The following is a 70,133-nucleotide window of genomic DNA, read 5'->3' as shown; positions in this document are numbered from 1 at the left end:
TGTGGGGAATTAATAATACTTGTAGTGAAGATGCATTTATGATTCTCATTTGCCTTTCTCTGCATTTGGGAGGAGACAAGGAATAAAGGAGGGGGGAAAAAAACCCAAGTAGCTAGTTTCATTCTCTTTCCTATTAGTTGAATCTAGACATAAATGAGAAAACAAACATTCCCAGGGAACAACCAGAAGGGAGTAGGGGCAGGGAGGTCCCCCACAGGAGGCCAGGTCTTTCGAGGACCCCAGGATTCCTCCCCCAGGAGATAGCTCAGACCAAATCTTCGCTGACCTAGACAATGTACCCCAGCAGGTTACTGGGCCTCTGGGGTGGTGCTGGTGGGGCAGGGAACTGATTCTGTGGCCAAACTAGTTCCAGTCAACAGAAATTCTTCTATAACTAAAGATGTTCCAAGTTGTAATAAATAATACAAAGCTCAGATAAAACCAAAACCATTGTGTCAAAAGTAGATGAATAATTCCCTGGAGCCCCTTGGAACTGGATTTGACTTATAGAAGGTTGGGGGGGGTGGTTATTTTATTTTAGATTTATATTAGATTTTTATTTTGGGGCGCCTGGGTGGCTCAGTTGGTTAAGCAACTGCCTTCGGCTCAGGTCATGATGCCGGGGTCCTGGGATAGAGTCCCACGTTGGGCTCCTTGCTCAGTGGGGAGCCTGCTTCTCCATCTGCCTGCAGTTCCCCCCGCTTGTGCTCTCTCTCTCTGTCAAATAAATAAAGTCTTTTTTTTTTTTTTAAAAAAGGGAAGATATTATTTTTAAGTAATCTCTACACCCAATGTAGGGCTTGAACTCACAACCCAGGACCAAGAGTCGTATGCTCAACTGACTGAGCCAGCCAGATACTCCCTTTATTTGTTTAGAGTTTTTAAAGATTCTATTTGGAAGGTTTTAACTTGTCCACTTGGTGCCAATTCTTCCATAAGAGAGAACTCCCAATATAGATGCAATTCATACCTGGGATAAACCAGGACAGAAAAAGCCAAGGCATCCAGAGAGAACAAAAAGGGAGCAGAAAAAAAGCAGACGCTGAGAGAAACGGCATTCAATGACTCAGAGCAGATAACTGATTTGTTCCTATGGAATCAGTGAAAAAGTCTTCTGCAGAAGGGGGTCAAGCCCCCGACACATTTAAAGGATGCACACCCTCTTTGGTGGGCTGTCCTTCACTGGTGGGGCCTCCGTGACAAGAGAATTAGACCTGGTTCTCAGAAGCTTGTGTTTCTTTTCTGTTAGAGATCCTGTTTAGCTCCCAATGAGAATTCTGTCCTCATCAGCATTGGTTTCCAAAACTCCCCCCACTGACACAAAATTAAAAGGGAAGCAGAGTCCCTTTGGGATGTTTTCTATCATGAATCATCAGGCCCTTCCTGACTCTCCTGGGAATCCCATCCACACACAGAGGTCCCATTGACTCCTGGGGTCCCTGTCAAAGGCGAATTCAAGAATGGAAAAGATGAGCTGGAGTCGATTTCATGTTGGACACATTGGCTGAGTCCTGTCATGGGGGGCAGGGTGGTGGGGGTCACAGCAGCTTAAGATTAAAGAGCCTGCCATTCAAATACTTGGGGGTTTCTAGCCTTCTGAGTGTAAATGGATCCCATAATTCACATGCAGACTATTTAGAAAGGAGAAGAATGAACAGCAGAGCTCCGCAGAGTTCTTTTTAAACATAGAGTGCTGCCTGTTTGCATGGGAACTCAACCTTAAGAAATGCCACTAAAGGAGGTATTTGGCCAGTTTGCATTATTTTATTTTAATTCTGGAATAGGCAAGGGAGGAACAGAATTTAAGAAAGTACATTCTCAAACCTATACAATCAAAAGCCTTTCCAGAGACATAGCAATTTTGGGTTTTTAAAATACATTACTGATTCAAAGATTCAACAAGAAAAATTATTTTGGGGGGACACCTGGGTGGCTCAATTGGTTGAGTGTCTGCCTTTGGCTCAGGTCATGATCTCAGGGTCCTGGGATTGAGCCCCAAGTCAGGCTCCCTGCTCAGTGGGGAGTCTGTTTCTCCCTCTCCCTCTGCCCCTCCTCTCCACTTACACTCTCTCCCTCTCACTGTCTTGCTCTCAAATAAATAAAATATTTTAAAAAATAAGAAAAAATTATTTTTTTTATGAACTGAGGCTAGATCCTTTCTGTAAAGGATCCCATACTCTCCCAGCAAGAGAATCGAGGAACATTGGCCATGGCATGGATATCAGAAACTTTTCTTTGGAAATGTGAATTTCTGTATTATTTGTAAGTAAATCATATGACTTCAATTTGTTCACTCATTCACTTTGTTCATTCAATGACCATCTGTTAAGTCCCTTCCATGTATAAGGCACTGTACTAGGCATGGGGTGAACAAAATGGCGTAAGATAAATTTCAGGGTTCCATGTAAAATGGACTAAGCTGGACTAACTCACATTGTCTCTCCCACTGAATGCAGCTATAAAACCTGGATAGAACACAAGGAGCAGGTATTTACTAAGAAAAGTAAATAGTAGCAGGTGTCTTGTGGAAAAAATGGAAATTTGAAGGACCACTAAGCTGGTGGTAAGCTCACCACTTTTCTCCCCCTGGTCCCCTGCCCTGGATTCAAGGCAGCCTAAAACCTGGAAGGGAGCATTGACAAGGACAAAGAGAACTTCAGGAAAGGCCCTGTTGTTTTGATATGAGCAGCAGGAAAAGGATCTCCCCACATTCAGAAACAATGGAGGAAATTTCCCATTTTCCTTTTTCTTTTCCTTAATCTTTCAAACCCCCCTGCCTGTGATAGCCTGCAGGTCCCTAAAACTCTGAGGGATGGAAGGAACATCCTCTCTGATCCTAAGAACAGTGAGAGGGGCACAAATGCCTGCTGCTTTTTGTTCCCCCGTCTCTGTCTTCCCACCTCTTGGCCACTGTAATGAAGAGTCTGACTCGATTTTCGATGTTTGATTGCAGACAGCTCTCAAGCCTCACCACTCCTCCTTCCCTTCCTGTCCCACATCTGGACAAAGCTGATAAGAAGGCTCAGTTGCTCCTTTGCCACCAGTGGGAAGTCCCCACCATGGAGCTCTTTCAAGCCATTTTCAGACCAGCTTGGGAGCCCTCTTTGCTCTCTCCAGAGAGTTCCATGAAGTAAGTAATAAACCTTTCCATACTTCCTTGTGGATGTATGGCTCATTGATCTTACTTTGCAAATTAAAAAAAGAAAAAACTGGCACAGTGCAGTGGGGGAGGTCCATCCCATTTCTGCTGAATGAGAATAACATCCCCAGATATGGGCATAGTTCATTGGAAATGCACAGCAGATGACGACCAAAAAGGGACTCTTTAGAGAACCAGAAATCACCGGGGAAATCTCAGAGAGGAGGCAGCGGGGAGGCACTGGTCAAACTGTTTAAGAACCCGGGCTTATTCCCAGGCTGTGCAGGCACGAATCTGACCATGAAGTGTATGCTAGATGGAGAATGAACCATTGGAGAGATCATAGCCCTGGGGTCGGACTGGCCACTAGGTGGCGCACACATCAAATTGATCCCAGTTGCCCTGCAAAGGCTTTGAAAACAGCAGACTTTAAAACCATAACCCACAGGAAGCTGCTCAGAGCCTGCAGCCTAAAGCCAACTGGGTCGATTGACTGCTAAAACAAAACAAAACAAAAGTCAGCATTCCATCGGATTTAAACAAGACCCAGAGTCTCATAACATAATCTTCCAACCGTCTAGGATACAACCCAAAATTATTCAGCACGCCAAGAACTAGGAAAATCTCAACTCTAATAAGTAGAGTTGCTTACAAGTACAGAGTGTAGTGCAGGAGACAGAATCATAAATGGATAATGACATAACCTTTAGTACTGATGCTGTGAGAAATACAGATAGGACAATGTGGGAGCACAGTACCTGGGGAGTAGAATCAGGAAATTGGATCAGCTTCCTGCAAGGACAGACGTTATAGTTAAGTCTGAGAGAGTAAGTAGACAAGAAGGAGTTAGGTGAAGCAGAAAGTATTCACAGGGCACCTGGGTGGCTCAGTCAGTTAGACTCTTGATTTCAACTTGGGTCGTGATCTCAGGATCATCAGGCTCCTCACTGGGTGTGGAGTCTGTTTAGGATTCTCTCTCTCCCTCTACCATGTCCCCCCCAAAAGAAGAAGTATTCACATCTATGAAAGGGGCAGCAAGAGAAAAGAGAGCAGACCAGGTGGGCATGGGGGGCTACAAATAGTTCTGTTTGGAAGGGACACTAGCTGGATAGTGGAATGCCCAGGCCCGGGCCATGGAAGGGTTCAAATACCATCATCTATCACAGTTAACCTTATCGGTCATCCCACCTGATTTCAGTTCTGGCAACACAAACACATTAACACGACATAAAACAGTGGTCATAATGAAATCGTGGAAATCATGGTATCCTCTGGGTCTCGGCTTCTTGTGGCTGAAAATATAAATGTGCACCGATGACCAGTCTGGTCTTCTGTTTCCCAGCCTCCCTTGAAATTAAGTTGGCTGTGACCAATTCTGCCTAATGAGTGTGAGTGAAAGTGATGCATGAAACACTCAGGGCTCAGGTGTCTCAAGCACCCAGGTGCCTTTCCTGTACGCCCCCCTTCATGTAGATCTTAGAGGCCATGTGCTTGAGGAACATGCAACAAGATGGAAGGAACTTGGGTCCCTGGGTCATCACTTGGAGGAGAGTCACTTCAAGAACATTCAGGAAGGAGTTTGCACAAGAGAACAATAAGCTTTTCTTGTGTGAAGCCACTGGGATTTCATATTCCAGCCTAGTACAAGTTCTCCATCTCTTTACCAAGAGCGTGATAAACCTCTCTCCAAAGTCTTTCTCAGCTCCATAAATCTAACTTTATCTAGAGAAGGTCCTCCTCCAACCATCTTTGTCCAAATTTTTGGGATCAGTCCTGCCTATGTTCTTCGTCTCTAGGACAATTCTGTATCTTACCTTGGAGAAGGGTCATGATGCCAGAGACACTCAGATTTGGATAGACTCTCTAAACTCACTATTGTAATTTCCTAGTACCTGATTCACCTTTCCAATGGTCCTGGTACGCGGTGGTCCAGGGACTGGTTGAAAACTTCCAGTAACTGGAAATTCACTGCTCTGACTATATAAACATTCTTCCTCCCCCTACATTCTAAGAAATTCACTGCCCTTAATTCATAATCCCCATGGACTGTGCTTAATCTCCTCACTTTACTCTTTAAATGAACGAGTAGTAACTCTACTCAAATGAATGAGTTACAATTCTTGTACCATGTGAGCTGTTCCTGGCCTCTTCCCATCATGGCAATAAATCTTTTTTTCCCTAAACAATGAACTATTTATTTGGTGATGTTGTATGGTCTGTGCATGACAGTCCAGAAATTATCCTTATATTCATCAATTCCATGTGCCCACGAGTAGAGAGCTCTTTCCTTTTTTTTTTTTTTTTAACATCTTAATTTTATTTTTTTCAGTGTTCCAAGATTCATTGTTTATGTACCACACCGAGAGCTCTTTCTTTGAGAGGATCTTGTCTGTAATGTTACAGACAACATCTGATAAGCAGTAGCAGTTTTGCAGTTCAAATCTTTGGAAGCTGTAAGTTTACCTTTATGTCCATGCAGTTTCTCTGAAACTATGACATCTCTAAAAAAAGTCAGTACAGGGGCGCCTGGGTGGCTCAGTGGGTTAAAGCCTCTGCCTTCGGCTCAGTCATGATCTCAGGGTCCTAGGATCAAGACCCGCATTGGGCTCTCTGCTCAGCAGGGAGCCTGCTTCCTCCTCTCTTTCTGCCTGCCTCTCTGCCTATTTGTGATTTCTGTGTCAAATAAATAAATAAAATCTTTCAAAAACAAAAGTCAATACAGCTAAACAAGAAAACAGAAATGAACATCCTCATCTGAATGGAAATTTTAACATGAACGGTTTCTGTAGTGAGGCACTCTATTTTCTTCAGTGCAAGTTCTGCTTGGTTCATAATGCTGGACGGTCCTTGATCAATGTGAAGAACAATCCATAAAAGGAAAAACTGATAAATTGGACTGCATCAAAATTTAAAACTTTTGCTCTGTGACTCTACTGGAGGCATGAAAAGACATGTTCTTTACAGAGGGGGAGAAAAGATTTGCAAACCACATACGTGACAAAGAACGAGTTTCTAGAACATATAAGGAATTCTCAAAATGCAACAGTCCAAAAAAAAAAAAAAAAAAGGCAATCCAAGTAGAAAATGAGTGAAAGACATGAAGAGACATTTTGCCAAATGGTGGCAAATAAACTCATGAAAGATGTCTAACATCATTCACCTGTAGGGCAATGCAAGCTAAAACCACAGTGTGCTATCACTGCACATCTCTCTGAAGAGCTAACATACGAAGGAAAGACTGTCAAATGCTCACAGGGATGCAGAGAAACTGGATCATTCATACACCGATGGTAGGAATGTAAATGGCACAGCCGTTCCAAAAAAAGGTTTTTTTTAAAAGCTAAACATGCACTTGCCATACAGCCCAACAATTCTATTCCTGGATGTTTATCCCAGAGAAGTGACAATATATGCTTACATAATAATAGTGAATTATCAGATCAGCTTATTTCTAATAATCAAAACCCAAAAGCCATCCTGATGGTTAACAAACTATGGTATATCCATACCAGGTACTACTACTCAGGAATAAGAGGGAACTAACCATTGATACAGGCAACAACCAGGGTCAATCTTCAGATAATTAGACTGAGCGAAAAAAATTAATCCCCAAAGGTTACAAACCATAGGATTCCATTTATATAATATTCTTGAAATGGCAAAATTATAGAAATGGAGTACAGGTTGAGTGGTTGCCAGAAGTTACCAGGAGTTGGAGTGGGCAGGGAAGTGGGTTTGATTATAAACGGCCAACATGAGAGGGGGGGCCCTTGTGGTGATGAACATGTTCTGTATCTTGACTATATCGATATCAATACCTAGTTGTGATATTCTACTACAGTTATGGAAGATGGTCCCCTAAGGGGAAACTGGGTTAAAAAAAAAATAAAAGGAATCTCTCTATATTATTTCTTACAAATGCTTACAAATTATAGAAAGGTTAGATTTTTAAAAAAGATTTTTAGAAACATTCCCCATTCTGCAGCTTATCCCAGGTAAATTACAATAGCTGGAGATGGGAGCCAGGCATTGGTCGTTTTTAAAATACTCAGGTGGTCCCAGTGGGCAGAAGATTTGGGAACCACTAAATGAAACATCTCAGAAGCCTCCAAGGGGGATATTTAAGAAAAAGGGAGAGGAAAAGTTTCGTTAAATTTCTGTCTGTAGATACATCTTTGCAAAAGGGAATGACCCAGAAACAACCTATAACATTTTTTTTAAGATTTTATTTATTTATTTGACGGAGAGATCACAAGTAGGCAGAGAGGCAGGCAGAGAGAGAGGTGGAGGCACAGGGAGCCTGATGTGGGGCTCGATCCCAGGACCCTGGGATCATGACCTGAGCTGAAGGCAGAAGATTAACCCACTGAGCCACCCAGGCGCCCCACAACGTATAACATTTTGACCATAGGCTCAGTCAGTGTGTGGGAGAGACTTACACATTTCTTATTCATCTGGCAAGCTTCTGACCTAGAGACTTCACTAACTGAACTTAAACCTAAAAGCTAACATTATTAACCACTTTGCTAATGGGATAATTTACCAAAAATTTTTACAAGTATCATTTCATAAACAACGCAATTTCTTCCTCTCCACCTTTATCCTGATAATCTTCATTAAATCTCTTAGGGCACGTGGGTGGCTCAGTCTGTTAAGTGTCTGCCTTCCGCTCAGGTCATGATCCTGGAGTTCCAGGATCGCCCTATATCAGTCTCCCCACTCAGCGGGACCCTCCCCCCTGCTCGTGCTCGCTCGCTCTCTCTCTCTCAAAAATAAAATAAAATCTTTGAAAAAAAAACTTAATTAAATCTCACCTGACCCGGTGAGATATACAAATCCTACTAAGTGTTCCAGAGCCTGCCCACGGTATTACAGGTGTGTTGTTGTTTTAAAAGTAACACCCTAGGGGCACCTGGGTGGCTCAGTGGGTTAAAGCCTCTGCCTTCACCTCAGGTCATGATCCCAGGGTCCTGGGATTGAGCCCCGTATCGGGCTCTCTGCTCAGTGGGGAGCCTGCTTCCTCCTCTCTCTCTCTCTCTCTGCCTGCCTCTCCACCTACTTGTGATCTCTCTCTCTCTGTCAAATAAATAAAATCTTAAAAAAAAATTTTTTTTTAATAAAAGTAACACTCTAGAGGCACCTGGGTGGCTCAGAGGGTTGAGCCACTGCATTCGGCTCAGGTTATGATCTCAGGATCCTGGGATTGAGCCCCACATTCTCTCTGCTGGGCGAGGAGCCTGCTTCCCCCTCTCTCTCTCTGCCTGCCTCTCTGCCTGCTTGTGATCTCTCTCTCTCTGTCAAATAAATAAGATCTTTTTTTTAAGATTTTATAAAAAAATTAAATTAAATTAACTCTATCCACACCTGATTTCAATTTTAGCTCTTCTTTTTTTTTTAAGATTTTAAATTTTAGCTCAATTTTAGCTCTTCTAATAGTCGTTGTCCTTCTTTCCAAGAAATTTGTTGGGAAATAATACCTAAACTTGCCATAGCAATTAGCTTCTGAGACCCAACCATAAGGAGAGAGAAAGGGATGGAATCTTCCCTTTCATTAAATTTGGACCCAGTTTCACCTTTACAGTCAGCCACACTGCCCTGCTGAGAGGACTTTTAGAATGTTCTTCAGTTGTAGGTTTTCAAGTATTATCATGCCCTATTTTTCAGTCTACACTTTCTCTTGGGACTTTTCCTTTTCAATAAAAAAAAAAAACACTTTAAAATGTGTTATCAAAGCAACATTAATGTAATGAGAAAAAGCAGCCTTATCAGATAACCTGCTTTTCCTCAAAGATGCTATTTTTATTCCATTAAGCACTGTTTGCTCAAAAAGATCTGAAGAAGCCAAATGGATTAACCCCATACATCAAGTCCTCTTTCTCAAGAATCCAATTTTCTGTTTGATTTTTCCACTCTGAGTATCACAAGCACAATAGTAGCTCCACAGAGACCCACAGAACAGGAAAAATGGAGCTATCTTTAATTTTTGCCTTGTTTTATTTCCAAGAAATCTCTTTGGGCTAAGATCAAGTTAGGCATGTATGCTAGTGAATGTATGTAAATCCATTTTGCCATAGACACAAACATAATTCTTTTATGGTTCAGCAAAGCACGAGAGTGAGGAGTCATTTCATTCGAGACAAATTCCGGATTTAAGTGTACGCAGAGACAGAGCATTAAAGTCAGCTGAGGACAACCAATGAAAACCAAGCTGTGCACAAAGATGACCTCTCACCCCATGAGGTTTCCACCCAGCAACATCTGCAGGCTGCACAGTCCAGATGATTTAAATAGAAGACTCAGAGGGAGGAAACCATGCTCAGCCCTGGCTCTTTGAGAATAGTTGATGAACCAGTTCACTCTGCTTCTAAATCACAATTCTCCAGCCCCAACCAAGTACCCTCCCTTGGCTCTCAGAAGGCACAGATCACAAGGCACAGAGCCCACTCCCCCGCCCCACTCTGGTCTTTGCTCAGACCATTCCTGCTGCCTTCAGTGTGGTTCTCCTGACTCCTTGCCCACTGGCTCCCTTTCAGACTTCATGTTTCAGTTAAGATAATATCCCTTCCCACTCCTCACCCCCACTCCAGAGTCAGTCTCGGACTCGGACCTGTTCGTTTTTGAGTCCAACTCCACGACTTGACATCAAACAGATAACCATTTGCAAGATTAATAAACGCTTCCTTCAGCTGAAAAAAGCAGCTATCACAGCATTCCTTAAGAGAAGTTTCATGACTAGTAAAAATTGATTGTATTTTTTTTTAAGATTTTATTTATTTGACAGAGAGAGAAATCACAAGTAGGCAGAGAGGCAGGCAGGGGGGCGGGGAAGCACGCTCCCAGCTGAGCAGAGAGCCCCATGCAGGGCTCTAACCCACTGAGCCACCCAGGCACCCCTTGATTGTACTTTTAAACATGCACACACACCCACCCCCATGATCATCAAAAACAAAGGATGTAATGATTAGCTCAAGTGGCTGAGGATCAGAGGCTGATGTCCGTTGCTTGGGTAGAACTTTAAGCAGGTACTCTCCCCAGCAACCTGTGACCCAGACCTGACCACTATTTCCCCGCTGTTCCCTCTTCTAACACTTCAGTTGCATCCATTATCTGTCCCATTCATCCATTCAATAGGTGTCTCTGCTTTAGGAACCTTAGCAACCTCTTAAAGTATATTTTAAGCTCTTGGAAAACAAGGAGCACTCTTTTAATAATAATAGCAAATACTTGAGTATTTCCTAGGTGCTAGTCATAATGTTATGTGCTTTCCTGCATTAATAATACACACAGTGGGAGTCGAGACTCGAACCCCGGGCAGAAAGACCACAGAGCCTGCATGCACCTTCTTTTCTGAAACCTGGATCTGACACTGCTCAGTTGTTTACATGACCTTCGGGGAGTTGCCTTCGTTTCCCCCTCTGTAAAATGGGGATGACATAGTACTACCTCAGAGGGTCTTAGTGAAGATTAAACAAAGTTGATACCGTAAAGTAGAAGGTGGCTGGCACACAGCAGGTACTCATTAAATGTTAGTTGTTATTATTATTGTTTATGGGAAAGTACCCAGTGCCGGGAAAGCCCTCAGTCCCGTTTTTTGCACGGCAAGTCCCGTGTCCTTGGCAAAGGTTCAAAATGGGTCCAAATGGTAGGCTGAGGACAGGAAGTTGGCGGATGCCCTGTGGTCACTCTCCACTGCCTGCATCTCTTTTGGAGCCCACCTCAAAACTCCCCCTAAGTCCTGTAATGGACCTCCCCTCCCCACACATCAAAGACATTAAGGAAACTGCTCCTGAGCCAACGGGCTGCAGCGCCGAAATCGCGTATCTTTTTTGTCTTCCACGTAGCCCATCGCCCTGTTTTCCCCATTTACTGTCAAGTTTTATAACCATCCCTGTTTTCTAAGAGCGAACTATTTATTTGATGTTCGGGAAAAACGGACAAGGCTAAAAGTTCGATGAAACTAGAGCGTCTAGCGCCCCCTGCTGCCTCTTCACAGGAAAGGCAATTAAATAAGAAGAGCCTGATTCATCATTGGTCGTGAATGTTGCGTATATATCCAGGTCTATACAGACACCGGTACAAATTTGAAATTAGACTCACGTTTTATCTTTTCTTAAATTCCCACCCTTGGATTCCAGTTGTTTGCTTTGCCTTTGCAGAAACCGATATTTGCTCAATTACACTTTTCTCAGTCTTAGGCCTTCCTTGAACTGGCAGGTCGGGGTCTTGCTTTAGGGAATTAAACTGGATTTGCCGTCTTACTCTTGGCTGTTTTCACTTTCGTGGAGCCCGGAGACCGGCGCGCAGGGACGAGAGGCTGCGGTGCAGCCTGCGGAAGGTGCGCCTCCGGCCTTTCCGCGGCCCGGGACACACGAGCAATCGCGCGGCTGGACCTCGGGGCGCTCTGCCCGGGCCTGGCTCTCCCGCCCTCTGCGACCACAATTTCCCTCGGATTCCGCGAGCGCGCGGTTGAGGCCAATGGGACGCCGGCGCTGGACTGTCGGGCGGGTTCAGCCAATGAGCAGTCGCTGTGGGAGAGGTGGGCCCGCCCCCACACATCCCACGCACCCCGCCCCCCTTGCCTGGCCGACGCCCTCCATGCCCCTCCCCGGGTTCTCCCAACTCGGGCGTTACGGAGTCGGGTGGAGGCTCCCGCCCAGCCACCTTGACTGAGGCTGAGGGAGGGCGAGCGAGCCGGCTGCGCTGCGTCCACCGCGGCGGGTGGTCTGTCCAGGGTGTCCGAAGCAAGTGAGGGCGCGCCGCCCATGGGAACCCCCCGCAGGGCGGAGAACCGAGGAAAGGCCACCCGCCAAAGTGACCTTCCCTCGGGGAGCCGCCCCACCCACCCCCCCCGCAGGGAAGCCAGGACCCCGTCGAGCCCGACCAGATGATGGCCCGGGATGAGCCGGGCAAGAACCAGGAGGACGCGAGGTTAGGTGCCCTGGTGTTGGCGGGAGTTGTTGACTGGACTTCGGTGCGTCCCGCGGAGAGGGTAGGTGGCCGGGAGTCAAGTGTGCGCTCCGACCCGGGCCGATCCAGGGTCTGGACCCCTCCGCGTACCAGGCCGGGGCCTGCATCCTCCCTCTCTCCATCCTGTACGACCAAAGTATCTTTCCCAGGATGGCAAAGTTCCTTGAGAGCCACCGCTGGGCACAGAGGGAAGACAGAGATAGATGATTGCACTTTGAGAAGAGGGTTTTTAAAGACCAAACTAACTTCCAGTTGTGATGAGTGCCCAGGGCCTACACCCTGGCCGGGTTGCCCTTTCTTTCCCCTTCCCAGTCCCGGGGTGCCGTGGTCTTCAGTTTCGTTAGTGTGAGTGTGGAGTTGGGATCTCAGTAAGGAGGTAGTGTAGATTTGTTAACATCTGTCAGAGGTAGACTGTTTACAGAGAGGATGGGTAGGTGTACACCTTCGCTGTGGGTGGTGGATTTATTTGTAATCCTTCCAACGAAAGCTTTGGGAGGTCTAGTTCTTCCTTAGCTCACGGATTTCTTGAAGACATTCCAAGCTCATGCCTTCCTTGTAAGACTTCTTGTGGCCCTGTGTCTTGCCCTACCATTTCAGAAAATTGTTTGTTAATGGCCTGAGCTGGGACACCAGCAAAAAGGACTCAAAAGACTCTTTTGCCAAATGTGGAGAGGTTGTTGACCATACTATAAAAATGGACCCCAACACTGGAAGATCAGGAGGGTGGGGCCGATCCTCTTTAGAGATGCAGCGAGCATGGAGAAGGTAAGCTATGTAGTCCTTCAAAGGCCCTTGTGCACGGGATTTGATCTCTGAAAGGATAGCACTCCTGTATCACAGTCACTGTGTCTGAGCTATCTGTAGCCAAGGTTCTGAGGGAAGCAGAATTTAGGGACTTATTTCTGTACAGATTTCAGGGAGAATAAGAAGTATATGGGTTGGGGCGCCTGGGTGGCTCAGTAATCAAGGATCTGCCTTCAGCTCAGGTCATGACCCTGGGGTCATGGAATGGAGCCCCGCATTGGGCTCTCTGCTCAGCGGGAGTCTGCTTCTCCCTCTCCCACTTTCCCTGCTTGTGTTCCCTCTCTGGCTGTGTCTCTCTCTGCCAAATAGATAATAAAATCTTAAAAAGAAAAGAAAAGAAAAGTAAAGAAACCACATATGCTGTAAAATAGGCATTATTTAAGTGCCATTTTACAAAGGAAGAGATTAGGGGCGCCTGGATGGCTCAGTGGATTAAAGCCTCTGCCTTCGGCTCGGGTCGTGATCCCAGGGTCCTGGGATCGAGCCCCACATCGAGCCCCACATCGGGCTCTCTGCTCAGCCGGGAGCCTGCTTCCTCCTCTCTCTCTCTGCCTGCCTCTCTGCCTACTTGTGATCTCTCTCTGTCAAATAAATAAATAAAATCTTTAAAAAAAAAAAAAAAAAAAAAACAAAGGAAGAGATTAAGGCCCTAAGAAGATTTGGTAAGTAAAACACATTGCACAATGTATAGAGGGTTAGCACAGTGAAGATTCCGTGCCCAGCAGCCCAGCTACAGCCTGTGCTCCAAATTCCTGCGGCTTTACCTCTGGAGGAAACAAGTCTTAAGTTGAGACTACCAGGACAGGAAGAAGGCATACAGCAAGCACAGAGACTCCACTGGACTAAGGTCTGATTTATGTGTTTAGATAAACCAGCTGGATTTCAGGTTTAGAGAAAATGGGGGAGTTAGGTTTAGGTAGTGTGTGGTGTGTTTGGAAGAGATGAAATGTTTTGTGAACCAGAGGTGGAGTCTTGTGGCTCAAAGGAAAGGGAGTAGCGCAGGGTAATATTGCTAGGAACTGCCAGTGAGAATTAGAACCGGCATCTGTCTGATTCCCATCTCAGAAGTCATTGTCTGGGTTTTAGCACTGAAAGTCCCACATCCCAGGAAACCCCAGAGTCTCCAGTCTTAGTAATTCCCTCAACAGGGAAATCCCTCACTTAGCGCTGAAAGTTCTCCATTCCCTTAGTCCTGGGCAAACCTGGACAATTTGATCAACCTCCTCCCTTCCTTCTTTCTATCCTTCCTTCCTTCCTACCTTCCTTGCTTCCCTGACTGGGGGAAAGAAGCAAAAGGCTTCTTTCTCTTCCTCTGGCGTTCGTGTGTCTTATCTCCTATGAGTTCCCTTTAGGTCCTAAGCTAGAGAAGTTACCAGCCCTGAGCTTTGCCTGTGTTTCAAGATCAAAGCCGTTGAGTTGTATGTGGGTTCTGTTGTTGTTTTGTTTTTAGGGACTTTAAAAAACACATATTTATTTTAGAGAGGGGGGCAGGCAAAAGGAGAGAGTTCTCAAGCAGATTTCCCACTGAGCACAGGGCCCAATGAGGGGCTCCATCTCAGGACCCACAAGATCACAATCTGAGCCAAAACCAAGAGTCAGATGCTTAACCAACTGAGCCACCCAGGCGCGCCAAGGCCACTGAGTTTTCATTGGATCCAGAGTCCAACAAAAGACAAGGTTCTGTTTTCATCACCTTTAAAGAAGAGAAACTTGAGAAATATTCTAGAGAAGTTTCACTCCATCAGTGGAAGCAAGGTGAGGAGTCTCTGGCTCCTTGGGCCTGCCTTCACACCTCTGGAGAGGTAGCCTTTGGATTACTGGAGACCCAGTAAGGGAAGCGATCATCCCAATTTCACACTGAAAGTATCATGTCCTGGGAGACCTTCCCTGGAGTATGAAAGGTCCTGGTCTGGGTAATGAGTGTGGAAGACTGGAGGAAATGAACAAAGCCCATACAGTGACCCTAAAAGAGGGGCTGAGAGCAACATTGTCTTAAGTGTCAAATGAATATAGTTGCCCACTTCCTCCCTGACCACTGATGTTGTCACCCACAGTTTGCAGTTGACACTAACAGTTGACCCATCCACGGTTGCTTGCCGGAGAGTGACTTCAGTGTGTCATAATTAGGAAGATTATAGTCTGTCCTTGACTTTCCCTGTGGATGAACTGTTGTGATGTGTATCAGGACAGGCTAGTTTAAATTTTTAAACTTGTGCATATTGTTTTCTAAGAAATCAGTTCATGAAAATGAAAACAATTATACCACCAACACAAGCATGATCCCTTCATCTAGAAAGAAGACTAAGTGGGCTGTGTTATTTTAGTGACAAATGGAAGGAGATCTAGAACTGGATCAGGGAGGCAGATAACCAAAACAGAGAATACTGCACAATATGCAGGAAAGACTTTGGGATTGGGCATAGTGGAGAAAGGGATGCGAAAACACATGTGGAGACTGAATCTCACCAGTCCAGAATGAGACAGGCAAGTGACTCTAAACCAATCAAAAGTATTTTTATTCCCCCAAGAAGATAATCAATGTTCAGTCAAAAAATAGCAGCTGTTGAATGAGCTTGGGGATACCACACAAACCAACGGGTATCATCCTATGGTTCCCTTGACTGCTCTGTGAAACTGATGAAGTTACTTCTCTTGACTTAGGGATTGCAACTAAAATACCCTGTGGGTGATCAAAAGGAGAAACTCTGATAGCAGAGCTGTTGGCCCCTTATAGTGTAGAGCTGATTTGGTCCTTTCTCACCAGCCATCATGCTTTCTACACTCTATGCACTGAACCACGGCAACAAAAAAATGTTCCCTCTAGTCCTTAGGTCCCTTGACTTGAAAAATGGGATTTCAGATTACCTTCCCAGTTTCTAGAGGATTTTAATGGAACTGCTGGAATCACAAAGCAGAAGACTTATTGATATTTTGCCCAAATACAAACTAGACTTAGTTCATCTATCTCCACATTCATCAGACAGTGCCCATGTAAATATGGGCAAATCCCACTCAGTCTATAAGTGTCTCACCAGAGAAAATGAAAAGATCTTACCTATTCAATGCCCTGCACATCTTGTATATGACACTCCTAAAAAAGGTTGTGGTTTGGGGTGCCTGGATGGCTCAGTCAGTTAAGCATCTGCCTTCAGCTCAGGTCATGATCCCAGAGTCCTGCGATCAAACCCCCACATCAGGCTCCCTACTCAGCGGGAAGTCTGCTTGTCTCTCTTCCTCTCCCCTCCCCCTGCTCCTTCTCTCTCTCTCTCTCTCTCACATAAATGAAATCTTAAAAAAAAAAAAAAAAGGGAAGGGTTGTGATTTGTTTATATATGGTATTGAGACTTTCATAAGGAAAGTTTTTGGTCACTTTTCAGTGTCGTCAAAATGTGCAGAAGCTCTTAATGAGATTTTTGACTTTAAAGAAGTGGAAGAAGATAGCCTTGTTAGATATGTGCCTACAAAATGGACCTCATTGCTCCTAGTCACAGAAAAGATTGTAAAGTGTCGGCCTACCATAAAATCATAGTTTCAACGTTTGGGACAAGAAGACTGTTCTTCTTTGATTTGGAAATATATTGAAGATGGAAATGGATAAGAGGGGTATAGTAAAACGGAAATTTATATGCTGTGTCTCCACAACTGATGGTCTTTGAAGAGGCTATAGGAAGCCTAGAAAAGGATCAACAGACCACACCTGAACTGTCTGATGTTATGTATAAGTTGAGACAAAAATTCATACAGTAGAAAAATTATTCACTTTTTGGAAATAAGACTGCTTCAGAACTTAAAAAAAAAAAAAAGTCTCCAGAAAAGGGTAATCAAGTTAAACAGGACTTTCTTAATTTCTTTACTAAAACAGTAGCTTATTTGGAACCCAACTTCAATTTTACCAGTTCAAATTATGCTTCAAAACCATTTTCCCTGAAAAGGAGATGTTTACCTTATGATGGCTTCCAGTGTGCTTCAGAGTACTTAAAAATGATGGACATTGGGGTGCCTGGGAGGTTCAGTTGGTTACGGATCCAACTGGTCCAATGGGCTCAGGTCATGATCTCAGGGTTGTGACGTTGGCCTCTGTGCTGGGCTCTGTACTCAGCAGGGAGTCTGCTTGAAATTCTCTTTCTCTCCCTCTCCCCCTTCCCCTGCTCATGTGCACACTTGTGCTCTCTCTCAAATAAATTAATCTTTTTAAAAAATGACAGCCTATATGATGAATATACAGATACAAAGGACCTGATTAACAAACTGCTGACCTTAACAAGCCTGTGGACTCAAAGTGGGTGGACCTTTTTGGAGAAATGAAAGCGAATGCCTACAAATTTAAAAACCTGCTGTTGCTAGTAAGTAAAATCCTAACTATTCCATGCTCACACACTTTTATTGAAGGGATATTTAGCCTAACGTCATCACACTGGGCTGATGCAAGGAATCCATGTCACGTGGGCTTGAGGAGAGCAGAGTTGCAGGTCAGAGTGAATTTTACATTTGACAGTATTCAGTTTTACCACTACATGAAAAAAAAGAAGGATGTCCTAAAGGCTGCAAACAGTTCAGAAAAGTATTATTGGGAAAGAAGACAGAAAGAATAAAAATAGTCTATTGTACCATGGGACAGAAATATGTCATTTTTAATTAAGCATAGGAAATCTCTGTTTCATCCTATTCATGTTCTCCTTTTAAAGCCTTGCATTATGTATCTTATTTTGATTTGTATATTTGTATTTAAAAATATGCACAACATATTAGCACAGCAGTAGATGTCTAATTTAGAAATAATATACATATATTGGGATGCTTGTTCAAAATTTCTTTTACTGGGGCTCCTGGGTGGCTCAGTCATTAAGTGTCTGCCTTTGGCTCCGGTCATGATCCCAGGGTCCTGGGATTGAGCCCTACATAGGGCTCCCTGCTCAGTGAAGAGTCTGCTTCTCCTTCTCCCTCTGACCCTCTTCCCACTTGTGCCCTCTCTCTCTCTCTCAAATAAATAAATCTTTTAAAAAAATTCTTTTACTGATGAGCAGAGGCCTAAATGATCAGTAACCCTGTGGTATCTAGAAGAAGAGAAGGATCATGGACCTGAAGCAGACTTTTTTTATTTGCTTAAAAATCAGTAAGTCTCTTGTGACTTCTATTTTTTTTTTTTTTTAAAGGTTTTCTTTATCTTGGGGCACCTGGGTGGCTTATTCAGTTAAGCGTCTACATTTGGCTCAGGTCATGATCCCAGGGTCTAGGATCAAGCCCTGCATAAGGCTCCCTCCTCAGCGGGGAGCCTGCTTCTCCCTGTCCCTCTGCCCCTCGCCCTGCTTGTGCTCCCCCTCTCTCTGTCAAATAAATTTTTTTTTTAATTTTATTTATCTATTTAAGAGAGACAGAGAGAACATGAGCAGGGGAGGGGCAGAGGAAGAAGCAAATTCCCCACTGAGCCAAGAGCCCAGCACAGGGCTGGATCCCAGGACCCCAGGATCACGACCTGAACTGAAGGTGCCCCGTGACTTTGGTTTTTATGAATTAATCTCCCAAACCCAGGGTGCCCACAGAAGAGCTGATACAGACTGAGTTTGGGAACATTGTTTGAAAACGAGGATTAGGCTCGGGATCCACAGAGCACTCGCTGAGGGCTAAACATACTGTGAGGTCCTGCCTGAGCGAGCGGCCAGTCTGTCAGTCAGTCAGGCTCTCAGCTGTACTCTCCTCTTTTCCAGTTCCACCCATACACCACTTAGGAAAGCCTGTGTTACTATACATTGGGAGTTCTGCAAATCCAAAGGGGCCTGAGGATGGAAATCAGGAGATCTGAGAACATGGATGGAGAAAAGAAATTTCTATCCTCACTAACCTCTAAAGTCTAGCATTTGTTTCATAGGCCACAAACCACCACAGTATCAGTACCTGTGACTCTGTCATCACGAGCAGATATTTGCATGTTCCAGATACCCGAAAATATTATTTAGGTGCAGCACTGCTTGGGAATTATGGTATTATTATCTCCACTCTGAGATCCTGTAATATGATAAAGAAGCACATTTATTAGATTGCAGATATAAATTTTTAATAATTTCATAACTGTATTTCAATAAAATTGGCTTCCTTGGAAATCCTGTTTTTTATTGTTCGTGTGTTTTTCCAGACTGCCAAAGGCAACTCATGGCTCATCATAGGGCCGTCTGTCTCTGCTGGGATCATGAATAGACAGTTTGACAAATAGGTAGAGACAAATATGCTTGGCAAGGCACCCTTGCCTTGCGCTCTAACCTTATTATAGCTGTCATATGAGTTGAGAGGACAGTGAGCCCTTTGCCTAAGAACGTTTGTGAACCCACATGTCCAAGAATATGGAATTTCCCATCATAGAAAGTTGTTCTTTTAGGTTTAGGTGAAAATGCCTTGAGTAGGAATATCATGGGACTGTTTCCAGCTTCCCATACCTCAGTGACAGGGTCAAAGTGATCTCTGAGCAGCATCTTATAAATCCAGGCACTGACGTCTGAAGTCAGGGGCAAGTTATTTACTGGAGGTCCTATCAGGTAAAGATAAGGGAAGCATTCCAAGAGGGTTTTTAGTTTTATTCTGGATAGGGCAAGTCCTGGAAGTCTGGAGAGACGGTTGGGGGAGGCTAGGGTAAGGATGGGTAAGGAGTCTGGTTGGAGTTATAGTATGTGGTTTGGAAGGCAAAACTGGCGTGAAATGAGCATTTGTTGCCAGGAGGAACAATTCCAAATCCACTGAATTCATTTCTGGGATCGGATGATCCTGGGACTAGCCATGACTTAAAGTGCATTGCACGTCTGTCAGTCTCTACCTTTCCCTTCACGTAATTAGGCCCAGCAAATCCTGGGCGTGGAGTATAAAACCGGGATCCTAAGCTCCCCTCCACATCTCGAGTGGAGATATAATGAAGGGAGTGATATAATGTGTGTGATATAATGAAGGGAGCTCCAGCTTAGAAATCAGACAAACCTGGGTTCTAACCTTTGTACCCCACTTAGGACCTGAGACCGTGGACAACTCAATCACCCCATCTGTCTGAACCTTAGCTCCCCGAACTGAAAATGGGGACAGTCGCTGGCGAGAATCTAAAAGGCCTGATTGCTGTCCTCTGAGTGGTGGACGAACCTCAAGGTTAAAACTCCGCCTTCTGGGATCCTGGCTACACCCAGACCTATTCTCTGCGGGGAATTCCCAGTCCCGCCGGGTCCGGCAGGAGGCAGCAGACCCCAGCACGGCTGTAGAGCCAGAGCGGAAAGCCGGGCAGAAAGAGCGAGCGGCGGAGGAACCGAATGGCCTCGGGGTCCGCAGCCTGTGCGGGGCACGCCCGGCGGAGGAGAGGGCAAGCCTTGGCGCATGCGCGCCGCGGGACCGGCCCCGCCCCGAACCAGCAGGCTCTGCCAGGGCGGGTGGTAGCGCGCAGAATCAGGAGGTGCTGGCAGCGGGGACCGCTTCCGGACACCAGGTACGAGGCTAACCCGAGGCTGGCTCCCGATTTTTCTCTTTTGAGCCGCGGGGAGGGCTCGGGGCTGCAGGTGAGCTGTACACCTCGCAGTCGAGGACTTCCTCTCCTGAATTTTCTTGTAAAGGCACAGATCTGAGCAAAGATGCTAAAGACCTGGGGAGGATTTTGCAGGAGATGGGGGCTGCTTCTTCCAAGCATCGCTTCTCTCCGTCTCCTGGGAATTCCCGGAATGTCTTCCTTCCGCGGCCCTGAATCTCCCACCTGTCCTCCTTCCGACCTTCCTGGAACTGGGGAGAGGCGGGGAAGGGATGGGGTTCTCTGACCATGGCAAAAACGCTTGGCAGTTTAACCTTGCTAGTACCACCCAGACTTCATTCGAAAATGGTCTTTCGAGCCCTCAAGGAGTACAAAGGTAGGTAGTTTATTATACAGTAGCTTACGGAAAATCTCTTAGTGGGTCCCCCAAATTTTGGAGGGCTCAGGGCAAGGCAGGGCCCTGTCACCTGGTTTCATACGCGGTGCAGTAAATCACTTTTGCCGCATTGCACCCAAGACGCTTTCTGGCCTCTCCAAGCACTGAGGTAGTGTTTTCAGTGAGAGCCTGTGAAGCAAGGTGCCCATCAGCGCCTACTTCCATCACCTCCCTGTGTGGTTCTGGTCATGTGGTCCTGCCATGGACATGGAGCAAGAGGGATGTTTGCTTTTTGTCTGCAATTTCTCTCTGTATTCAGAAACTTCTTGCAAGGATTGGGAATAGGTGTATGTATTTTGCCTCCTTAGAATACTCAGCTCAGTAAGGAGATTAAGGGAACAGACTGTTGCCTGGCAGTAGAGCTATACTGAGGGTTGACCAGTTACAGAATGTCTTCCTTCAGGCAAAAGTTGTTCCTTTGGTTCATTCAACAAGTATTTCTGCACACTCCGCCTTGTGCGTGGCCGTGAGCTTGGTGATGTGGGGAGGACAAAGGTGAACTGAATTTGAGCTTAGCCCCGGAGGAGCATGGCAGGGACGGGAGGTAGAGAGGGGAGCTCAATGTAAGTAACTCGATGCCAGGTAGAAGGGGTGGGGTCCCAGGAGAGGGTCAGAAGAAGACTGGGAGCTCAGAGGACAAAGAAGAATCAGCCTTTTACATCAGGTGGCCAGCTTAAGGAGAAAATTAGGTTCCCAAATTACTACCTGATGATGAGTGATCTCCTAAGCTTCCGATCTGTGTGTAGAGGTGTTTTCCTCACTGTGTGTCAGGCATCTTAGACTAGGTCTCAGGTAGGTCCCACCATTCCTGGATTCCTCCCTCCGCCTGCTACCACATGCCTGCTGGTCCAGTGCTCCCTATCTCCGGGAGGAGCATCAATGCCCCCCGCCTCCCACCTCTTCTTCCTGGTGCGCCAATCCAGAGACCTAGACGTGAGTCATCTCTGACTCATCCCTCCTCTGGACTCCCCACATCCAGGCTTATTGATTCTGTTTCCTGAACATCTCTCAGAGCTGACCCATCCTCCTTGCCGTTGCTCCAGGCCAGGCCACCACCGGCTCTGGCTTAGCTCAGCTTCCTGCTTCACTTCGTCCCATCTCCTGCTACCACTGCAAGGAAGCACTGGCTGGAATTAAATCTGGTGGAGAGACTCCCTTCGGTCCTCCCTACTGCCCTCGAGACAGAACCCAGCCTCCCTTTACAGCACTCAGAAGTGTCCTGGCCCTGTCTTTTTCCCCAGGCCCATGTCTTCACAGCTGCCCTGCTCGCCTGTCCATTTTGAGAACAGGCCATGCTTTCTCATGCCACTAGGCTTTTGCACATGTTCTCCCTGCTGCCCAGAACACATCCTTCCCGGCCACCCTCTTCGCTCGGCTTACTCCTCCTCTCCCCACGATCCCAGCCGGGACCCTGTCTGCTCTAGGAATCCTCCCTTAGGCTCACAAGTCACCGTAGGCTCCACTTCTTGATATGGTGCCTGTGCATCTCCTCATAGGGCTCACCCACACATCTTCCTCCTCTGCTGTGCTATACTAAAAGGCCAAAGCCAAGTCCAAGGACTTTCCATGCCTTCCTGCTGCCTTGCACAAAAAAGACGTGCAGGGGCGCCTGGGTGGCTTCGTTGGTTAAGCATCTGCCTTCTGTTCAGGTCATGATCCCGGGATCCTGGGATCAAGCCCCACATCGGGCTTCCTGCTGAGCCTGCCACTCCCCCGCTTGTGCTCTCTCTCTGTGTCAAAGAATTAAATAAAATATTTTCCTAAAAAAGAAGACATTCAATAAATAGTTGTTAAATGGAGTTGAGCATAAGCTATAACATTATGGTTTGATTCACTGAGTGCCTGAGTCATAAATTCACTCCATCTCTGTTGTTTTCTCAGCAAGCTGGCACAGTTATGGCCTCACACATGTCAAGCTTAAAAATGGGTATAGGGTAAAAGAGAAGAACAATCATTATTCAAGCAGCTAGTATTTGATGAGTGCCCAGTACATGTAGGCCCTGTTGTAAGCGCTCTTCAGTATTACCTCATTTAATCACCACAACCCTGTGAGGTAATTTTATCATTATCCGTATTTTACAGATGGAGAGACTGAGTTGCAGAGAGATTAGGGACCACGCACAATGTTACGTAGCTAGCAGGCAGTGGCAGCAGGCTTGGAGCCCAGCATACACTGTGGAATTCGATTAAGTCTTTGGGAACAACAGTAGGTCAGACGGACCATGAGAAGCTGACAGGGCTGAAGATGGAAGGCATGCAGTGTGATCACAGCTTGAAGCTGTGAGACCAATGGAGGTGACTGATCTAGAACTTTACAGATCTGAAAGACATGAGTTTTATCTGCATATAGATAAAGAAGTGGCACTGGGAATCAGAAATTAAAAGAATTAGAAAGCTGCAAGGAACTTTAGGGTTCATCTCATCTACTCCCCTCACTTTGGGGGGGAGTCAGTGTCAGGGATGGGGCATGAGTCAAGGCCCAACAGCCTGCCACTGACCGGTCTCCAGCCTGTAGCCAACACACTTTCTCCTGCATCTTACGGATTCCTGGGTAGGATTTTCATGGAACTTCTCACCCCTAGGTCTATGTTTCAACTGCTGCTATGAGACACATAGGATGTTCTCATCACTCACGTGATTTTATGCCAGGAGCTTCATTATATTCGTCAGTGATTTGCCATTGATTAAGCATGCATGTTTCTGGCTGAGCTTGAAATTAATCTCTGTAATTCCGTGGAATACATACCATTTTTGTATTACCTATGCTCCCCCCAGTTCTCTTTATGTTGTAAAACTTGTCCCTTCATCCAGTGGTAGAATTGCAACCTTGCCAATGGACCTGATCGGTTTCGGTTATGCGGCCCTTGTGACGTTTGGAAGCATCTTGGGATATAAGCGGAGAGGTAAGCCTTAACTGTGTTTTTCATCCAAGGGCCTTGGTAGGGGATTGGTGGTTGTGCTAAGATCATCTGAGGGTTTCAAGTTGGTGCAGCCACTTTGGAAAACAGTGTGGAGATTCCTTAAAAAATTAAAAATAGAGCTACCCTATGACTCTGCAATTGCACTGCTTGGTATTTATCCCAAAGATACAGATGTAGTGAAAAGAAGGGCCATCTGTACCCCAGTGTTCATAGCAGCAATGGCCACAATCACTAAACTGTGGAAAGAGCCCAGATGCCCTTCAACAGATGAATGGATAAAGAAGATATGGTCCTTGGGAGCCTGGGTGGCTCAGTGGGTTGGGCCTCTGCCTTCGGCTTGGGTCCTGGTCCTGGGATCGAGCCCCATGTCGGGCTCCCTGCTCAGCGGGGAGCCTGCTTCCTCCTCTCTCTCTGCCTGCCTCTCTGCCTACTGTGATCTCTCTGTCAAATAAATAAAATCTTTAAAAAAAAAAAAAAAAAGAAGATATGGTCCATATATAAAATAGAGTATGATGCCTCCATCAGAAAGGATGAATACCCAGCTTTTGTATCAACATGGATGGGACTGGAGGAGATTATGCTGAGTGAAATAAGTCAAGCAAAGAGAGTCAATTATAAGTTTCACTTATTTGTGGAGTATAAGGAATAACATGGAGGACATGGGAGAAAGAGAGGAGAAGTGAGTTGGGGGAAATTGGAGGGGAAGAAGAACCATGAGAGACTGTGGACTCTGAGAAACAAGCTGAAGGTTTTGGAGAGGAGAGGGGTGGGGGGTTGGGTGATTCTGGTGGTGGGTATTATGGAGGGCACTTATTGCATGGAGCATTGGGTGTGGTGTATAAACAATGAGTCTTGGAACACTTGGAACACTTGGAAGATCATCTGAAAAAATAAATAAATTTAATTTTTTAAAAATGTAAAAAAAAAAAAAAAAAAGATCATCTGAGGGTTTGTAAATAAGACAGGAAGCTGAAGAGGTCCTAGAGGTAACTGAGGACCAGCATGTCTTTCATGGAAGGGAGTTGTAGAGGGCAGGGGGCTGGGTGTGACAGAGCAACCCAACCCAGCTGTCTGGGTCTCTCTTCACCTGTCATTATCAACTGTGTAATTAATTGACTTAACCTCCTCAGGGCTACTCGCTTATTATCAAATGAGGATTTTTGTTTGTTTACATACTCCTAGTATCAAAAACTGAATTATGTTGATACTGTGTTTTGCAAAGGAAAATTTGTTAAATACTTAGATATCTTCTCAGAGATTGTCTCTTCATCTATATCCAAAAGAGGGGAGAAAAAAAAACAGTTGATAAGTTTTCATGCAAAAAAATGAAAGGTTCTATTTGTGACATTGGTAGGCTGCAACTTGAGTGAAAAAGCCAGGTCTACATAGGTATTAGAGGGACCCCTTATTTAGCAATTGCTAAGAAGTCCAAGGCAAGAAACACAGGTCTCTGTAGGGACTGAGGGGTGGCAGGTTAAAACAGAGTATTTTTTTTCATTCTACAATGTTTACTTCTTTTACTTTTTTTTAAATAATTTTTTATTTTTATAAGCATATAATGTATTATTAGCCCCAGGGGTACAGGTCTGTGAATCGCCAGGTTTACATACTTAACAGCACTCACCATAGCACATACCTTCCCAGATGTCCATAAATCCCCCCCACCTTCCCCCACAACCCTCAGTTTGTTTTGTGAGATTAAGAGTCTCTTATGGTTAAAACAGAGTATTTTCTAAGATTCCTGAGAACCTCTAATTCACTTGGACTTTTGTTTGTTGCTCTTATGTTCTTTCTCAATGGGTGTAGCATATGTATTCGATGGAAGGCACCATCGTGCCATCATATATTTTGGTGCCATCATATATTTTGATGGCACCAAAATATATGCTGGCTCAGCTGCACAATATGGTCCCTTGGCCTCCTACAGGAGCCCCCAACTGTGTGATCCTGGAAGCCCCTGGGGGCATGTGTTCGCAAAGAAGCCCACTCCCGTGTAATGTGGGTTAAGAGCACAAGCCACAGCATCAGGCTTTCCTAAATTCTGCTCGTTACATTACTCCTTACTAGCTCGGGTACTCATGTGAGTTGTTTTAATTTCTGGGTTCCAATTCCTCATTTGTATGTTGATCAGTTAGGATTAAATAAGATAATGCATGTAACACATTTCACATAGTGCCTGGCTGGAAGAAGGTCTTGATATTCTTGTTTCTGCTGCTACTCCCTGCCAGGGGGAGAGTCTGTGGGCCAGTGAGGCAAAATACCTTTTTCTGGTTTTGTGTTCTATATTCTTAGCTGCTTGTGGCCCCAGTGTCTTAGAGCTTTTGTATAAAGTGAATCAGTTCTTTCTGTTTTTACTTAAAACTTCCCTAGACATGAATCCCCTAGAGTTCGGCCCGGAGACCCTTCACGGGACAGTTACTGAGAACAGTGTTGAGTAGGTTGAAGATGTGATGTCAGGATGGTGTTTGGTAAGAGGACAAGTATATCTGAATCCTGTACAAGACCAAGACCCAGACCAAGCGCCGGACATAGTTGGGTCAGAGTGAGGGGCTGATAGAGTTCTTCTCTTGCTGGGAGCAGACAAAGGGGAGAGAGGCAGCACAGCGGCACCAAGTTCTAAGTTCACCCCTCTCCCACACAGGTCCCCAGAAAAGTGCGTACCCAAGTAGACACTATGATTTTGAGGCTTCTTCTGAGCCAAGTAGCCAGTACCCAAAGCCCAAGATGGGCAGAAAGCTCTCTTGGCCTTCTCCTGCACCAGGGCTGAACCTGGCTACCTACCTTCTACTCCAGTTCAAGGTCAAGGCACAGCAGCCCCTCCGGAGAGGAAGAGGGGAACAGGAGAGCAGTTGTCTTGCTCTGAGGGAGAGAGGCCTTCATGTGCACCTCCCAACTCCTTTGAAAACCCCGTTGAAACTCCTTGAGACTGGCCCAGCCAGGTTGGCACTTGAAGGAGGGGTTGTGGGGCACAGCTTGGCACTTCTTTTTTCTTTTTTGGTAGCCCCACTATAGACTGAGCTTTTTTGCAGGATCTGGCTCCCTTCCACGAGCCATCGCCTTCTTACAACGTAGAGCCTGCCCATCCTCACTGTTTGCTGTCTGACCTCGGCAAAACTTGGGGTGCAGCTGCTTCCCCTGCCTGCATATCCGTCAGGTGGGGAGGGTCCCAGCATTGCAGAACTCATCAGGGTGTACAGAAAAGAGTCCGAGGTCCCTAAGTGAGAAGACACCTTAATTAAGGTGACCTAGTCATGCGTTCCAGAAAATGCTTCAATCCCCTTGGCTGTTTTCTAATCTGCTGTCTTCTGCTAAACATGACCCATTTAACAGGGAGTGCCCAGCCCTGCATTTTGTCAGCGTTTATCAAGTGCTGACAAGTACCCAGCACTGAGTCAGGCCCTGGAAGACAGCAGTAAGCAAAAAAGAGATGGTGCTGGCAAGCAAGTCGGGGGGCTGACCTTAAATACGTGGACAGGTGCACAAATAAAGGATGGCGAATCGTGGGAGGCTCTGATGGGGCCCCTCATTCAGAGTGGTATGTCAGAGAAGATGTCTCTAGGAGCTGACCCTTACAGAGACAGGTGTGCTGCAGTTGGCCAGGCGGACAGGGCAGGGAAGAGCAGTCCAGGCAGGGAACAGCATGTCTAGAAGCCATGTAGAATAAAGACTTCAGGGACCAGATCGAAGGCCAAGGCTCCCGTAATCGAGTGGACTTGGGTTTTTCTCTAAGTGCAGTAGGAAGCACAGACAGTTTTTAATTAGCGAAGTGACCAGTCTGGACGTATGATTTTAGAAGACCGTGTTGCTGTGTTTGCAGAATAGATTTGCGGGGAGGGAGGAACAATGAGGAATTTAACGTTCTCTCCAACTGTAACATTCTAAGCCTTTGTGTATTTGACGTGGATGGTATTACTAACACTGTTTTGCAACTGACAAAACTCAGAGACTAAGTGCCTTAGCCAAAGTCCTTCAGGCAACAAATGGAAGAATTAGGACTAGAACCCAGCTTGTGTGTCTTCTCATTCAGAATGCTGCTGTGTGTGTGCACGCACATTGCTGCAATGGTTTTTAACCCTGGTTACCATCTGAATTTCCTATAGATATTTAAAACATAGGGATGCCTTGGCCCTACCCTGAGGGATTCCAATCTGATAGATTCTAAATAGAGTGAGCTCCATGAAGCACCGACTGTGTGTGTGTGTCTGTCTGTCTGTCTGTCTTTCTTGTGCACAGTGTCCCTGGCATGAGGCCCATTGCCGGTGGGCCGGAAGTGCTTGGTGTTGGTCACTGAGCCCTGGGGCAGTGGATGAATGGACTGAGGGCAGGAGAGCACTGGGTGGGAGGCTACTGGCTCTTCCCATTTCTCAGTACAGTCCCCATTCATCCCTGAGTCCTGACATCCCGAGGCTGGAAGCTTTGTTAATTATTCAGGACAGAACCATCGCTTGCTTTGCATGGGACTTCTCTTTCTACCTCTATGAGCTAGAATACCATTGCATCCTATTATTATCACAGCCTGAGTAAAAAGAGGGAGGCAAGGAGAAGAGGGGGGAAGAAAAGGACAGAGACAGGTGTAAAGAAGTCAACCGATTGTCTAGGGTCATGCAATCAAGGTCAGAACCGCTACCACCAGGCAGGCTTTCATATTCACTCAAGCCATATCTAACCCTGGCATTGCCATGCATTCGGGGTTCAGCAGGGACCAGTCATATTAGAAACTGTCCATGAAGAGGCAGATATGTAATTTGGCTTTGTCTAGTTACAGTGCCCACTTAGATATGCATTTGAAGGTGCATGTATCATTCTTGAAAGAAAGGAAGGAATTCCTTTCATTTGGGGATTCTCTCTCTGAGCCCTTTTTATTCCCCCCAGGTGGTGTTCCATCTTTGATCGCTGGTCTTTTTGTTGGATTTTTGGCTGGCTATGGAGCCTACCGTGTCTCCAATGACAAGCGAGATGTCAAACTGTCATTGTGTAAGTAAGACATTTTTTCCAGTTATAAAGGGTCGAACCTTGGGAGTGACTTTTTTGATACTCTGTACTAGGTATACTGGAAAACGTGCAGTCATGTGGTAAGTATATAAGCATGTGTGGAGACTGAACATAATTCTTGTTCCTTTCTAGACAGACCCACTCAAAAACAAGGATATTGCTCCCAGGCCTTCAGACACAGAAGCATGTTTCTATGAAACTTATTACTAGAAAAATAAAATTAAGGAATTATGTCCAGATTTTCTGCTAATACCTTTAAGTGCCTATTAGCATAGTTTTTGTGTTGCTATTAAAATACCAAACAAGACAGCCTCACGTTATTTTATTTAATTCACAAGCATCTTTTAGATCCTGTTTTACCCTAGGACTCGATCTAGAAAACCAAGGCTGACCTTTTTTTTTAGCTTCTTCCCTTGTCGGGCTTAGCAGGGGAATGTCCACAATAAAAATGGAAACCTGTGTGTGTGGGCCCAGCATGCTTGGCTCTCTGTAGTCTAGTTTGAGATCCCATGAAGGTTTGGGAATTGTTTCCATTTAATTTGATTATTATTCAGAGTGCCCTGGAGGTATGGAAGACAGGACAAATAAAGACAAATTATATCAGTTCGGTCTTCAAGGGAGAGAAAGAGACTTAGTGTTGTATTTTTTTCCCTTGACTTGTTTGAAATAGGAGCTAGGGATAGTTTTTAATAATGAAATTATGTCAAAAGAAGAAACATATCAGCAAGATGTGGATATTTGGGCTTTTTATTCATATGCATTCAAGTAGTTCACGTGTGTTTATTGTCTGTCATTTTGTTCTTTATATCAGCAAGTGATTTTTCCTTGAAAGCTGTTCTGAAATTGCGACATCGGCATCCGCATCTCTTCCATAAAACATTCTCTCTCCATACTGGGTCAGCTCCTCAAAGGCTGGCGGGACGCTTCTGAGTGTAATATTACTGACTGTTCTTACTTAGCCTTCAGGCATCCATTTCCCAAAATGCAGTACTGCAAATTACAATCAATCAGCCTTTTTTCCTAGTATTTTTTTACTCATCAGGTCTTACTTAAAAGACTCTGATTATTTTCTTTACTTTCACTTAAATGAGCATTTATTGGCTGTCTCCTGTGGGTCCAGTCAGACTCCCCAGAGTTTGTGAGGAAAGCTGAAGAAGACACAGTCCTAGCCTTCCAGGAGTTTCTACAAACAGAAATTTAAGTTAGACAAAGATTTTTTCTTCTGAAGATATTTCAGGAGTGGATTTTAACATGTTGCTTACTCAGAAACCTTTTTGATAAGCTAGTTTATAAAGTCTTTTAAGAGAGCATTTTAATCTTTTTAAGAAGATAGCAATTTAATACTTATACATAATAGCTGTTATATTAGAAAGCTGAAACAATGTCTCTTTCTCTTTTTTTTTTTTTTTTTTTTTTTTTTCATGACCAAGCATTGATAATGTGTTTGAAACTCTGGTTCATGCATTGGTTGGGTTTTTAGTTACAGCTTTCTTCCTGGCCACCATAATGGGTGTGAGGTATAAGAGATCTAAGAAAATCATGCCAGCTGGGCTGGTTGCAGGTTTAAGGTAAGAAACACTATTTTTCTATACTTTTTCTTCTGCCATCATTTAATGTGGACTTTTTGGCAAGAGTCCATTTTAACTTGAAAAGGTCAACGTGATTTTTGTTAGAGTAAGCATGACTATAAAACCTTAAAGTATCATGCCTACGGTCCATCTTTGGTATTGATGTCCCCAGGAACATTTTTGTGGAATACATGGAGTGTTGCTATAGTATCTGACCTCACGTACTCATGTTTTTTAGAATAAAGAACTGAATTCAGCCTTTTTTCCTCAAGATTTACTCATCTGAAACAGTAAATGTATTCATTTAAATCTGATACTCAGTCTCTCTTAGAGCATTGGACAAAGTGATAGCCTGCTACACTTCTTTGAGTTTTCAAGGGAGGACAGTTAATATTTTTTAAAAAAATAAAGAGGGAGCCTCCGATTTCTCTTAATTTGATCCCAGTAATTCTATCCATGAGATTAAGCATATTACCATGTACAAATTTATAGTGACATTTTTAATTCTTCCTGGAGGCAGCCTTTATATGTTGAAAGCCTTAATGTTGTTTACTTCCTTTGCTACACATTTTTACTTTTTGGAATGTATTCCAAAGAAATAATGAAATGTATAGAAAGGCTGATGTTTATTGCAACTTTATTTCTAATGGAACACATGATAAACTGAAAAATTAGAAACAACCGAAAAACTCATCAGTAAGGAAACGTTTCAATAAGGCTTTTGTCCACTTAATGAAATATTGAACAGCAATTACATGACACATTTTCAAAAACTATTTAGTGACATTAGAACATCTTAATGATATAGTCGGAGATAAAAACAACCAAATCTGAGTGTGATCTCAGAAGTTTGTGTATAAAAAACCAAGATAGGAAAGAGATGCTTCAAACTTTAATAGTGTTTATCACTGGTTGATAATGCAATGAGTAAATTTCTCCATTCTACTTTCCTTTAGAATTTTCTCATGTGGCTGTGTATTAAGTTTATGACTTGGTGGGAGGGGGCATGAGGGTCAGGGAGGACTGTGACTACCAAGGACTGTTTTCCAGTTATGGCTGTGTTCTAAAAATGATCTTGGTGATAGAAGGAATCAGAGGTAGGGTTTATGGGTCAAGAACAAGACCCCAGGCAGTGGAAAATAGCTGAGATTATAATAATAACACCCCAGAACTGCTCCTTGCTTCTTATTTTTAAGCCACTTGCCCTTACTAGCTTATGAAAGGTATGTGTTCCTCGCCAGACCTTTCTCTTACAAAGGTTCACCTCAGATTTTCAGAATCATGAGTTCTGATTTTGATCAGTCAATCAGCATTTTGAACCAGGTCTGGGAAGTTCCAGTACAGGGATAATTACGGAGATCACCCCTGCTCCAGGAGAAGCGAGCATCTTGGAAGCCAAAGTTTAGTAACAGTACGGGTTAGGTGAATATATGAACCTCTGTCTTATGCCACATAAGCGTGACCCGCTCTTTGCCTTTTATTTTAATCCAGCCTCATGATGATTCTGAGACTTATCTTACTGCTGCTCTGAGAATTCAGAGGAACTGAAGACTAAATTCATATGATTCTACTGTAACGGGCAGAGCATACACTTTGGATTTAAAAGATAAACTTCAAGGTGGAATATTACGTGTCTTATTTTACATTACAAACAACAGAAACGCTCCAAAATGAACACCAGTTTGAGGGATTTTTTTTTAAACCGAAAACTCAACTGTTTTCTACTTGTCAGATAATGGCCTCGTTAAAGATATTCAATAAATCATTATACATGCTTTCGGTTACCGTGTCTACTTTTATATATGTAAGGGTTTGGTTTGTTTTTTTTTTTTTTTTGACAATTCCAAATACTCCTTTCTGAAGTTTAAATGAAACTGTAAGTTCCCAGATAATGGAATGCCAGAAGTGACCTTCACAAAAGGTGCTGATGTAACTGCTTGTCCTTTGTGTTATATTAGAAATTATAGTTCTTGCATTTTAATTTTATTGCTGCCAGTTTTATTTTCCCCTTTAAAAAAAAACCTCTATTCTCAGCGCTGTCTACGTACTAACAATCTATTCAATATTCAAATAAAATGCATTCTGTTTTAAACCCATTTCTCTCATTTTAGTGTCCTCTCTCTATACTCAAATCATGTTCAACATTTAGATGTTCGATTATTCAAGAAAGAGACTGGGAGCTCTTCCTCCACAGTAAGAATTCTGAAACAAAAATGATTTTGTCCATTTTGTCCCAAATCACCACTTCATTTTTAGGTAGAGTTAGGACACTGTCCACGGCATTTACTTTTAGGCCCCAGACTAAACGTCAAGAGACCTGACTTCGAGCCCAGTTCTCCCACTGACTGGTTGGTTATAGGTTCTTTGGAAGGTCCTTTATTCTTTCTGGGTCTCAGCTTTTCATCCTTAAGGAGGAATTGGGAGTAAACGGTTTGATAAGATCCCTTAAAGCTCTAAAAAGCTGCCATGTTGATCCCGTTGCCTCTACCCCACGGTGTCGGATTACAAACCCATTCTTTATATGAAGTGGTGGGTGGAGCCCCAACTGGTACTATTGTGTTCAGTTCTCTTTCCCAGCTGACTTTCAAGGATGGCATTAGGCTTCCAGTGATACGTAATTCAATTAAGGGAAGGAAGGAAGAAAGAAAGAACCTACCAGTTTACCCAAATAGAAACCCCAGACTATGATTATAGTTTGAAAAAAGTATAAAAGTAGAAACTAAATGTGAAATTGATTATAAAAATATATGCCATATCTGTAAAATACTCTAGTGATTGAAAGTTAGAAACTAGAGGCGCCTGGGTGGCTCAGTGGGTTAAGCCTCTGCCTTTGGCTCAGGTCATGATCTCAGGGTCCTGGGATAGAGTCCCACAGGGGCTGCTCAGCAGGGAGCCTGCTTCTCCTTCTGCTTCTGCCTCTCACCCCAACTCATGTCTTTTCTCTCTCTCTTTCTCTCTCCTGCTAATAAATAAAATCTTTAAAAAAAAATAAAATAAAATCTAAAAAAAAAAAAAAAAGTAAGAAACTAGCTTGAAGCTATGCCCTGTTCTGGACTTTTTCCAAAAGGATGTGGAAGTGAGTGACAGTATTTGTATTTGTGGGGTGTTTTGTTTTTTAAAGAAGCCCTTGAGATCTATTGACTTACTTACGATTTTACTCTTTTGCAAAAAGTAGAATGCAGAAGAATCTTTGGATGATTCCGATTTATTGGTGTTCTACTGATTTATGGAAAAGAGTTGTCCAATTTGCAAAGTATTTGGTAGTTTATTTGCTTTTGCTTATTACTTTATTAAAGTGGCCTGATGGTATCGCTCTAGGCACTGCTGTGAAAGCAAAGTGAAACATTTATGAGTTTTTGAGAACTCTTTGCTTGCTAATACTCGGCTACTATAGTGCCCATGTTTTTGAGAAACATGCCACGTTCAAATTTGAAGATGTTCTTCACGGTCTCAGTGGAAACTTCATCTAGTGGAGGCTTCCTTTGGCTTCCAGGCTGCAGAAATTTGTGAATTGTGGGAATGTAGCTGATTCTGGCCTTGAATTCCTAAAATGCAGAAGTATGCTATCCATGAGAAGAGAATATGGCAAAACAGACAAAATATAAATGATGCATATTTTTGCATGTGATAGAAAGTGTGTAAAAATTATATTCCTTATAGCTGGTAGGAGCAGGGGATAAAATGGAGTTTTTATTCATCGTGTGGCTTTGTGAAGCAATGCTACCCTCATACAAACCAAGTTAGCAATATTTCTCAAGAACCACAAAAATGTTCATAGACTGTAATCACGTGACCCCAGTTTTCAGACTGCATCCTAATGATACCATCTTAAATGTGGAAAAATGTATACCCATGAAGGTGCTGTTGTAACATTATTCATAAACGTAAATATTCCAGAGTATCCTAATGTATAACTAATAAATAGAAGTCCTTATGTCATGAGGATTTTTCCATGTCATTCTGTAATCTTGGAAAATACACCTTTAGGTGGTTGCATAAAATTCTACCCAATGGATGTGTCTTCATTTATGTAGACCCTTTTCAAGTACTGAATATTTCAATTGTTTATGATTTTCAGCATTTAAAATAAAGTTATTCTGAACACAGCACATAGAATTTTATATAATCATGAAATTTTTAAACAATAGTAGACCATGTTGTATCCAAATGAGGCAGACTACATAAAAATACCAAAACATGCTTACAGCATAAGGTAAAGTGGGAAATTGTGGCTGCAGAATTACCCCAACTTGGGCAACAACTATTTTAAAGAAGCATATTTTTAAAAGGTTAGAAAGGAATCCATCAACACGGCCCTGGGATCGGGCTGAGGGTAGCGTCTGGGTCCCATCACCTGCTGACCATATCGCTTGAGGCAAAGTTAATGCACCTCCTGAGAGTCTTGTTTCCTATCCATTTTGAGAATGGAATAACATCAGTGAGCTATTGTGCCTTTAGTGCTTGTTACAACGCTCGCCACATAAGAGTGTAGTTGATGGGGGCACCTGGGTGGCTCAGTGGGTTAAAGCCTCTGCCTTCGGCTCAGGTCATGATCCCAGGGTCCTGGGATCGAGCCCCGCATCAGACTCTCTGTTCAGCAGGGAGCCTGCTTCCTCCTCTCTCTCTCTGCCTGCCTCTCTGCCTACTTGTGATCTCTCTCTGTCAAATAAAATAAATAAAATCTTAAAAAAAAAAGAGTGTAGTTGATGGTTATGGTTATTGTTAAATAGTGACTGTGTTAGGATGGTAATATCCTAAATGTTTTCTGTCATCATATCAAGGTTCTGCTACATCAGGGCAAAACCTTCGAGACTGAAAGCCTGTCAGAAGTCAGCCTCAGATCCCCATGCTGGCCCAGATGGCCCTCATCAGCTTTCCTATTCCACTTTACTTTTAAACTTGCTACCTTATATCGAGGTTATCATGTATGTGCTTGTCTCACTCACTAGGTGTGTTCCTTGAGGGCATCTTTGTATCTTTCGGGCAGGTCTTGGCATAAAGCAGTTAGTGGGTTCTTCAGTCATAATGAATGACTGAATGAAGGGATAAGTGAATGATACAAATTCACCCTTCCTGTAGTTCTTGGGAGTTATTTGGGTAGCACTACCTGTAGCAGAGGGAAGCCTGCTAGGACACTGGCTTTGCACTCTTCCGCCATTAAGATGACTTCTAGGAGCTGTATATCAGCCCAGCTCAGCCAATCGCCCACGAGGAAATCTTGCCCATGGTCTCTGAGTGCCTACAGGATAGTCGAGAAGAAGGTAGAGGATTTAGGATCACACCTAGCAGATGACTTGAAGTCAGGGTGATTTGGCAGAAAGTCTTCTGGACGTTTAGAGACCTGGCTCCTAATCTTGGCCGCTGGCTAGCTGTGTGAGCACATATGAATCCCATCTCTGAGGGCTGCAGCTTGTTCATCAAAAGAGGTGGGATAAGGGCACTTGGGTGGCTCAAGTGGTGAAGCGCCTGCTTTCTGCTCAGGTCATGGTCCCAGGGTCCTGGGATCAGGTCCCTCATCGGGCTCCTTGTTCGGCAGGGAGCCTGCTCCTCCCTCTGCCTGCCGCTCTCCCTGCTTGTGCCCTCTCTCTGACAAATAAATAAAATCTTAAAAAAAAAAAAAAAAGATGTGGGACAGCCTGAATCCTCCTGAGTTTTCTGAACCCCAGAAACAGCCTAATTCCACACACCTATGTCTTCTTTTCATTACATCCCCTGTACCTATTCTATGAAACTTTATAGAATAATTTTACCCCCACAGCCAGGATTGGTGGTCCTCCCAGGTCTGGGGTGATGATTCTCTACTCACACCATCTGAGGTCAGGATTCTTAGTAGGGTGCTGCTTTTTGTGGGAGAACATCGTGCTCACAGGGACCCACGCCTCATTTCTGTAAGCAGATTTTCTTCTAATAGGGTCTGAGTTAGAGGTCGTCTTGAGTCACAATCAATCAAATGTAAAAGGTTGGAGCAGAAGGTCACTACAGTATTGTCTAGCCCTCAAACTCTGTGACTTTGTGGCACTTGGACGTGGGATGAGGAGGTAGAGAGACCTAAGTAGAGGCCCCAGTGTGGTGAGTTGTGTGCCATCAGGCAAACCTTGCTTCGTCTGCAAAATGGGGATAACAATGACACATCTTTTCTGGAGTTAAAAGATGACATGGAGTCATGCATGCAAAATGTATGGCACGGTGCTTAGCACAGAGTAAGCACTTAGCAGAAGTGAACCATCAGGTGATTAGCTCTGTTGTGGTGATGATGACGACGACGATGATGATGATAACTGTTTTTAGCCACAAGAGAACTCTCTGTACTTCATAGTATCTCACAACAAAAACTTAAGCCATTGGGAATAGTGATGTTAAACATTCATTCCATTGTCGATATTGGTAAAACTACAAGATAAAAATTGCTTAAGTGGCACCTGGGTGGCTCAGTGGGTTAAGCCTCTGCCTTCGGCTCAGGGGATCAAGCCCTGCATCGGGCTCTCTGCTCAGCGGGGAGCCTGCTTCCTCCTCTCTCTCTGCCTGCCTCTTCTGCCTACTTGTGATCTCTGTTTGTCAAATAAATAAATAAAATCTTCAAAAAAAAATGCAGAGACAGTGAAGAGTAGTACTATTTGGGGAAAAATTGTTTTCTTAACATTTTCAGTATTGTGTAGAATTCTGATAAGCCTTATAAAGTCCCCTGAGCCTTGGTACTATGAAGTGTATTTTATAAATAATATCCATCCTTTCCCCTCACTCTCCCTCTCTAATTAGTGTGGGTTTTTTTTCCCCCGTAGAATCATCTTGATAAGAGTCGGTTTTTACTCCAGAATTAAATCAAGCAACTGAAATTCTGTCAGCACTAGAACCACAAATTTTGCTGAAGTTATCCATGAAATCCTTTAGAAAAAGAACAAAATGTAGAAGACCGGGGTGCGAGGAAGGAGGGCAGACTTGTTTTGTAACTGCAATGGAGGGAAAAGTTTTGCTTTCACAAAGTGTTTTTGGGATCTTTCATCCACTGAAGTTCTTTACTTTGAGGTTATTGAAGTTCTCTACTCGGAGTTTATTGCTTTTTCTCCCCCTTGATCCAAGTCACAGGGCAAGACAGAAGTTTGTCACTTACCTTCTCATAGACAGGGAAGAATCTTGTAGTGGCTTTTTCAAGGATGTATTCAAGATTCATCTCCTTTTCTCCAGGCAGGGAGAGTGGAAAGAACATAATCATGTCGCTCATGTGCTCGCTTCGGCAGCACATATACTAAAATCATGTCGCTCAGGTCCCTCAAGCCCTCTACATACATGTCAATCCTAGAGAAGGGTCCATAATTCAAAAGAGTTGCAGATAAAGGAACCATCATTTCAGTAGCCAAAGAAACAAGTTAACGAATGCTGGAGTGTCTCCTGCCTCGTGGCTGGTATCTCAGTGCCCCATGAGTTAAAATCAAGTATTTCTGCCTGCCTGCTCTTCCTCTGAGATCTTAAGATCAATTTGAGAAATAGAAAAATAATAGGACTAACGTGTGGGAGCAATTATGTGAGTGTGAATATCAACTGTGTGATGTAAGTGCTAATTAAAACACACACAAAGTATTAAAATAATCCTAAAGTCATAAATGAGGCAAAGATCATATTTGACTATTTTAAAGTTATAATAACAGTGAAATGACCCCTGTCTATAAATGTTGGGGAATAGATCACCAGGGACCTCTATGCTGCCAACAACTTCTCTGTCTGGATTGAAGGTTCTCAAACTTAGTAGAACAATTCAGGACTGACAGGACAAGTTCCCCCTTGTCACCACTCACATCTCTGTGCCAGAATGAATCGAAAAATAGATTTCATGTTAGACAAGGTACCATGGCATAGTGAAAAGACTACTGGTCTGGGCACTGGGAAACCACTGTCCTGGTCCAAAGTGAGTCTCCTAATCTTTTGGATCCATAGTTCTTTTAACTTCAACCTAGAATAGCAATGAGTATCTTGAAATGGCCTGAAATTCTTTGCTACTTCTGCCATTGAGAATAAGTCTCATTCTCTCTTTGAATCTGAATGGGCCTTGGGGACATGCTTGACCAACAGAATGTGGGGAAGTAATTTCTGAGACTTCCAAGACTAGGTCATAAGACGCCTTAAGCTTCCACCTGGCAGTCTCCAAAATTTCACTCTGAGGGAAGTCAGCCACCTCATCGAAGAAGCTCAAGCTGGTCAAGTCATGTGGAGGAAGAGACATACCCTGCCAGGCCCATTTGTTCCAGCTCTCCCAACCTAGGCACTAGACATCTGAGAGAAGAACTGCCTGAGAGAACCTGAAAGGGTGCCATCCAGCTGATTCCTGTTAGCTCACAGAACCCTCAGATGTGGTGTCTGCAGCAAATAGCTCAGGTCATGATCTCAGGGTCCTGGGATCGGGCCCCACATCAGGCTCTCTGCTCATCAGGGAGCCTGCTTCCCCCTGCCTCTCTGCCTATTTGTGATCTCTCTCTCCCTCTGTCAAATAATTAAATTTAAAAAAAAAAAGAAAGAAAGAAAAGAAAAGAAAGAGATGTAGCGGGTTAATCTGGGTTATCCAAGAGGTAATAAGGAGTATCAGAGACCACTAGAGTAAGGTCAAACATTCCAGGAGCCACTTCGCTCCCACTGGCCAAGGGTAGGACAATTTGAGCATAAATAAGAGTAACAACTGAAGTGAATTGAAACGCATCAAAGATACATAAAATGAAGAGCCTATAGTGACACTAGAACAATAACAATTAATTGGTAGGACACAGATGAACCAACTCATCTGGAAAACTGGTAAACAAAAGTCTACCATGTCTTTCCTAGAGGAAATTGTATTCCAGATAACCAGATGGTAGATGAAGGAAAGTTTTTCTTTGTAGAAGTATCCCAGATAATAAATGCAGAAGGAATGATAGCACTGAACACCAATGGCTGTTACTATCATAAAGAAAGGACAAGCAGACATTTTTTGCTTCCTGGTTGGGGAATGCACCAATACCTATGAAATAATGCTGCAAAAACCACTAGAACTTGAGTCTGATAAAACCTCTGTATCTAACGACCAAATGACAGGAAACACAGAGACAGAAGAATGGGTTAAACTACACTGCTGGGATGCAATCAGCAGAAATTTGGCAATTAGATTCGGTTAGAAAGCAAGAGAAAGCTTATGTTAAGATTTAAAAATACAAGATCTATTTCAAAAATTTTACTGCTTTAAGCATTTTAAAGTTGTTTCTGAAGATATATATATTCTTTAAAACCATGAGAAATTTATTTAAAACACACCCCCTTTGGTAAAAATGGACTATTTGTTGTTTACCAACTAATAGTTTTCTAATTCTGTGCAATAATTTGTAATCGAGTGTTGCTGTTTTAAAATTCAGTTAAGACAAGACTGCTGGTTTGTAGACAGGTCTGCCCATTGCAAAGGGACAAGTGTGTACATGTGAAAATTAAGAATGTGTGGGACACTGGGGGGCCGGCGGGGGTAGGGGGGCTATCTGGTGAACCAGAGACTAAGGAGGTGGTTTCCAAAGGCTACTTCCTGAATCAGTTTCCCAACGTCCCACTCCAAATTTTGAGTTTGTTCTTGTGATTTACCCTGTGCTTTACTCCCACCTAGTGGAGAGAAACACACATTGCAACAGGAAGAGGCAGACTTCCTTCACTGGTTTTTGTCCTTGCTTTGTTCTCAATACAGAATCAGAAAATGAAATAAACTGGGTAATTGGCCATAAATCGATAATTGTTTAAAGTAAATGTGTTCATACAGTTTATTTCACCATTATCTCTCCTTTGATGTGTTAGAGTTTTCCATAATAAGAAATTAAAAGACAAGAAAAGAATTTTCATTCCATCAAGAACTACATAGGATTGCTAACATGACTAGTTAGAATTTCCTTTTTTTTTTTTTTTTAATTTCGTTTTAAGTAAGAAGTAGTTGTTGTTACCAGGCTTGTTCCTGTAGGTTCCTTCCGTACAAGTTGTATTTTGCAGCTGGGTATCGTAGGATAGCTCTGGTTTCTACCAAATTCATTCCATCGATTTGGACAATGGGCACTTGTTCATACATCAGGGTTCCACCTTTAAAGGTACAAAGGAAAGTTGGGCTCTTTACTGTCCCTGATGGTAGCAACGGAGTCTTCTTTAACTCTTAAGGTGCTACAGATGGGACTACGTAATTGAATAAGATTAAAATATATTAGAGACTTCTCCAAAAGGAGAAATATTTATGCATTTATTCGCAGAAAGACGTGCGGAGGGCAAGACTTGTGGCTGAGTCCTCTGGGAGATACAACAAAGTGCAGAGAAGCTTTCTCTCTAGCCAAGAATGTCCCTTTCTCATCACTTATTCTCCATTCCTGTGGCCACCCTGCTGGTGAGACTCTCTTTCCCTCCAAACCATTGTTAATAATGTCCTAGCTGTTAACTCAATCCTCACAGGGCCCTCTTTTTTTTTTAATTTAATTTAATTTAATTTCGTGTGTGTGTGTTCCAAAATTCATTATTTATGCCCTACACCCAGTGCTCCATGTCCTTTTTTTTTTTCTAATTAAGCTTTTTAATTTTAATTCCAGGACAGTTAACATACGGTGTTCTATTAGTTCCAGGCATACAATATAGGGATTCACCAATTCTGTGCATTCCTCCACGCTCACCAAGGTGAGTGCGCTCTTTAACCCCCTTCACCTATTTCACCCATCCCCCACCCTCCTCCCAGTTTGTTCTCTATAGTTAAGAGTCTGGTGGGGGTTTTTTTGTGCTTGGTTTTTGTTTTTGTTTTTGTTTTTTGGCTTGTCTCTTGTTTTCATTGTTCATTGGTCTTATTTCTTGAATTCCACGTAGGAGTGAAGTCATATCGTATTTGTCTTTCTCTGGCTGGCTTGTTTTGCTTAGCATTGTACCCTCTAGGTCGGTCCATGTCGTTGCAAATGACAAGATTTCATTCCTTTTTTCGCTGAGTAATATTCCATGGTATACAGATACCACATCTTCTTTATCTATTCATCTACTGGTGGACACTTGGACCACTGCCATCATTTGGCTATTGCAAATAGTGCTGCGATAAACATAGAGTGCATATATCTCTTCGGATTACTGTTTTCATATTCTTTGGGTCAATACCCAAAGCGTGGGATTCCTCGATCAGAGGGTAGCTCTATTTTTAACTTGTCGAGGAACCTCCAGGCTGTTTTCCACAGTGGCTGCACCAGCTTGCATTCCCCCCAACAGTGCACAAGGGTTCCTTTTTCTCCACATCCTCACCAACACTTGTCTTTTCTCGTGGTACTGGTTTTAGCCATTCTGACAGGTGTGAGGTGACCCCTCATTGTGGTTTTGATTTGCATTTCCAGATGACGAGTGGATGCTGAGCAGATGGGCCCTTCTTAGCTCTCCCACACGCACTGCCTGCTTGTTTTCCTGGAGTCATAACACCGGCTTAAGCCTTTCCATTACTCCTCTTCGCTTAGAAGACAATAACATTTAACCTCTGGGACGCCTGAGTGGCTCAGTTGGTTAAGCAGCTGCCTTCGGCTCAGGTCATGATCCCAGCGTCCTGGGATCGAGTTCCGCATCGGGCTCCTTGCTCGTCGGGGAGCCTGCTTCTCCCTCTGCCTCTGCCTGCCATTCTGTCTGCCTGTGCTCGCTCTCTCTCCCTCGCTCTCTCTGACAAATAAATAAATAAAATCTTAAAAAAAAAAAAGAAGACAATAACATTTAACCTCAACCTGGAATTCAAAGCACTCCTTGACATTTCCCTCCATGTACTTTTCTCACGTTGTTCCATGCCAACTCTCCTACATGAACCTGAGTCCCCGCGGCCTCCCATCAGAGAGACAGCTCTTTGTTTTGTCTTTCTTGTTCAGTCTTCCAGGGAATCCTTGCATTACACAACAATGGCAACTTGAAAGGGCAGTGGTTTAATTTAAAAGAATTCCACTCTCTCTGCCCCATCCTTCCCTCCCTCCGTCCGTCTGAGTCTGTCTGACGCTTCCTCAGAAAGGCAACAATAAAGATGGCACTTTTCCCACTTTTCCTTAAGTTGAGCCAGTTCTCTGGACTGAATCCATGGCAAGAACATTCTGGTTTTTCTGCAATTGCCTCCAGGTTTCACTGTCAGGACATTTCCTGCCCCCGAATTACATCAGCCAGGACCCAGGGGGAGGCAGAAGTTACTTGAAGCATACCGAGTTACAAAGAAGATGACTAGGTCCTGGAGACCTGAGAGGCAACAAAGGGACAGTACAGTATCATGAAGGTGACAGCTGCAGAAAGTATCATCCCTAGGGCTGAGGAAACAAGGAGATGGTGCTGAAATTATTACAATTTAGCTCGGGGGCAGGGCTCCTCCTGCTGTGAACACCCATTTGCTTGTTTCAAGACTCAAGTGCTGCCTTCCTGACAGATATCGTAGATATTGTCTGCCTAATTTTCTCCACTCTTAGAGTGTGTGTGGGGGGGCGCACACGCCTCTCAGAGATCTCATCCTTGGTCAAATGTAGCTAACATGCAAGCCTTTTTTTCCCTCACCTTGGATTAATCTCTCAAATTCTTCACGTGTTTCAAAAAGTTCTTCAAACTAAAGAACGAAAGAAAGAATATAAGAATATGTTGCTACTATCATTTTTATTGTTATTCTTACTTTTGATATCATGGAAAAAGAGTTGAGTAGAAGTAAAAGGTCTAACCACCAAGGAAACCAATGTTTCAAGTAATTATTGAATGCATACTGACCTTTTCCGGGTTTGATGGACCTAAGGACGTTTTTATATAAAACCAAAGCGAAGGGTTTACTGAATTCAGGTGACTGAGTAATACTGATACCCCCTGTTGTGTGGCCGGAGCCTTTCAGGTAGACTTCCCAGATCATAATCTGAAAGCAGGCTACTACTCCCCTTCATTGGCTCAGATAAGTTACTCTCTTCTAATTTCAGTTTCCTAATGTGTGAAAATGAAGCTACTGCCTACGCATGATGTTGTCATGATGGCTAAAAGAGATCCTATCTAAGGAAGACTAACTCTCACGTTTGGCTCAATATTGAACGTTGTTACTGTTTGCCTCAGAACTTTCCCTTGGGTGGTGTTTGTTGTCCCTCATTTCCAGGGTTCGAGAACAAGCAAGTGTTAGTTTGATCATTCTATTCTATATTCTTTTTTTAAACCCAAGAGGCTTAGACACAAAAAAATAAAATTGCCTCAAATCTCAGGAACTACGTGGTGGCAATAGAACAATAGTACTGAGTAAACTCAAAAGACACTTTGTGGCATTAAGGAAACACAAATCAAGGTGTAGTTTGTATCTTGTTGCTTTCAACATCTTGTCTTAGATGTCTGTTTTGTTAGATTATTACCAGTTAACTTCTGGATACTTTAAAATCTATCTTTAAAACACATCCATAGATTGGACATGTGCATTTTGTACAGTATAATTTTAATAGAAAACTTAAATGAAATGAGTTTTCTGTATTCTTTCTGTCATCATTATTAGAGATGGAAAACCCAACATGTACTTGGAAAACAGTTTTTTCCCCCAAAGATTCTATTCTACCCCCATTGTCACAAAAATAATTTTTAAATTTTATATGTATAATTTGGAATGATGAAAAAATATTAAGAAAAGATATTGATAATGTGGTTCCCTGGTGGTGTTCCTGGATATTTAAAATTAAACCAAGATAGCAGATCACCCTCATTCCTAAACCTTGAAGACCAGCATTAACTATAACTCTTGGTACTCTTCTTTTCCAAGCCTTCACGTGATGCTTATGAAACCCAGAGAGGTTAAGTGACTTCCCTAAAGTCCCTCAGCTAAAAGGTAGAAGAACCAGGGCTAGAATCCCTTCCCTCCAAACCCACTACATTTTAGATAGCATCATTTTGCTAACTGTGTAATTTGTATTTCGATAATTTTTATAGGAAAAAGTCACCCCAAAGTTGACATCAAATATGAGAATACAGATAGGGATAACAAGGGTGTAAAACCTTCCCAAAAAGCATTTTTCCTAAATTTGAATATTACTTATGACTTTCATATAGTGTGATGGGGGGGAAAGTATAACTTTATGGTTTCAATTTCTCCTCGAATACCTCATGTCAGGTGCTCCAGGGTAACTTTTACCATCTGCTTTGGCCAAGCTGTAAAAGATCAGGACTTGGAGCCCAAACTCCAATTCTAAGCCAGGCGTTACCGGGTCAATCCCTGAGAGCAGGCTGGGGAGAGGGCCGCTCTCATAGGAACTCATAGAACTCATAGTCTGGGTGCGGCCATGGACCAGCATGGGATACAGCAAAGCTCCACAGACCACATACCATCCGGGGAATTTTCTGGTAGGTTTAGACTGAGTTTGACCAGATCACACAGCAAAGGTTTCCCACCTGAATTTTGTTTTGTTTTGTTTTGTTTTTTAAAGATTTTATTTATTTGACAGAGAGAGATCACAAGTAGGCAGAGAGGCAGGCAGAGAGAGAGAGAGAGAGAGGGGAGGAGGTAGGCTCCCTGCGGGGCAGATAGCTGGACAGAGGGCTCAATCCCAGGACCCTGGGATCATGACCTGAGCTGAAGGCAGAGGCTTTAACCCACTGAGCCACCCAGGCGCCCCTGAATGTTTTTGTTTTGAAGGGTGTGTCTTCCTCAGCAATAGCTTTTGCTGGAAAGCTTACTGTAAGAGGGGCCCTGGGCTCTAAGAATAAATGAAGCAGGGCCATTTTAACAAAGTTGTGTATGTGAGAGCATGTGGATTTCACTTTTGAAAATTTGCCATGACTCACATCAAAAGGAAAAATCAGGCACAGAAGGTCAATATTGACCATAGAATTTTCTTCTAATTATGACCAGCTACAATACCAACTCTGAATATAAAAACTCTGAGGAGTCAGAAGACCCAGGAAGGACCTTCATATGGTTCAGAAAGAATTGTCCTTTTATTGTTTTGAAGAAATGACAAGTTCAAAAAAATTTTTTAATTACTATATACTAAAAAATAGTGCCCCCTCTGGAGAAATTAGAATGTTTTTGATAGGTGGGTTTTGAGTTCACGTTGTCTCCTGTGTGCTTTGCAATATTTTATCCAGATCTAATGCTAATGCAACAATACATAAAAATTGGGATTTATAAAATAATTATCAAGGAATGACCCTTATTCCCCGCTGCCATCATTTATTCCTCTCTCTTTTATCCATCTCAGTATGGATGGATCTCAAAGACATAATATTGAGTGCAAGGAGGAAAATATAGAATGATTCACAAAGGGAAACACATAAATTCTTTCAAAAGGCACAGAAGTCAGTGTTTGGTGAGGACACACATAAATGTAAAAATATAAAGGCTGGACTAACTGGATAGGGGTTATTTAAGTGGACATGGGTGTGATGGCTGGACTGAATTTTAGCTTTATCTGGGGGCGCCTGGGTGACTCAGTGGGTTAAAGCCTCTGCCTTCAGCTCAGGTCATGATCTCGGGGTCTTGGGAGCAAGCACCGCATCGGGCTCTCTGCCCAGCGGGGAGCCTGCTTCCCTTCCTCTCTCTCTGCCTGCCTCTCTGCCTGCTTGTGATCTCTGTCTGTCAAATGAATAAATAAAATCTTAAAAAAAAAAAAAAGAACGAATGAACGAATTTTAGCTTTATCTGTTAAGAGTATATGAATATATTACCCCCCCCCCCTTTTTTTTAAGACTGAAGGCAATGGGCACCTGGGTGGCTCAGTCGTTAAGCATCTGCCTTTGGCTCAGGTCATGATCCCAGGGTCCTGGAGTGGAGCCCCACATCAGGCTCCCTGATAGGTGGTAAGCCTGCTTCTCCCTCTCCAACTCCCCCTGCTTGTGTATCCCTCTCTCCCTGTCTCTCTCTCTGTCAAATAAATAAAAATCTTTAAAAAAAAAAAAAAAAAGACTGAAGGCAAATATGACAAAATAACAGTAATTTCTCATTCCACATAGTGGCATCATGTTTGTTTGTTTATTATAACGTTCTTTATACTTTACATATTTTCAAAATTTTAATTTAAAGTTTAAGAAAATTCCTAACAAAATAATTTTTGGAAAAAGTAATAATGAACTTTTCACAAGGATTTGCTGCTTTATTATAGCAGAAATTCTTAACCTGGGGGCCTAGGATACAGTTGTGTATTTTGTGGCTTCTTGGAGTCCCTACAATTATATGCACATGGGGCGTTTTCCTGGGAAGCAGCTTCATGGCTTTCTTCAGATTCTAGTATAAAACATCTGTTCTCTTCTCCTAAAATGTCTTCATTCCTCTGTACCACCAGATACCATAAAATGGTATGTTTCATAAAATATTTAAATAATAAACTGTGTCCTAAGCTGCGTTCATATACGGTATCTGCACTCCTAGTGAACAAATGAATGTTATGTCTACTGTCAGGGCCCAAACAGAACACAGAGCATCCTAACAAGTACCGAGTGAGTGGGATTACATGCTATTTGCACATTAAACCACTGAGTGTGAAGAAAACTCCCTGTTCTTTCATCTTTGGGTCTAAGAAACCACTTAGGAGTGACTAGAAAAAAAAAAATTCTGCATGGGTTACAGAAGAGGCTAATTATTTTATATTCACAGTGAATGTGTATTCAGATACAAATATTTATCTTTGAAAGGTCAGTATAAACTTCAATAGCAGCTTTGAAGTACGTTGAGAATAGAATTTTTTAAAAAGATTTTATTTATTTATTTGACACACAGACAGAGATCACAAGTAGGCAGAGAGACAGGCAGAGAGAGGGGGAAGCAGGCTCCCTGCTGAGCAGAGAGCCTGACGCAGGGCTCGATCCCAGGATCCTGAGATCATGACCTGAGCTGAAGGCACAGGCTTTAACCCACTGAGCCACCCAGGCACCGTGAAAATAGTCTTTTTAAAATTCATTAAAGTATAGGATGGTTATATTTTTGGTAATGAATGATATGTTCTTACATCAGTATCTCTGAGACCCTTCTGTGCATTTAAAGAAAACTACCTGTTTCTCAATATTCATGAGACAAATGTAGTTAAATAAATCCAACACTTGGCTGACAAGGATGAAATGAAAAGAGGCTGTTTGCTAGAACGAGTCCCTTCCTTCCTTCCTTCCTTCCTTGTCTCCTTCCTCCCTCCCTTCCTTTCTTTATTAGTCATGATTACTTCACTGTGGGTCCGCTCAGTCCCCACAACCAGTTTCCACGATATCTGAGTGCATACTTAAAAGAACTAAATCATTCACTCACAGCCTAGTATCCAAAGGGCAGGTGGCAAAATTGGCTTTTTGGTCAGGAATTATAGGCGTTTCCTACACCTGCTCCCCAAGGAAGTGCTCAACGACCCCATGATGAAAATAATATGAATAAATCCAGCGTCTTACCTCTACTCCTGCTGCAGCCAAGAGCCACCGGATGGACTCCATTCGGCCTCGGCCATTGAAGTAGTGAAGCTTGGGTTTCCCCGCCATGCTTAAGGCTTCCTGCGAACCGACAGAGAAAGACTGATGAAGACTCTTCTGCACAGACAGCGAGCGAGGGGAGAGAAATGCAACCGGACAGAGCAGTGCGAAGTCGTGCTTTGGACTTGTGCCCCAAATCACAGCTGTTCCTCATCCCCAAGGCTGCCCATGTTCCGTGTTCTGTCTCACAAATGGAGTTTATCGTCACACATTGGTGTTCTCAACACCGAATGGAATAACCAATACATTTTTAAATATAGAGAGAGGATAAGTGAGGAAGCCAGATAGAAAGAATTCAAAAAGAAGACTCTGACCAGCTTTTCCTCCTGTAGCATGTGATGACCTTCTAGCTTTCCAATCCTTTCCCTTTTTATCCAGACAGATCCTCCTCCCTCCTCTTGCCAGCACAGCCCAGACTGGCAAAACTGGGTGAGATTAGGGGAGGCTGATGCTTTTCCCTTTCCAAATTAATCTCGGGACTTTAATTCAGGTGTCCTCCGGAACCTGGAGACAGGATTTGAGAGGATTTTCGATGACTCATTAGGATTTCAGGCAAAAGTGCAGAGTTAGGCACGGTGGGTTTTTTTCACACTTTCTTTTTCCTCTGAAAATGAAAATAGCCTTTTTAGAAGAAAACCGTCGCTCGCTTAAAAATGGTGAAGTAGTACAGAAATTAAAAGCCCATCCACGTCACCCCCAGGATCACCTGTGAGGCTTGTGGGACATGAGGGGGTAGCCTTGGTGGGGAGACAGGCTCTGGACATTCAAAAGTAGCTTGGGGTCCCTGGAGAGGTGGGTCGCTGGGAGCACGGGAGGCTGTGTGGAGAGTCGTGAGTGGCTTCTTGCTAGGAGTGGGACCTGATTTATTTTGCAACATGTCACCTGGCTCAGTCTTTAAAAGAGCACTTCTACCCATTAAGAGCTCAGCAAAATAAGTGAAGAAAAAAGGATAGATTGATAGGTTGGAAACCAGAATGAAAAAAAAAAGTCACCTAGACCTATTGCTTTTCAGCCCCCTATGTGGAACCTATTAGAATCACCTCTTTGGGGGCTTAAAACACACGCAGGTGCCCAAGTACACACGCATGTTCTCTCTCTCCTTCTTCCCTTGTCCCCCTGCCTGAGTCCCTCACTGATTTGGAAAAGGACTCTGGCATCAGTGTTTTTTAGAATCCTTCTAGGTGACATGCAGTCAGCTTTAAGAACCACTAATCTGGACAATGGTTCTATCAACGGCTACTAAAACTACCGACAGAGATCTCAAGAACGGAAAGGTCAGGCCCACCACTCTACACACCTAACATCACTAGAAGTGGGGCAGCCAGACATGACAGTCCTCCCGATGCCATGCAGTAGAAAGTGGACAGCACTGCCTGTGAAGGATTCTTGCCAAAACAACTGACCTGAGGAATTCAGTCAAGCTTCAAGATGCCAATTTATGGGAAATGCAGGACACAGGTGAACACTTCAGGGATGCAATCAGCAAACTCAGCAAAATCTGTAGCGTGGAGCTCAACAGGCTTGTGGTTCAGAGAGTGGTCCCTGCACTAGCAGCATACGGATCACCCGGGAAGTTGTTAGACATGCAGCCCTTGGAAGCTCTACTCCCTCCCGTCCCTCTAGAACGTATGTCTTAAGATCCCCAGGGATTTCCATGCACATTCAAGTTTGAGAAGCACTGTTCTGCAGGCCAAGTGACCAACACGTTCCCAAAGAATTCTCTACTCTTAGATCGAGGTGATAAGGAGTTTTTTTTTTTAATTGCATGAAAATCAGAGAAGCAGTGGGAATCTATAGGTTCAAGAGATTTAAGAGATTCTTTAAACAAATACAATGTACAGAAACTTTTTTTGGATTCTGATCTTAATAGAGCAGTTATTTTAAAAGTAGATGAGATGATTGGAGAAACTGAACCAAGAACATTTAATATAAGGGAATTACTATTAATTTTTTAGGTATTATGATGATATTATCAATGTTTTTCAGAAGGAATCCTTATCTTGAGAGATGCTGAGCAGAAGATCCAATTGACCTAAAGCTGGTTCCTGACTTAAAGGAACTAGGAAACAATAAATGGATGCTATTCTCAGCGCCCCCCCCAAATCCATATCTTTCAGAGACTTATGTCAAAGGATTTATGGATGAAATAGTATGATATTGGGATTTGCTTCCAGTTTTAACCCAGTTGTCAAGGTTCATGAGTGGGAGCCTAAGTATAACATGAGAGACATTTTGTTGCTAATTGCTACATCTGGGTGGTGGGTATATGGGTTGCATATGCTATCCGTCCATCTTCATAAATATATGAAATTTTCCATCATAAAAGCATTTTTAATTGCTCAGCAAAAGCTGATGTTATTCGTAATGGACTGAAGCTTTAAAGGCCCTGGGGTGGCTTCTGAATCACAAGGAGAGTTGGAACAGTGTTCATTCCAACTTCAGGGATGAATGTGTGGGTTGAATAAATGCTCAGTCTAGATTTAGTCTGTACCCCTGGTAGAATGGGGCTAAAAATAGAAATTAAACTCAGTTATAGAAATAAAAGAAAACATTTTGTACTCTTGAATTCGTGAACTAGCTCACATGGCTCTCCACCCCACAGTATCCACTCTGAGAAGTTCCCTCTGAAAAGCCTGAGGCCCAGGGCGCTTAGGAGCTGACCCACCTTCCCATCTGGTCTCCCCCACAGCAGATGCGGCGCAGATGTGGAAGAAAGCAGGTGCCTCCCCCAAGACAATGGGCTTCTGATCCTCATGCTGTCTTGGGGAGCTGCCTGAGAGGGGCGGAGTGCATGGAGCCTGGGGAAGCCCCTGTGAGGACCTGTGGCTAGATATCGTGGTTGCTGGTTTCTGGTCCCATCAGCTCTGGGCTACTTTCCACAGAGTGGAGGCAATTGAGTGGGCTTAGGTCATGTGCTGGGGAGGCTCTGACAAGCACAGCTTGGGGCCTGAGCTGGGGAGGACCTGAGCCACCCAGAACTTCACTTGCCATTCACAGAGCCTGCACCCCGACTCACAGCAAGTCTGCCAAGGGGACCCTGTCCAGACCCTCCCCACCATAAGCATTCACTCTTGGGGGTGGTTCCCAGGAGAGCCACCAGCCTGGGGCATGAGCTCTTGTCCCCTCTGCTTTCCCTGGACCCTCCTTGGGCATACAGAGCCTTGGTTTCCCTCAGGTGGGGGCATCCCCACCATTCTGCACCTGGGATTACTGGGGTCACCGCCACTCCCCAGCAGTTGACTAGACCAGCACAGGGCTCCCTTATTATCCTGCTCCTCCCCTCACCCTACTTTTGGGGGATGTGGAATGCCTCTGCCCCTAACTCACCTGCCTGCCTGTTCCCCAGTTGGGGACTGTGACATTCATGAGTACTTGACCTGGGGGCAGCTTATCTGGGCCTTAACAGAGAAAGGCACACATTAGAAAAAAGAAAGCAGGGATGGGCCAGGGCGATGGCTGGGAGAGCCCCCAGATATGTAACATACAATGGTAAGTCCCCAGTCCACTCATTCCAAATGTACATATTAATTTGAGGTGAGAAACTTAAAAGAGTATTTGGCAAATATAACTAAATCAATATGGTTCATAAACCATTCGAATTGTAATTCAGGCTTTCATTAAAGCTATAACTTTATTATAAACAGAAAAAAAATGGATCTGTTGTAAGTATCTGTGACTTATACCCAGAGTAAACACACTGTAGCATAATTGCACACCTCCCGGATTTTAAAAACTGACCTTGTTTGCATAAGAGAAAGTACTGACTTTCCTCCTACAAATGACCCCAAATACATTTCCAAGCAAAACAGCATCTTTCACCAACTTTTTCCAGCTGTCTTTCCTTTTGTAACTACTTCCAAATCTGCTTCTTATGGAAGTCGTGGGAAATCATAAGAAGGCTCAAAAATGGACTCTAAGAGCACTGATCACAATGTTCCCCCACCTGTTTGGAGAAAATAAAAGGGGATTAGAAGCAATTATTGTGCATTTATTTCATTCTAGCTACAACAACTCCATTAGGCAGGAAAGCCTGCTAAGTAGATAATCTCACAACTTTCAAGCGGGCATCTGAAATTAAAAAAAAAAAACAATCGAAGGTAATAATCCATTGTTTCAAGGGTGTAAGATTAAATGAATTAAAAAGACCAGTAACTACATATCTTTTTCCTTGACCCTCAGTCTAGCATTCTGGAATTTTATCTCCAATAATCTTGGCATTGTGCCCCCTTCTGCCTAGTCTATGGAAATCAGATTTTCAGTAACACTGATTCCTGAAAATCTAAGAGAAAGAAAAAGGATGTTCCCCTCTATAAAAGTCTAACCAGAACCTGGTGCACAGTACATTTTCATGTGTCCTTGGATATTGAATGCATATTTTCTGGTCTCTGGAAAATCTTTCTGTCCTGTTAATGACATCAAGTGAAGTTTGTTTTGCTCCCATAAAGATACTTTCCTGGCACACATTGGTCGGTTCTGGAAAAGTCTGTGTTTCAGTGTTGTGGCCAGAGGATTGCTTGTTTAGGAACTAAATTCTTACGAATGGTGGAAAAGGAGGCTTGTTATACTAATCAGATGATAGCCAGAGAAGCAAACAAGTCAATTTATTTAAACTATATTGGAAAACATTTCAGCAAAATCAATGATTTCTTCAAGGAATCCCAATGACTTATTATATATTCATCTCGTGTTTTCAAATTGTCCATCAACCTTAAAACATGGAACTTCGCAACTAGGTACGATTCAGCCCAGCAACACCCAGGACATGTTTTCCTCAGGTATGTGTATGCGCCTGGAGTGTACGTGTGAGTGTGCAAACACAAAGACAATCGTGTGCCAGAAGTTTCAAGAAAGCTCAGCATGATAGTACTCATTTACAAAACAATATCAGAAGCAATTATTCCCACTATTATGGGGGTCCTTTTGGTTTTGAAATGATTTAGTAGGTTTAAGCAGGAAGCTTCCTGTTGTATTTAAATGATTCTATTAAAATGTGTTGATTCACTCTTCCCTCCTAGAGGGTTACACCCAGCAAACAGTAGTCTCAATTAGAATTGTTAGCTGGCCGTGTCCTTTTCATGCCATTACATCATAACTCAGTGTTTTACAAGTTTTACAAATCAACATACTTATCCACGAAACTCCAGAAAGGTAGTTTAATTTAGTTTGGCAAATCCACACACTGTGACTGGTTTTCCGTTTTCTTGTCATCCCGTTTTTGGTGCAAAAGCAAATGAGATTTGCTTCTATAGTTCAAGTTATGTCTTCAAATGTCTATAATGTGAAGTTATTCCTCCCAAAATACTGTATCGTCTGGGCAACATCTTATGGGAAACAGCCAGGCATTGAATTCCCATTTCATCTAGGGTAAAATCCAAATTCCTTGACAGGACTGGAAGGAGTGTGTCATCTGCCATCTGCTGCCCCATCCCAGGCCACACTGCCATCCCCCACTTTCCAGCCCAGCCTCTTCTGACCTGGGGTACACAAGACACTGCACACTTTCCTACTTGAAGGCCTTGAAGATGCTGGTTCCTTAATCTGGAACCCTTAATTTTTTTTTTTTTTTTTTTTTTTTTTTTGAGAGAGAGAGAGAGAGTGAGAGGTCAGATGAGGAGGAGCAGAAGTGGAGAGAGTGACCCTGGGGCTCGATCCCATGACCGTGAGATCATGACCTGAATTGTAATCAAGAGTCAGATGCTTAACCAACTAAGCTATCAGGCGCCCCTTGGTCTGGAACCCTCTTGCCCATCTCCTTGCCTGCCTGGTTTCTTCTCACTTTATATGTTTCATCTTAAAGGTCATTTCCCTAGGGTGGACTTCCCTCACCATCCATGTAAAGTAGAACCCTTGTAGGTAAAGGTGTACAAGACTTTACCTATAAGTGTAAAGGTATGAGGAGCCAATGTGTAACTTGGCAATTATAGTGATAACGCTATTGTGTAGATGAAACTTGCTAAGAAAGTAGAACTTAAATGTTTTCACAAAATACAAACAAGTATGTGAGGTGACGAATATATTAATTAACTTGATGGGGAAGATCCTCTCCCAATGTTTATGAATATCAAACATCATATTATATACTTTAGATATCTTACAATTTTATTTGTAAATTCTACCTCCATAATCTGGAAAAATATAAAGCAGAGCTCGCCCCTTACCTGCCCCCCAGCTACTCTCTGTTGTAGTCCCTGTTTAGTTTTCTTCTTATCCCTATCAGAGACTATAACTGTGATAATTATTTGTTTGATTGTTTGTTTGTTTGTGGTCTATTGTCTCTCACTAAAATGTAAATTCTTGGAGGTCAAAGGCCTTTGTCCATCTTGCTCGGCGTCCCCATGTCTCTGCACCCTTGCAACATCTCATATTAGGATTCAAAAGATATTTCCTGAGTCAGTGAATAACTGGGAGAGGCCTTGGCCTGTGCCAGGAGATCTGGCCTCTAGGCTGAACCTACCATTGACCAGCCCTGTGGCCCTAGACAAACCCCAACCTCTCTGGACCCTTGCCATTATTCATCTAAAATAGGGAGATTAGATGTCTTGAGGGTAAGATGGCTGCCAAGTTTTGATACTTGATTCTTCCTTCCTCGTTTTCTCACAATGACACTGGAACAACCAGTATTTAGGGCAACCTCAGAAAAAGTATGGGTAGGTCTTGAGGTAGAATAACAGGGTCAAGAGGTTTAACAACAGAATTTCGATCAGCTTCCATGCTTCCCCATCTCCATGCATGGAGCCCAGCCTTAATAGCCACCTTCCTACTGAGTAAGAGATGTTTCTATCACCCCCTTGCACACCTTCCCCAGTCTTAGGTGGTGAGGCAACTATAACCTGAGGACATGGGAACAGAATGGAAAGAAACATTCATATCCACAAGTGCTGGTGGGAATGCCTAGTATTTTTTTAGTTCATCAGTGAAGGAACTGATGGAAAAGGCACTGATAGACTGGCAGACGGCAGTGGAGGGGACATTCCAAGATAAGACGGAAAGGAGTTTGGAGAGCGTGGGACAGTAGTCATGTCATTCTTGATGCTTGTCCAATTTGCCCTGTCAAATGTTGCATTCAATGCCTAATGTCAGACTCTGGAACATTTTTGTGGCATCCTTCACAAGCCCGAGCTCTGGAAGAGAGAGGGCTGTCACTGATAACTTGTTATTCATCTTGTGAAAATTCTGTCCTTTTGAAATGAAGCAGGATGGGGTGCAATGAGTATGACAGCATGTTGGCAAGAAAGGCATATAAGTCACTCAACTAAGCAAAGGGAGCCCCGGATTCTGTGAGCATGAGAGTTTAGTGGAGGGTGGAGCGGGGGCTCTGGCAGAAAGTTGCTGATGGAAATGGAGGGTGGGCTTTGGTTTACAGTGAAGATGGAATGGCAAAGAGAACTTTGAATCAATAGGACAAAGATGGTGGTTAGTTCATTGGTTATGAAACAAAAATTCAAGACTTTGGCTGTTCAGGCCCCTGAGTGGCTCAGTGGGTTAAGCCTCTGCCTTTGGCTCAGGTCATGATCTCAGGGTCCTGGGATTGAGCCCCGCATTGGGCTCTCTGCTCCTCGGGGAGCCTGCTTTCCCCTCTCTCTCTGCCTGCCTCTCTGCCTACTTGTGATCTCTGACAAATAAATAAGTAAAATCTTTTTAAAAAAAAAAGATGAATACTTGAAAGATGTGATTTTATTATATGTACATCAGGCTGGGAAAGCAGGCTATATGGCTGTACTTCAGTGACACCCTATTTTCCTTGGAACAAAATCCAAACTGCCCCCTCATGACAGACCATGAAGGACTCACAGATTCAAGCCAAGTTGTCCTGATTAGGTTCATGCTCAGTTTGCTCTCGTGCCCTAGTATGAAGTTACAGAGTACATTGTGTCCCCAAGAAAGGATAGGTTGAAGTCTGAACCTTGGGTACCTGTGAATGTGACTTTACCTGGAAATAGGGTCTTTGCAGTTATAGTCAAGTTAAGATGAGAAAGAAAGAAACCTTTTAGGTCACAGATCAGAAACATAGCAAAATACAAAAGAGACTATTTTTATGTAGTAAAATGTTCTATGAAAATTTCTACTTCACTCTTTTTGACAAGGTACATGATAGACAAAATGACCATTTTTTAATAGATCAAAGAAAGAATCCATGAAATTTTTCTCCCTTTATTTATTTTTATGGCCAAGAGATATCCTAGGAGGTGATCATGATTTGATATTTGATCAAAACAAAATTGTTTTGCAACTAAATCTGCATAATTTCTAATGAAATTACCACTAAGCTTTTGCAATCAGTAACCTAACCTCACAATAGCCAGGAATTACAATGGAGGTAATGCACTTCATGGCTAGAAAACTTCAGCAGGTGTGTCTTGTGTGGGCTGGGCATCCATTCCTGCTTCATTTCATCCTGAAAATCTTCTTGGCTTGTTCTAAACTCTTCTCATCAATGGGAGGTTTCCTCTGGCTGCCAGGCTGCAGAAACTTCTTCACCGTGGGGAGGTTGCTGATTCTGGTTTTCAGGGCCTGCAGTGCACAAGGGCACAGCTTCAGAATGGAACCAAAGCACAAGCCAGGGAACAGAGACCCTCCTGCGAGGACCAGCTGAGTCTCCTCCACCAGCACCAGTGTGAGGCTGGGAACCACACCCAGAGAGACAGGAAGGTTGGAAGAAGAAAAGACAGCTCAATGCCATTTGCCCCAAAGACATCTTTCTTTCAGATTCATTTCAGTTTCAGGGCTTCCCTGTCTCCTTCCTTACACATAAATCCTATGGATTCATCACTCTAGTGCAACAGCCGGAAGAGGAATGTGTCTGTCAGGGAACGACACACATAAAGTCTCCTGACAGACAATGAAATATATAGGAAAACTGCCCCGGAATGGAAGACAGAAAATGTAGAAAGGTAAACCACAAGACCAGTCAAAACCAGTCAGCCCACTGAGAGAGGCACAGGGAGAGAGGGAGACTCTGCCCAGAGAAGCATGATGTCTGCCATTAGGAGCAGGAGTAGAAGGAAGGAAGCAGAAGGAAGGAGAGCTCCTCTGGCAGACACATGAAGGAAAGAGGACACACATGGATAAGGGAAACCCCAGAGAAAACAAGGACAGAAACCATAATGGAATGGGGATGGGAAGATAGATGCTGAGCTCTGGGTCCTTCTCCTGGTGAAGACAATCTACTCTTGAGGAAGCATCCACCTCAAATGGCCTTGGCATGACAAGATTCTGTGCCTCAATCAGCCCCTAGCAGCTAACTCTGGAGGGCAGAGTGGAATTGAGAAGAGGCAATTATGGGGCTTGAGTCCGAATGTCAGATCCTGAGGTGGCAGGTGTGAGCCTTCCCTCCTGATAGCTGTGAGAGAGATCACCTTCAATAGAGGGAAGTTGGCTAGGAGGCTGGGGTCAATCTCTTCCACATAGTAGAGAAGTTCAACCAGGTGAATGTCAGCCTTGCTCAGCCTGTTGCCAACAAGGTAGTCTTGTCCATGGCTCTTTAATACCTGGAGGATTTGAAGAATCACACCATGAGCTCAGGCTCAGTCAGGTTGCCCCCTCTGCTCCTCCCTGCTCTCCAACCCTACCTCCTCACCTCTCCTGCCTCACTGAGGGGGTGGGGGCTTCAGACCCTCCATATTGCCCCTGACTCAGTGAGACACTAGGTCTGGGCTGTTCTTTCCTTCAGCTGAAGCCCTGGCTAGTGTCTCCGTAAAACATGTGTCCACTGTATGTCTCTTTCAACTATTCCAATGTATGCAACTTTTCTGAATAAAATGTTGGGGAAATTCATGAAATGTATTAAAGTCTTCCAATAATATGCAAATGATAACATGAAGGGAAAACCCCATGGCACCACCAACTTCAGGAAATTTTGACAAATACCCTTTCAGACTATGTACATGTAAGGAACTATGGATAAATATCAGGCAAAAAAAATAATAAAACTTCAAATGCTATATGGTAATAGACCATTTTCATATATCTTATCATAGGGCTCTGTGATTTCAAAGTAGAGCTATGCTCAAATGGGAAGACTGTTCAGGTCTTCGTCTTGTGCATGTGTCCCAAACTCAGCACCACAGGGGGCAGGAGGGAGTATTTCTTGATTACTATGAATTCTTTCCTCCTTGAATAGGGCCAGCACACAAGCAATGACTTAACATTGGTTCAGTGATTGACAGAATGATCTAATGCCTTATAAAGATGGCTGTGTCTGTGTTAACCTTTTCATTCTATGGATGGACCCCCGTATCTCCTGCAATCTTTTTTTTTTTTTTTTTTTTTTTTTTTTTTTTTTTTGGCCCATGGTTTTTATTTAGTCCAATTTCAGGTACTTTTGATCCTGAAATATTTTCCTCTTACCTCCCAGGAAAAACATCACACGCATACTATGTAGAGTGATGGAATCTTATTTCCTTAGTTTGCATGACTTTCCTCTCAAGTCTGAGAACCATGTCTTCAAGTATGTCAACTAATTTTTCCTTAACATCCCTCCATCTGTCTGTTCCTCTCCGCCCACTGCCCCCATCTCTGTCCAGATACATCTCATTCATCCATCTCTGAAACACTACCATATTCTCCTGAAGGGCTACTGGCCTCATGTCTCCCTACCATGTTGCCAGAGTCTCTCCTGACCCACTGCTGTCATTGTGCTGCTCTTGGATCAAAGCCCCTGCATGGTGCTCTGCAAGATCTATTCCAACATCCAGTGTGGCTCTCAGAGCCTTCGACAGCCCAAGCTCTGACTATGACCATGGAGGTCTGCTGAAGAGAGAATTCTAGATCAGGTCCTGGTTAGTGGAAGTCTTGCTGGAAAACTGAAATTTGGGTACAACTAGTACAATTCTTCCTCACCGTCGGTTTTTATAAAATGCCTTGAGAGTCAGGGTGCTGCATTACTGTTAGCTCACAGGAAGTGAAGGTCAATGCCTAAGGAATGCCAGTCAGGTCCTAGCTTTCCTTGTCCTCTAAGTCCAGTGTCCCAAAGTGCTCAACAGTCCACTTACTTTTTCAAACACGGGGAGATAACGATCTGTTGTTCTCTCTTTGATCAGGGCAATCTTGGCCTCCTTTTGATCAGGTGGGCATAGAGGCAAAACAATGATCATTTCACTCAAATCGGCTATACCTTCTGTGTACATATCTATCCTGAAAGACAAAGTGACCAAGTTGTCAAACGTCTTCTGTCTTGATTTTATAGTTGAAAAACACACAAGAGTAGGCATCAGGAGTTCAGTTCCCACTGGATGCATTTTCATACACCACACATTCAGCTCAGGTTTTTACTTTATTTGATCATCTCATTCTAGAACAAACCACTGACATAGATACATGGCTAAAATTTCCATTATATACATGACCAAAGAGGGGGACAGAGAGCTTTGGTGACTTGTCCAGAGCCCAGAGAAACTGGTGCAATCTCACAGGGACCCACTGGGACCATACCTGGGGCTTGCCATATCTGCTGTGATTTGTTCTGGGCACAAAGGTAATGTGACTCATGGCCTAAGACATGCCACCTAAATGATCTCTTGATAGAGTCCCTGGCACAGATGTCTCAGTCACGTCCCTTTCCTGTCTCATCCTAGTACCCCACCCAGGCCCATTTATGTGCCCAATATCAGCAGGTTTTCCAATTAATTCCCATAACCCTGTCCACATATAGTTGCCCAACTCTGGCCTTGTTTGCATTTCTCAACTCAGCCCCTAAAAAGGTGAAATTCTTTGGACATTCCAACCAGTACATATTCTAGGTTTTATTGTTCCCAACTGGGCTTCCTATTAAGAGTTTTTTTAAAATAAAATCTTTATTAACACTTAATTCACAAGCCATAATGTATACACTTCTCAAGTGTACAAGTTCATGATTTTTATAGTGAAGATACACAATTCTGTACCATCACCACTCGAATTACAGAATATTTTCATATTCCCAAAAGAAATGCTATATGCTTTGGTAGCCATTCCAATTTCTTCCCTCCTCCAGCCCCGGGCAACCACTAAACTACTTTGTTTCTGTGGATTTGAGTGCTGTGGATATTTCATACAAATAGAGTCATACCATAGGTGCCTTTGTGTCTGATGTATGTAACATGATGTTTGTAAGGTTCATCCATGTAATAAGTACCATGCATCAATACTTCATTCCTTTTCATGGCCAAATAATATTCCATTGATGGATAGGCCAATCTTCCAACCACTAGTCAGCTGATGCAAATTTGCAACGTTTCACTGTTTGAACAGTAAGAACAACACTGCTGCAAACATTCGTGCACAAGTTCCAGGGTAGATGGATTTTCAACTATCTTGTTTGTATACCTACCAATGCAGTTGCTGGCATATGGTCAATCTATGTTTAACTTTTTGAGTAACTGGTAACAGAGCATTCTGGGATTTAAATTTCAGTCATGTGGTCCCATCACAACAGAGAAGAGAACCCACAGATATGGTTGTATTGGCTAAAATCTGGCTGCTCAAGATAACCCCAGCAGCTTAAGGACTAGGCTCCATTCACGCTTATCAAGTAGCTGGTAAGTGAAGTTCTTGCTCAGCATTCTTGTAATTTATGAACCTTTAGGATCTTTCTGTTCCCTGCCTTATCTGCTAGATACTCAGACACCTTGTCCTTTGTCTCTACTTGTTGGCTGGTATCCAGCTCCAAAAGGCCTGAGTACCTGGTGATGAGCCCACCATCTTTCTGGCCTCATAGTTCATCAAATTAGGGAAACTCTGTGCCCATATGTTCTCTATCCGTGGACTGCTTCTTTTTCTGTAACCCTGCTTGGTGAATCCACTGCAAGTAGAATCCCTTATCCTCACAGATCTTGCTGGTGTCAGACCTCAATCTATACCACCAAGTCCTGTGCTCCTCCTGGCCATAATCTCCCCAACATGGTCCTGCTTACCCAAGAAAGAACCCAAATTTTCACATTAATTGTTCATGAAAGAACAGAAAAAATACGTACAGGGCTCTCTCCTTTATGTCTTTCCCATAGAGGTTGTATTTGGTGGCAATGTAGTTGAGAATGGCCCTGGTCTGCACCATCTTCATTCCATCTATTTCCACCATTGGCACTTGCTGGAACATCAGATGTCCATCTTTTGAAAGAAGAAAAGAAGAAGCAGAGTGAAATGTTTTATTGGATCATACTCTTTTTAGCATGAAAAGAAAAAAAAAAAAACATTCATTGCCATGACCTAAGACACAAAAGGAAACAAAAAATTATTGCCTGGTCACATTTCAACAAAACATCATTTTGTTCTCAGCTTCCTCTAGTCCTCTTTGTTCTCAGTCTGCCTCTTCCTTTTCACCTATTATTTCATTTATCTTTTTCTTTCCCATGCAGATACATGGAGGTTCCTGGAGTTTTTGCAGCTGATTTACTTTCGTGGATATGCTAGGAAATTTTGATAGAAGCTACAACAGGGACGCCACCACCTATCTTTCAAATGAGAACTCTCTTAGAGCTCATTCCTTTAAGGCCAATTCTAAAAGAGATTTATATGTAGAGTGTTTTAGGTGTTCTTCCAACTCTCCCACTGGTTGGTGTGTGCCTGGCTTTCCTGAGTCCGCTGATGCTTATAGTGTTGAACCTTGTTCTTCATCTCCCTTTTCCTATTGTCACCTGGCCTTTCAACAATGCAATGCTCTCTCATTCTCTGAGACTATAATATTGCTGGTAGGACCTTGTCAACCCCACCAGAGAAAAGAACTCAAAGCAACTGCTAGCCTAGTTCTACTTTTTCACTCTACTGCATGTGTTCCAGGGTCCTTGGATGGGCAGATTGTGTGGAATACTGAGCTGACCCAACTCACTTGGGGGGCAGAAAAGCTGGAGAGAGCAGAGAGAGGCCATTCGCAGGGCAAGGGGCATGATTCCTTTAGCAAATGCTCAGAGTTCAAGCCCTTCCTAGCCCTGAGTGAGATGAAAGACTGGCCCAAGGAGCCCCACCTCTTACATGGGGGCCACTTTTCTTCCCTTCCACCACCCACAACTCCCAACACACTCACACGTAGGTGTTAAAACCTCAGCTTATGACTTCTACCTGATACCCTCATCCCAAGAATTAGATACTTGGTCTTACCACTCCTTAACTTATCCCAGTCTTCTGGAGTTTCAATAAATTTCTCTTCAAACTGGAAAGCAGAAACAGTGAATTAGCACATCTATAATAGCAATAATTCTTCCTTAAAATCATCTAAGATCAAGGCTCATGTTTCTAGTTGTTGCACACAAGTCATAAATGGTATTTTGTAGTTCACTTAAATCCAAATCCAAATAAGACCTACACACTGTGTTTAGTTTCCTTAGGTTATTTTAATTGTTTATATCCTTTAATGAGAAGAAATTTTAATAATATATTAGGTCAAATCTGTTCATCTCTCTATTTTTTTTTAAAGATTACATTTATTTATTTGAGAGAGAGAGAAAGCATGAGCAAGGGGAGGGGTGGAGGGATAGGGAGAAGCAGACTCCCTGCTGAGCAGGGAGCCCCATGCAGGGCTCCATTCCAGGACCTGAGATCATGACCTGAACCAAAGGCAGACCCTTAACTGACTGAGCCACCCAGGTGCCCCAAATCTGTTCATCTCTTAATGGTTGACAATCTTTTTCTTTTCTTTTTTTTTTAGAGAGAGAGAGCAGGAGCATGGCGACAGGGAGCGGCTGAAGCAGAGGAAGAGAGAATCCTAAGCAGACTCCATGCCTAGTGCAGAGCCCAATGTGGGACTCAGTCTCACAACCCTGAGATCGTGACCTGAGCTGATATCAAGAGTCGGAGACTTAGCTGACAAATTTTTTTAATGCAAAACTCTTCACGGGTCATCTAGTAAGAAAATTCTCTTAACTTATGCAAGAAAAGTACTTTGAAAAAGTCAATTTTAGATCCAACTTAAAATGACAAGACTCAGATCTAACCTCTACTCCTGCTGAGGCCAAGAGCCACCGGATGGACTCCATTCGGCCTCGTCCATTGAAGTAGTGAAGCTTGGGCTTCCCTGCCATGGTGGTCTCCAAAGTTCTCTAAACATGAATGAAAGAACAAACAAATGAATGGATTAATAAATGAAAAATACCACAGAAGCAAAAATGTACTTTCTGGTATATGGCCAAATAGCACCAACAATGTGGAGCGAGTATCTGCCTTCCTCATGGCAGAGTTGGAAGAGTCCTTAGAACGTTTTTCATGGCCCAACTTCTCATCCATCAGTAGCCAATCCTGGATAATTGTTCCAAACCATGCTCATACCTCCACTGGGTAAAGTTTGATTGTCTTAGCGGGCTAATAGGGAGAGAGTTCAATAAGGATATAAGCATGGACATTGGAAAAGGGGGAAATGATTAGAGAATTGATATTTATTGAAAATCTCCTAATGATCATGACCCAAGGCTAGTCCCTTGTATCCCTTTGGATACATTATATCTTTAATCTTCATAACAGCCCCATGGAACTGGTTGTTATCATACCCATATCAGTTAATGAGAACAAGGCTCAAAGGTGAAAAGAGTCTATAGTCATTCTCTAGTTAGTGATGGACATGAAAATCCACACCTAGGACTGAAAAGAGTGGATAGAGCTGGACACCTGGGAGACTGTGAGGGGCACTGAAACCAGAGGACTTCCCTGACAAGAAGGGGAAGGAAAGGCAGAGTCAGTCCTCCACTCCTTGGCTCTTATGCTGCTTTTGTTTAAAGGGCTGAGGCTCAACTCTAGCCCAAAAGACCTTAGTTCTTTTCATAGACACAGGCGGCTAATTCCCTTCCTTTGTTTGGAATTCTACATTCTAACTTTACTTGGTGGCACTTTATAATCTGGAAAAGGGGATGTTACTGCATTAATCTTACAGTAAATGGAACAGAACTCACATTTCTTAGTGCCTGTCATACAAGGGGTATTCTTAGCTATTTGTCTTTATTTCATCCTACAAAAATTGCCTGAGATGGTTCTGCTATTACTGTCTTTTTAAAGTTGATGATACTGAGGTTTCTAGAGTAACTTGCCCCAAGTAGGTGGTAGCATTGGGATTCAAACCCACTTCCATTCAAAACCAAAGACTTTATTTTCTATATTGGTGTTTTAAAAAATACATCCTTTAGTGGATTGTGAAGTCCACTAATTTCTACAGTGAAGTAGAAAATAGAAAATATCTGAGTGTATTTTATGTGGAAACAGAAACATTTTAGCTTCAAATTTGTGTTTATTGTGGGTATGAGCACATACATGAGTGCACACTCTTTTGATCTGTATAATGGTAAGGGATACTTTGGTTCTGCCTGATCAGTGAAGTTTGAAAGTCCTTGGTCCATCCCAGCCTGCATGAGAAGTGAACATAGCAGGGAACCAGACAATGAAACCCAATGGCTCAAACAATGGATGTTCTATCATGGATGTGAATGGAAACACACAGGACTCATTAAAATCAGGAGTCCTAAAGCCAGGTCTTAAAAAGGAACAGGTACCTATTCTGTGCAAATCCTAGGCTCTGTTTACAAAACTTTAAGATTCTCTTGTAAAATTTTGTTGCGGAGTTTGGGACAAAAAGATACTTCTCTTTACCCAATGTGAGGTGGGAAACAAAGGCAGAAGGAAATGTAGATAATATTAAATGTCCTTATAACCTGCAGCCCACTGACAAATACCTGAGATGGTCAGAATGGAACATTCTTCCAGGAAACTCCCAGCTGGCTTAAGGATGATGGCTTTATTACAGGGAATATCCACCTTAGCTTCACAATAGCAAGTGTCTTCTTTAGCATAGGAGGATCCTTTTGGAACTTCCCTTATCTTTACTTACCGCAACCCCGAAGTATATAAGCAGTTGTTCCACTCAATCCTGGGCAGCATACTTATCTATGGGTCCTGCCCCTGTTCTTTAATAAAACCACCTTTTTTTTTTTTAAGATTTTATTTATTTATTTGACAGAGAGAAAGATCACAAGTAGGCAGAGAGGCAGGCAGAGAGAGAGGGGGAAGCAGGCTCCCCGCCGAGCAGAGAGCCTGATTCGGGGCTCTATCCCAGGACCCTGAGATCATAACCTGAGCAGAAGGCAGAGGCTTAACCTACTGAGCCACCTAGGTGCCCCAATAAAACCACCTTTTTTGCACTGAAAAGTTCTGAAGAATTCCTTCTTGGCCATCAGCTCCAGGCCCCCACAATACTACTCCAAAAAACTACCTCAAATGGATACATCTCAGAAAAAGTGTGTGTGACTTGAATTTTAGATATCAGAGAGCTTTCAATGTCCACATTTTTCATGTAGCACTCAATAATTCCAACCTTTAGGAAGCAAAGAACCATGGGAGTGCCTGGGTGGCTCAGTCGATTAAGCATCTGCCTACGGCTCAGGTCATGATCCCAGGGTCCTCCAACATGGGAAATCTGCTTCTCCCTCCCTCTCTGCCCTCTGCCCCTGACTGTCTCAAATAAATAAACAAAATCTCTTTAAAAAAAAAAAAAAGTAAGTAAAGAACTGTTTGGAAACATACTTATCAAGTCATCTGTCTTATAATTGGAGATTTGTTTATTGTACTTTCTTATCATGAAGAATGGGGGTGCTATGACTCAGCAGGATGCAAAGGAGAATGAGGCTTGTACTGAGTGTGTTTTGAACCACTGGTCACAGAGTTGTGTTAAAAGGCCTCACACCACCTTACCCACTGACTGAGGGTCAGGATACAAAAGGAAACAATGTTTACCTTATATAATATTTTATCAGAAGGCTCCCCAGATAAGCAACTTTGTTCCCCTCTTGAATGGGAGGTCTCCAGAGCCCTGATCAAGACTGGGGCAAAGGTTGTCACAGAACTTTGCCTGATCAGCAGAAAAGGAGATCTGGAGAGACTCGATGATTGGCCATAGAGACACACACGGATGTTCCTGATGGGCCCTTGGTATCTGGCGAGTGTGACCACCCCCCGCCCAGGAAGCCCCGGGAAACAGCTTCAAATATCGTATTTTAAAGATGAGCAAATTGAAGTACAAAGAGACAAAGCAGCTTTCTTCAACTCATAGGTTGTACAAGCATTGGCTTAGTCAGAACTCATCTGACTTCAGGTCCTGGGCTTCTAAAACCATGGAACACTTTGATAGCTTCCGCGCTTCTCCTGGAGATCCTTGTTGATTTGTTCCCATTCGGAGCCCATTATCCAACTACCGGGTGAAGGAGGCAGAGGGGGAAACATGGAATTCGCAAGCTCCTTTTTTGTTAGCTGATTTACAGGGGCTTGAAAAGAAGAATATTGATAAAACACACTTTGCTTTACTTTGACACCCTGAAGAACCAGGAGTACAAGGAGCACTACATAAGTATATTTTACCTTAATAAAAAAGTAGGCTTAGGGGCCCCTGCGTGGCTCAGTGGGTTAAAGCCTCTGCCTTCGGATCTGGGATCAAGCCCTCCGTCGGGCTTCCCTCTCTCTCTCTCTCTCTCTGCCTACTTGTGATCTCTGTCAAATTAATAAATAAAATCTTTTTTTTTAAAGTAGGCTTATATTCCTCGAATGGAGAATATCCTACAATAATTCCAGTAGTACATGAAAAGAGTATGTCTCTGGATGTGGTCCTAATCACAGTGTGTGGATCAGAGAAAGAGAAGGGACCTTGGAGACAAATGCCAGCTCCTCTTTTCTGGTACATAAACTCAGCCAGGCTGTTAAATCCCCACCCATCATTTTCTCTTTTAGAGATGGTTACACTGACTCTTGAAGGCTGTTGAGAAAGTTAAGTGAGATCATGTACCTAAAACTCATGATAGGGATCAGAAAATGCAAGTTCCCTCCCGCCCCCGTTCCTGGACAGAGGTGGGTCTCTGGGCTCATTGGATAGCACACATCTTTCTTAGTCTATCTGTCCATCTGTCTCATCTCTCTGCCTATTTACCCACCACTATGTGTGCATCTACCTAGCTCTTGACCCACAGAGCTCCAGTAGGAATCAGATGTTACATATTTCTAGACGTTGTTTCGGAGTCATATAATCATTTATCTGGCTTGTGTGGAAAGACTGAAGGTATGGACTGTGTGTCCTACTGTATTGTAGGACCTCTAGCGAAGATTCAGGGAGGTCTGGCGCATCATTAAACACAGCCTTTCGTAGCCTCAAGATGTCAGCAGATTTCTGGTTCGGCCCACCTGCCGCATGTACCCAGCAGTGTCTCTCACCTCTGGCCCATCCCCCTGCCACGGGCTGCCTGATCCAGGCACTCTGAAGTTTTTCCAGTCTCCGGGCTCCCCTGTGCGGGTCCCAGCCCCATGAGTGTAATTGCTGGTCACTGCACAAGAGCAGGGTCTCACTGTCGACACTTGCCGAAAACGATCTCTTCTCTCTGACATCCTGTTCCTTACCTGGTAACTGACATTTAACTGAACCTTCTCCGACATTTTGGTTCTGGCTGATGTGTCCTATACTCCCCGCTCTCAAAAAGTCTCCTTCCAACTGCTCGACTAGCATCATCATCGGGCACACTCCCGCACTAAGAAACCATGGCTGCGCAGCAACAAGGTAGGAGCCAGATCTGATTCCTGCCGGGAAAGTTTTGTAGACAACAGGCAGCTCACAGAGTGCCCATTGGTGACTCCAGTGTCATCGGTTCCTACCCCCAAATCATGGCCAAGCAAGTCACAGCAAGGCCAAGGCTACCAGGCTGTAAGCTGAGCATGCTGTGCCTTCTGTCCAGGCAGGATCCTGCCTCACCCAGGGCAGCATAATATCCTCAAACCCGTGCCTCTTCCACCCCCACTCCTCTGCCTCCCTTCATATTGGGATCACGCCACCTCCTTGTCAACCTTGCTCTTGTTAGCACCTCACAGATTGTTTTTCCTCCTTGGCATCTCAGCATCTTCTGCCGGGGATTTCTGGATTGTCACAGTGATGTCACTGAACCTCTCGTCCCTGCCTGTACAAAACCCATCTTCCCCCAAGGATATTAACACTTCCAGCAGGACTTCGTGGACCCTTCCGGTCTGACTCTAGTGACTCGTGCATTCTAGCTAGGTGAATTTCTGTGCCTTTTAAAAATGAAAGATACACTCTGCTGACCACCTAGTCTTCCCATCAGGACTTAGTACATTTGGGAGTTTGAGAAGTCCTATAAGCCAGTGATTCTTCAATGGGGGTGATTTGGCTCGCCTGCACCCTGAAGGCCATCTGGCAATGTCTGGAAGCATGGCTGGTTGTCAAAACCAGAAGGGAGGGTGTTACAGCATCAATTGGGTAGAGATCAGAGATGTTTCTGATGTGGCATGAGGCCATGCTTGATGTGCCTCTGAATGCTTTTTATCTATGACTAGTCATTCTGCATTTTATCTGCCTGGTTTTCATCTACCATGTTATCCTAGCAGACACAGTGGTTGGATATTTAGTTGGAGATATCTTACGGCTGACTGTGGTTAGCTGCTGTATCTATGCAGTCTTTCCAGGATAGAGTTCATGGCCATTTGGGAAAATACAGGCATGCTCCTGTTATCCATTGGGACTTACTCTTCTCCTCAGGCTGTCCGTCACTCCACTAGGTTGGAACCTCACCCCTGCACTGTGCTCTTTCTACAAGTACTGAGTGAAATGCAAAGACACTATGAGAATCTAAACTGTGTCAACAGTATTCATGAAGTGACCATTTCTTATAAAACTTGTAAATGAACTATCACTGTAGATATTTTAAAGGTGAAAAGTTTCCAAATTTGAGGAAATATGTATGTTAAGACTATTGTCAAGTACATTCTTTAAAACAAACTAAATGTACATGTCTATAATACACTTTTTTTTAACTGAACAACAATAAAAGGACAATTAGCGGGACAGCTCCCCACAGCAGCAAACAAGCCAGCCTAAAGTGTCAATAGTACCAAGGTTGGGAAACCTTGCTCCAGCCCTGCTCTAGGTTGCCATGAGTTGGTTGAACCCTAAAGAGACAATGGGTCAGAGCCGAGACTTGGAATCTAGTTCTGCTGACATTCAGACCAATTTTTTTTCTATTATGACAAATCATAATTTTCATAGGCTAGATAACATTGCACTATCATAATTCACAACTGTTGTGTGTTGACTACAGTAGTTCTCCTTATCTTCGTGGCTATGTCCCAAGACCCCCAGGGGTTGCCTGAAACCAGGAAAGTACCAAACCCTACATAAACTACGTTTTTGCCTATACATACCTCTGATGAGGTTTAATTCCTAAATTAGGCACGGTAGGAGGTTAATAACAATGACTAGTAATAAAATAGAACAAGTATAATGATATGCTGTAATAAAACTGATGGGCATTTGTAATTTATGAATGTTTTTCTTTCTGGAATTTTCCACTTAATATTTTCAGGCTGTGGTTAGTTACCATGGGTAACTGATAAGCACAGTAACCACACATAAGCGGGGGGCCGCTATTCTTACAGAGAAAGTAAGGCTGCCACAAACACCTCTAGTCTCTCTTGCACTGGTCATATTCTCGGATTGCCGAAATGTTTCGTTCTTTTTTCCCCTTATGTCATGAATATCTTTCTATCAAAATTCTCATGCCCTAGTTGTCAAATCTCTCAATTCATTTTTACATTTTTGTAAAGCTGTATCCAACAACCATTGAATAAACAACTCTTGAACTATCCCCTAAACGCACCAAGAAGGCACAATGTTGAGTATAAAACAGACTTTTCCTTGTGCTAAAGACACATTTTAAAGTAGTTTTCTGGTAATCTAGAGATGAGGGTGTGAGGCAGTATCTGAAGATGTAGGAAAGCAGTACTTACCTTACTGAAGTGTCTCTCCCAGGAGGCGCAGCAGCTCCATGCCAACCCCTCTTGTGTTTAAAAGCTCTTTGACAGTAGGTAACGCCTCCTCTCAGATGAGGGTAGAGTTCAGTGAGGGAGAAGTCACTCCCACAATGCTCAGGGTCTTGGCTCCCATGTTAGATTAGAAGGGAATGACAAGTCATCCTCTTATGAAACAACTGGTTAATATGTTCCTTTTCAAGGTTGGCAATTAAAAGATTAAACAAACAATTTCAGACTGATCGGACTCTGCCAGTTTTGGAAGAAACTGACTGTGAGGTTTCCATGAACTGGATGCCAGGACCAAACAGATGAAAAACCATTACTGTAAAATGCTATACCCTAAAACACATGTCTACTGTACATCTCTTTCAACTATTCCGACGTATGTAACTTCTCCAAATAAAATGTTGGAGAAGTTCATGAAATGTATTAAAGTCTTCCAATAATATGCAAATGATAACATGAAGGGAAAACCCCATGGAACCACCGACTTCAGGAAATTTAGACAAATACCCTTTCAGACTATGTACACGTAAGGAACTATGGATAATTATCAGGCAAAGAATATAATAAAACTTCAAATGCTGTATGGCAATAGACCGTTTTCATTTATCTTATCATAGGGCTCTGTGATTTCAAAGTAGAGCTGTGC

The 70,133-nt window shown here is 43.3% G+C and overlaps 3 protein-coding genes and 2 long non-coding RNA genes across 10 annotated transcripts; 3 read left to right on the top strand and 2 right to left on the bottom strand.

Annotated features, from left to right (window-relative positions):
• The first annotated feature begins 11,750 nt into the window (after positions 1 to 11,750).
• On the top strand, positions 11,751 to 19,008 carry LOC125102289 (uncharacterized). The gene is made up of 3 exons (XR_007128094.1): positions 11,751 to 11,950; positions 17,136 to 17,253; positions 18,616 to 19,008. It is a non-coding gene; the product is annotated as an uncharacterized LOC125102289 (long non-coding RNA).
• A 1,189-nt stretch (positions 19,009 to 20,197) lies between these two features.
• TMEM14A (transmembrane protein 14A) lies at positions 20,198 to 32,095 on the top strand. The gene is made up of 5 exons (XM_047733330.1): positions 20,198 to 20,363; positions 23,647 to 23,738; positions 28,629 to 28,730; positions 30,229 to 30,316; positions 31,808 to 32,095. The coding sequence occupies exons 2-5, from the start codon at positions 23,669 to 23,671 to the stop codon at positions 31,845 to 31,847; spliced, it is 300 nt and encodes a 99-aa protein (XP_047589286.1). The 5' UTR covers positions 20,198 to 20,363; positions 23,647 to 23,668; the 3' UTR covers positions 31,848 to 32,095.
• Positions 31,888 to 51,671, bottom strand: LOC125102286 (glutathione S-transferase-like). Of its 6 annotated transcripts, XM_047733322.1 has the most exons (9): positions 51,500 to 51,671; positions 48,049 to 48,238; positions 47,657 to 47,755; positions 42,836 to 42,884; positions 40,255 to 40,387; positions 37,570 to 37,609; positions 37,425 to 37,526; positions 35,424 to 35,555; positions 33,301 to 33,861 (listed from the first exon to the last, which is right to left on the bottom strand). In XM_047733322.1, exons 2-9 carry the CDS (start codon positions 48,067 to 48,069, stop codon positions 33,691 to 33,693), a joined length of 747 nt encoding a protein of 248 aa, XP_047589278.1. In that variant the 5' UTR covers positions 48,070 to 48,238; positions 51,500 to 51,671; the 3' UTR covers positions 33,301 to 33,690. The 6 variants fall into 6 exon arrangements, with proteins under 6 accessions (XP_047589279.1, XP_047589278.1, XP_047589281.1 ...); XM_047733323.1 differs by lacking the exons at positions 33,301 to 33,861; positions 51,500 to 51,671 and adding an exon at positions 31,888 to 32,721 and having other exon boundaries at positions 48,049 to 49,363; XM_047733325.1 differs by lacking the exon at positions 48,049 to 48,238.
• Positions 46,532 to 59,546, top strand: LOC125102290 (uncharacterized). Its single transcript, XR_007128095.1, has 3 exons — positions 46,532 to 46,545; positions 50,438 to 50,439; positions 59,423 to 59,546. It is a non-coding gene; the product is annotated as an uncharacterized LOC125102290 (long non-coding RNA).
• LOC125102287 (glutathione S-transferase A2) lies at positions 55,870 to 69,553 on the bottom strand. Its single transcript, XM_047733329.1, has 7 exons — positions 69,458 to 69,553; positions 62,638 to 62,742; positions 61,805 to 61,856; positions 60,685 to 60,817; positions 58,726 to 58,867; positions 57,091 to 57,222; positions 55,870 to 56,245 (listed from the first exon to the last, which is right to left on the bottom strand). The coding sequence occupies exons 2-7, from the start codon at positions 62,722 to 62,724 to the stop codon at positions 56,120 to 56,122; spliced, it is 672 nt and encodes a 223-aa protein (XP_047589285.1). The 5' UTR covers positions 62,725 to 62,742; positions 69,458 to 69,553; the 3' UTR covers positions 55,870 to 56,119.
• Positions 69,554 to 70,133: the final 580 nt, after the last annotated feature.

Source organism: Lutra lutra, chromosome 6, assembly GCF_902655055.1.
Source record: "Lutra lutra chromosome 6, mLutLut1.2, whole genome shotgun sequence".
NCBI classification, from domain to species: domain Eukaryota; kingdom Metazoa; phylum Chordata; class Mammalia; order Carnivora; family Mustelidae; genus Lutra; species Lutra lutra.
The sequence above is the reverse complement of the archived record's forward strand: the minus strand, read 5'-3'. Positions and strand labels throughout refer to the sequence as shown.

What these genes read in the sequence shown, in the direction of transcription:
- TMEM14A (XM_047733330.1), top strand. Translation starts at nt 23,669, where the DNA reads ATGGACCTGATCGGTTTCGGTTATGCGGCCCTTGTGACGTTTGGAAGC. An exon ending in AGATGTCAAACTGTCATTGT is followed by an intron (nt 28,731 to 30,228) that starts GTAAGTAAGACA and finishes TTGGGTTTTTAG; the next exon opens with TTACAGCTTTCTTCCTGGCC. An exon ending in GGGCTGGTTGCAGGTTTAAG is followed by an intron (nt 30,317 to 31,807) that starts GTAAGAAACACT and finishes ATTTTAATCCAG; the next exon opens with CCTCATGATGATTCTGAGAC.
- LOC125102286 (XM_047733322.1), bottom strand. Translation starts at nt 48,069, where the DNA reads ATGCTACAGGAGGAAAAGCTG. An exon ending in TGCTACAGGAGGAAAAGCTG is followed by an intron (nt 47,756 to 48,048) that starts GTCAGAGTCTTC and finishes GTCGGTTCGCAG; the next exon opens with GAAGCCTTAAGCATGGCGGG. An exon ending in CAGGCTTCCCTCTGCTACAG is followed by an intron (nt 33,862 to 35,423) that starts GTAGTGCTACCC and finishes TCTGCATTTTAG; the next exon opens with GAATTCAAGGCCAGAATCAG.
- LOC125102287 (XM_047733329.1), bottom strand. Translation starts at nt 62,724, where the DNA reads ATGGCAGGGAAGCCCAAGCTTCACTACTTCAATGGACGAGGCCGAATG. An exon ending in CTGGGATAAGTTAAGGAGTG is followed by an intron (nt 60,818 to 61,804) that starts GTAAGACCAAGT and finishes TTCTTTCAAAAG; the next exon opens with ATGGACATCTGATGTTCCAG. An exon ending in ATCTCCCCGTGTTTGAAAAA is followed by an intron (nt 57,223 to 58,725) that starts GTAAGTGGACTG and finishes CAAATCCTCCAG; the next exon opens with GTATTAAAGAGCCATGGACA.